This window comes from Apteryx mantelli, chromosome 9 (genome assembly GCF_036417845.1).
Source record: "Apteryx mantelli isolate bAptMan1 chromosome 9, bAptMan1.hap1, whole genome shotgun sequence".
NCBI lineage: Eukaryota > Metazoa > Chordata > Aves > Apterygiformes > Apterygidae > Apteryx > Apteryx mantelli.
The window spans coordinates 5189632-5261720 of record NC_089986.1 but is presented as its reverse complement, the minus strand read 5'-3'; the positions used below and the strand labels follow the sequence as shown (position 1 = coordinate 5261720).

The window sequence follows — 72089 nt, the reverse complement described above, 5'->3', positions numbered from 1 at the left end:
AGGAAAATGGAGATAACGATTTTATTTTAATGATGGAGTTTGCCAGAATCAAATCTTAATTCTTAACCAGCCCATTTTCAGTTGTAAACCACTGTTCTTCAGCACATACATCATTGCTTAAATGGGCCATTTTAAGCTTTCAGTTTGCCAAATGCCTGCAGGGAAGGTAATAACTATAGTTAAAACAGAATATAGTTACAATATGCCCTTTGGATAAGTTTTAAAGTGAAATGCCATTTCTTGAGTTGAAGAAGTTAAAATCACCTGCTAGCTCAAGTAAGTTACCATCCATGACTATCTGGGCTAAGAAAATCCACACTACAGAGAAGTCGTATAAAGATGCAAGTGGTTTTTTTCCCTTGTAATTGTTCGGTTGTATTTAACTTGCGATTTAACAAAGCATTTTACTGAGGTGTGCCACTGTTCTCTGCTACACAATGTACTAAACGCCAAGAGAGTTGGGACAGTGGCCTGTGGTGGCAGATTTTGACTACTGGCTGTATTTCTAACTTATGATGGAGAAATGCAGCCCGTTCTTCATGACCCAAATATAGGTCCTGGGTGGCTGATTTAAAAAAAAGGAAAAAGAAAAGTTTGAATATCTCTGGAGATATTCAAAACCTGCCTGGATGCGATCCTGTGCAACGTGCTCTAGGCGACCCTGCTTGAGCAGGGGGGCTGGACTAGATGATCTCCAGAGGTCCCTTCCAACCTCAACCATTCTGTGAATCTGTGATTCTGTAATACTGGACCAGAGAGATGAAACTACTGTGTTTAGTGGGATTTTGAAAAAAAGACCCTTGTTATAACCCTGAATTGCATGGGGATGGGAATGCTAAATATACAGCATCCTTCTGATATGAGAAAGAAAAGAATCCAGCATGCAGTTTCCGGACTCCATATGTCTTTGCTATTCAAGACAACTTATCCACACGGGAACTCACCAGTGAATTTGCATGCAGATGAGCTTGAGCTGTCTGAGACTGTTGATACTTTGAAGGACTATTACTACTGAAAATTCCTTTTTAATGAAAGGAAAGGAGTCTTAAAAATGTGTTATCAGTTCTTCTTTAAAATTTTCCCTTTAAAACTTAAATATGTGGAAGAAAAAGATGTGGTCCTTTCATGAATAGCACCCCTTAACCAACACCTGTGAAATGGTCTTTGAAAGAGAAAGTATTGGATCCCTGAGGAAGCAATTCATACACTGGCTGTCCTGAAGTCACAGGCCTGAGAAGTTTTGAGGCCTGGGCAAACATGGTCATGGAGAAAGGCAGATGAACAGGCAGAAATCTGGAGGACTTCCATCTGTCTGTATGGCATTTTGATTTAAGCAGAACTTTGCAGAACTTTTTGAGAAAATCAGTACATTCTGATAAGAATAGTTATCAGAATTTTTTTCTAAATAGCTGTACTCTAAGTGCTACACAGAGATTAGCCTACATGCAGTCATTGCACAGAATAACGTTTCTACATGGACAGTTTTAAATCTGTATGTATCTGCTGCATTTTATGTGGGTCTTTGAGATTCCACAAGGTTTGAAGGCAGGTTCCCTGGATCTCTTTTGTAGTCTGTGATGATTTGATGGGGAGACAGTTCCCTGCAACCTTTCTTCCTGAGACATTTCTCTTCAGTATTTTCTCACAGGAAGGGATTTTCTGGCCTATAAACTGGTTAAGGAGGAAAAGTGTATCTTGCAGTTATTATTCTGCATCCATTTTATACAGAAGTGTTCAATTTCAAGAGAAGTCATTCTGGCACTTTTCATAAACACTGCATTTATTTTTAAAGAGGGATTTTCATTAGGAAAAAGTACAGTGTTTTAAATTCTGTTTAATACTAGAGGCAAACTGAAATTGCTGTTGGCAACAGCAGGAAGTCATAAAAAGGTCAGACCACAAAGGAATTGGCTCCTAAAGCAAAATAAAAAGTCCATAATAACGGTAAACTTTTCCAAAATATGTTTGGCTCATTTGTGATTGGTAGTTCAAGCTACGTGAGTTGCCAGCAACTAATAGGTAAAAGAAGATACAAATAAGGAACAAACTCTAAAAACATCTAACATAATGATGAAACTGTATACCAAAGACTATTTCTTTCAAGCAGCCTAAAGCAATATTGTGTTCTGTTCAGTTCTCTAGCTCAGGTTCATTTCTGCTTTTAGCAATCGGGAAACACTATTTATAAAAAATTAAGACAAACCGCCACAATGAGTTTGGGATATTTACTCTTTTTGGCAAAACACTGTGCTCTATGAGACTCCTGACTGTTCACTTTGCTCCATTACATTGAGCATTGGACTTTTGCCTCTATTTACGCATGGCAATAACAGTAACCAACAGAAACAGGCTTTTGCACGCTTTATTGTAATATGACGGAGTCTGGAAGATGTTCAGGCTAGATAAATGTTCTGCCAGGTTGGAAAATTTTAACTGTTTCTGCTTTGTAGTTTGGGTTTTTTTGTACTTTATAAAGAACAGCTCTAGACTTCCAATGCTATTGTGAGACAGTAACTTTGGTTATTTGTGAAAAATGGAAAGGAAGAATGAGAGCAAAGTTTCTCTGAGAACGCAGGCTGCTTATCCCTTCTGAATGAGCGGTACTAACATTAGGAACGAATGACTGCTATTTTTGCATACAGGGCCCTTACCGATAGACAAATTCCTCCATGAAATATGGCAGCAACATGCTCAACATGTAAAACAAAAACCCACAAAACCAAGGAAATGATAATATTTGTACATTCAACCAGTAACACACAGTAATTTAACATCAGAAAGTTTGCTTTTTCAGTAACAACCTTACATCTGCTAAATATAACAAGTTATACACCGGAGACAATACTCTCCTCTCCTCTCCTCTCCTCTCCTCTCCTCTCCTCTCCTCTCCTCTCCTCTCCTCTCCTCTCCTCCCTTCTGTTCTCATCTGTCCCAATGACCCCAGACTGATAACCGTAAATCTTTGTTGTAGGTGTTGCTTGCCCAGGAAGAGTGAAGGAAAGGCTGACATTCATAGAGGGACAGAAGTAACCCAATTATTTTCCTAGTCTTTTGTGCTTATTTTCTACGTTTCTTTTCTATTTACCTGAAGGAAGAGTATAGAAATGTACCCTCAACAGACAATATTCTAGCTATCAACATCTGCATGATTTTTGTGTCAATGGCCGTGCATTCATCCTTTTCTGTATGATAAAGAAGGGCTGAAATTAAGCTTTTGACAAGGAAACACGTTGACATACTTCTGGATGCTCTACCACCTAGGTTCAGTGGTCACTTTTGGGCTCATAGTGGCCACACTTTCAGTTAAAAGTCAAAAATATTAGCTTAATTTCAAGTGTTGTCTTATGGAGAAATTACCTGCTGCAAGCTTAGTCTATGTAATGCTTTTTTGAAAAGGACTGGTCAACACTGAACATAAAAACTGCTGCGGACAAACTTCTACTAGATATCCAGACCAAAGGCAATTCTACTAAAAAGAAAAAAAAAACAGGAATCAAAACAAAAATGTCAGGAAAAAATGAAATAATTAAAAAAGCTAAAACTGTGAAAAATTCTGGCTGGTAAGCCAGCTTCATAAAGAGAAAATTAGATTTTTTTTCTATTTTAAACCCTCTGAATGCACAGAATCCTTTGAATTTGCTACTGCATGTGATGATAATAAATCACTAGTGCACAGGAAAAAAATTCATCAAGGTAAACTTACAGATACCATACTGCAAGGGTGCTGAAAATCTTATACAAAATACACACCTTACAGCTGAAAGCTATGTAGCTTGACTATAATACATATTATATGTTTAGAAGTTCTTGCTCAAATAAATAATAAGGGAGGTAAGGTCAGTTTAACTGGTAAAGAAAATAGAATTTTTAATGTTCTGTGATGTTACATTTCACTGTGATGGTTTCATAGTGATGGTTACCATTAAGTCAGCTTTCCTTTCCTTTGAACATTTAGGTTTCATATCTTTTTGGGAAGGCTGAAAATACCCAATAGATCACAAAGGGGAAGAGATATGGAATAACTGCATGAAGATAAAAAGACAGAATTTTGTTAATCATTATTAGACAAATGCTGTTTTTATGTATTGAGTGTTAAAATGAATTTTGAATTTCAGAATAAGAATTCTATTTCTTTAGCAGCTTGTTTTTCGTCCATGCAATAACTGTCTGCTTGTTCATCTTAACATAGCTAACAAGAAGATGTGTTTGAAATCTGTATTGAATTGAACTGAACAGTGATTCAATATATAAATCTTTCTTTTCTCAGCTGTCTGAAATTGAAAGAACAGGTCTGATCTTATTCCTCTGCTGCTATATGAATTTTCCAACAATGAGATCTTCACTTGTATTTACTTGGAGGATTAATGTTTTAGTCTGTCTGTAACTCTGGCATGCCAAGAGAGATGATTATTGCTTTTGGGACAAAAAAGGACTCCACTGGAGCTCTTCTACAGTGAAGTTTTTTCTTTTTTTCTTTTTTTTGTTAATACCACAGCTGTTTTGTGCTTGTTTACTTGATGATTTTTTGAGAGACAACTTGAATCATTTTCTTCTTAATTTGTAATATTGTCAGCAATTTCCTGATAGAGATTCTGTCTTTTATCAGTAATGATCCAATAATTAGACAACAAAATTTATACTATAAAGGCATCTATGTTTGTAGCCAAATATCTGTGATAATTGCCTGGTATAAAATACTAGTGGAGCCTAGACCAAGGTTGTTATTTTTACATAGATATGGCTAGCAGTCAGCCCTATGTATTGACCTTATGTAGCTATAATGAGACAGTAAGTACCTGTTTGTTGGCTCTATTAAGATTTTAATCTGAGAAACAACACATTTGTAGGGCATCAGCCTTTACAGTGATTATGTTCTATTATCATTGTATTCTGTAAATAGTTTTCTGTGAAAAGCAACAGAACTGAGAAACCAGTCCAGTGAAGGCCTTTGTCATATAAAGCAGCATCTAGGTACAACGGAGACACCTAAGTTCAAAATAACAATTTTAAAAAACTCTGAAAAGGAATCGTTGACCTTGATACTAAAGTCCCGTAAACATTATAGTTTAACTTCTGCTCAGAGGTGACCCAGTCTGATTAGCTTCCTGTTCATATTCAGGCTAACATAACTGGGATCCAAAAACTATCTATTTCTTATTGAAGTTCATGGAAGAATTTAATCTATTATTCATTATCAAAGCAAGCACAGGTAGAAAAACTTAAAGGTGGTCACCTAAAAAGAGGTAAACAATGACAGTTCAATACAAAGTACAGAAACAGAGCCTGAAGCAGACAGGGAAAAACCCACTCGGCAAAAGGAGAGTGCAGGCTTTTTCTATCCAAATTGGTCCTTGGGAGATGAGAAATGTTGAGACCTCTTTGGCTCTCTAGTCTTTCTGAATTTAGAAAGCCTGCTGCGAACAGTTTATTGCAGAATTGGAAGAGTTGCAAGGCTCTTTTATAACGGAATGTTTCCCAGCAACTTAAACATAGGACTCAGGCCAGCCCTGGCCTTTAACGTAACAAAGACTTTGAGAATGCACAAATCAGTTACCCAATGCAAAGATTTTGCTCCATCACCTTGTCTGACTCATCTAGCATCAGCAGCAAGGCCAGTGACTCCGGTAACATTTGTCAGTTGATCATGGTGCTTTCTGTACAGCTTGTTAAAAGTTATTCAGCAAGTTGGAAATGAGAACAATACAACCTAAGATACATGTGTTTCTAAGAGCCCATGTTCCTGCAAGCCCAGAAAAACAAGATCTGAATTTTCCATCTTTCCATCTCAGTATGTCATTGCAGTGGTTTAGCAATGAAAGGTTTTTAATATAGGCAGACCAAACCATCCTTATCGGCATTTTGCACACTCTACTAAACACAAAGGAGCTGTAATAAGTGAATAGTAAGAGTCTTAGCAAAAGTTTGCAAGACTACATTTTCCTACTGATTATATTGAAAACCTTCTTTCCTAGAGAAGCATCTCTCACTTTCTCCTACAGACCGGCTAAATAAGCAATATTTTCTCATAGTTGTAAGCGCTTCCAGTGAAAGCTCTTTAAAAAATATGTTGGAGTTTTGACCATAAAAGCCTACCGTGAATTTTTTGTGTCTTATTCTTTTGCTTCTTTTATATGTATGAAATAGTTGAACAATTTCTACTAGGACTAAGGGAAATGATTTGGTACTGCTATTAGGGCTAATCATTATTCACATATGAACTGCCCATTTACTGTTTCTCTTCTCCAATTTTTGAAGAAAATATTGATGAAGACATAGAAATACCTCGGCAAAGCTTTGAAGAGGCGCTACAAAGCTACTTTAGAAATAACTTGCAAAATACAATGGTGCATTCACAGTGCCAAGTGAATGTCACAATAGTTGAAGTTCAGTTGAAGATGTCTTAGTTTGAATCCTTCTAGGAAGTTAGTGCATGTTACTGTAACAACTTGGATCTACAGAAATCATCTGAGACAAGCTATCTCCTGATATCTGTTTTTCCTCATTCCACAGCTGGGAAAAACTGAGATACAGCAGTCATAAAATTTGAAGGAAAAGGTTATTAACCACTTCAGAGATCAGAATAGCTCAATTCAGTTTAGGTAAACACTGCCCTAAAAAAACACTGCCTTTAATGGAGCACAAAAACCTCTCTTTACAATAGCTTCTGAGGCCCTCTGCTAAAATTGCGTTGGTATCAGGCTATGGAAATTTGGTTTGGAGAGTGGGCTATGACACTGCCTTCAACTTGTGATGTGGACCTACATTAAAGACAAGCCATGGAGAAGCAACAGCAGTCTTATAAATGGCTATGAGAAAAGCAGTGGTCAGAGTCTGGGGATATTAGGTAAGATTAGGTGCTGTGAGTCTGAGGAGAAGGGGGATGGATGCAAGGGGAGTTTGGGCTCACATCTGGGTAACCTTGGGCATTTAAAAATGTGTATTCATAAATCAATAAATGGGATAAAAAGATGGGGGAAGGAGAGAACCAACTTCACCCTGTCCTTCCTTCAAAACCCAACTGCCAGTTTCCTTCTCTGGTGAGAAAACTGTTCCCACCTGTTCGAACAGACTTCTGAAATGGTAATCGTCAGGCTTGACGACTACATCTCATGATACACACACCTACAAAATGCTATTATTGATACTAAACATGATAGCAAAACCTGCTTAACAACTTTTATCACTGAGCTTATCTTGACATCCTGCTTTTCACATGGATTTTCCACTGAAAAGCCTCAAGGAAACACCTTTCATATCCAAGCTCCTCTGAAGTTTGGGTCTAAGAGATCATTTTCCTTTGTGAGTGTGAAGTTTTCAAGCAAAAGGGAAGGGCTGTGATCCTACGCAGATGGAGAAATTTCAGGGACCTAAAATATGGAATGCCTTCAAGGTAGCAAATGCCAACTGGCCTCACTGTGTGTTCAGCAATAACTCTATCCTCCCACTATAATATCTGCATGCACACAAAAAGTTATGTTTCCTCTCCCCTAAAATTTGGAAGAAAATTGCTATTTTTATTTTTAATACTTGAATACTCCTGAATATTTTAATACTGTTATATGAAAAGTGAAGATTTGTCTAAACACCCAGATAAGTAAGTGATTAGACAGACAAAGGAAAATGGTTGTTGTTTCCTTTGGCTATGAAACAGCAACTAAATGGTTAAATCCCTATAATTTCTTAAGCCATTTTAGTGCATCTATAACTTAATTTGCCTTGTAAAGAAATTAGCAAGGCTACTGTTCTCTTTCTTCTGATCTTGTATTTTCTTTTATTTTCTTAGGGCTTTGCCATGAAAGCTACTTTGTAGATAAATCTTTGTGGCTAAATCTTCAGGTCTGCGGATTTTTTTTTCTCTTAATATTTCAGCTATCTTGAGTCCTTCCATTTCATCACGTTTAAATATTTCAGGCAATTCAAAGCAGTAATTATAAATGGATATGATTAAGATTAGGCCCTAATAAGTGCTAATCTTTCCTTCCAACCAAGGAGATAAAGCCTGTCTTAAATGTGACTGGCTTAAAACAAGTTCCTTTTTTTTTAATCCTTACAAAGTGAACAAATAAAACACTACCCAGCAGCTGTATTCACAGGATGCACTGAAGATAATCACTTCCATTTGTTACTGCAAAGCGCCTTTCTTTGTAGGTATCGGCCTGCTTTACTTTGAGGTGTGTAGGCCACAGATTATAGAGTTGCCTGAAACTTGGTAATGAAACCCGAAACTCACCTGGTCTCACAACAGACCTGAAACTTGGCTCCATTTTTTGATGCTTTTGATTGAATTTTAGGTGAACCAGGGCCAATTATAGTACTAGAGTTCTTTCTTCAAGGCACTTTCAAGCACGAACTAATTAGCCAGTCTCTGCAACACTCCTCAAGGTGAATGATATCTTTCTCTTTGTCAGGTAAACTGTGATACTTTGATGTTCATACCCCTGTGCAGTTCTTTATTTCTGCATGTGTTTAGCTGAGCCCAAGGTTGAGCCCAAGGTTTTTAATCAAACAAATAGCTCTTGTTGAGCAAAGAAGTCCTAATTTATGAAGAATGCTAAAAAACTACTGAACGTGACAACGTAGCCCTAGAGTTCACAGAAGCCTGAAAGACAAGTTTTGATAGAAAACCAAACCTGTAATAGAGACTTTGATCTCAGGGTTTTTATTTCATGAGTGATGAGCTGAAATGCTGGAATGATTATTTTATGGTATGGAATATGAGCTTCAGCACACTGGCCCCAAGAGACATGTAAGCTCCCTGGATAACTGACATGTTTTCCCTAACTTTTCTGAATGCACACCCTGCTAGGGTTTGTCTTCCTAGCAGTCTTAACCAGCCCTCTCCTATCAAGGAAAGGGGATTATGCTGTTTTGGGGTTGCCCTACATTTAAATAGCTTTAATACTTCAGACTATCTTAAATGGGATCTGATGTGACTAGAAATGTAACATGCTTCATAGCTGATTGATTGGTAGCTGTCATTGCATATGCATGTGCTGCAGTCAAAAATGTTGGAGGAGGGGGGAAATAAGGTTCTTGTGCAGCAAAGTGGAGCAAGTAATTCACAACTAATAACTTAGTCTCCTCTTGACGATTGCTAATAATACTCTGCTTTGTTATTGAAGTTGTATTAGCAGTGTGTGGTCAGGTAAGTAAAATGGTATTATTTCCACTTTTTGGCTGATCATAAGCATGAGCTTTTCCAGAGCAAATTTAAAGTTCATTTCCTGCAAATACTGGTATATGAGATTTTAAAACTGGCTTTGGATGAATGTTCACCAAGTGAAGCAAAGTCCACCAAAAGTGGAATTTTAACTCCCTGGATGTTTGCAGAAAGTGAACAAAGGGAGCTTGAGAAAAAACAAAATGATATTTTCTGTTCTGCCTCCTTCATTTTCAGTATTAACCTAATTCATAGCTCTCAATCCCCAGAAACTATGAAATCTTAGGTCTGGAACCTTTCCTTCACAGGCAGCAGTGTTTCCCTATCGTTGTATCAATTTCTGTTGTAGGCACACTTGTGCTACAGCCCACCACAGAAACAGGAAGGATGGGGAGAGTGACTTTTCCTAAGAGGCGCCACCTCTCCTCCTCTTAGCAGCTTTTCCCACAGTCCAGCTCTCAGTAACCCATCTTCTCTGGGAAAGGCAGGAGCTCGAAGGAAATAAAACTGGCCAAATCAAGCCTGAGGGCCACAGACCGGATGATGCTCCTCTATCTCTAGGGCTGAGTTTGGTTGAGTCACAGTTTGGTTATGTGATCAGAGAAGGCGAAGCAGCGAGTTGGCTAAGGCCCCAAAAAACTGATCTTCACAAATTTGTGAAGTGCCCAGTTCTGAACTGGACAGACTTTCTTGCTTTCCCATGCATCTTTCAGCTCTTCCTGTCTCTTCAACAAGGAGGTTAAGACCTATGTACCTCACCTAAAGCTACAGAGGGAATCCATTTAAAAAGTCCAAACCACTTAAGTTGGTACAAAACCTTACAAGACGGTCCTGCTAAGGTGTAGACTACACTAGGTGTAAAACTACAGTTCTAAGAATAGTTTTAAAATAGAATTTCCAAAACACCTTTTCAAAATATTTTAATACAGACTGAAAAGACAAAACCAGAAAGTTAACAAATCTGATTTCACTTGTCACAAATAGTATAGGAACAAAAGTAGATAACGGCAACAGGAAGAGCCTTAAGAGGCACAGAAGGTTTATAACTTATAGCACAACTCCACCAGATGGATTTTAGTTGAATTTCAGTTGTTTCTTTTCCTTCTAAACTTTACATTTACTTTCAAGAGAAGTGACTCCAGGAGAAATTAGGTATTTGCTTATTTATTTCATGTCTTCTACATTTGTGGAAGTTGACTGCAAAAATATGAAATGATGTTTGCTTATGAAAACCAGATTTAAATAAATGAAAAAAAAATAGAACTGAACACCAGAGAAGATACACAAAATGACTGAAACTTAAATAATATCAGTACAGATACGGTGACATGTAGAATGCCAGCGTCAAATTCCACATTACTTCATCTCCCATCTATGTAAATCTAATTGTCCCAAACTTGTACCACATAGGCTTTTGGTACTCTTCCAGCTAGAGAACTTGATCTAAGCCCACAAAGTCAGTATGAATCATTTAAGTGCTGGCAGATGAATGCCAATTTTTCTGCAGAAAACTGTCTTACATACAAACTGAAAGTTCTGCATTTTTCCTAGTGGAAGCTTTGTAATAAAAAGTAGTCTTGAGCACAGCACCAATGACTGGGACATAATTCATCATCAATAACACACTACTGTACTTTTATATTCATTAAAGATAACAGATAAGTTTCCCATATACATGTTGCTGAAAGGCATTATCATAGAACACATGATATGAAGAATTTTATTTATGTGGTTCTCCTATTTCGTATGGGAAAGAACATGCATATATGCTATAAAATGATGCTGTTGGCCTGAAGGCACATTGGCTGTATCACCAACGGCACAGTTCACACAGAATATTCTCCTCAGTCATAACAAAAACAGGACAAAAAGTGTGGGCACCAGGTGTTTAGGAGAATAGAGCTTCCTCTGTATTCAGATATTGGTTGTTTTTAAAGGTGAGTTTTGGTTAAATATCTCCTCAAAAGAATATTTTTTCTGATGCTCAGGTCGCTTATTAGCCTGAAGTATTCATTTATTCCTAAGTAATTGAGCCTAAACTGGTTACTGTTTGCATGGTCATTGGAATTATTTTGTTAAAGTAGATAATTTGTTTATGCTTTTTCACCAAAACATCTCGTTGAACAGAAAACAACTCCAAATTTGTTTAGAAAGAGAGAGTATTAGGACGTATTTTTAAATTCATACACATTATGCAAACTACAGTTCCTTCTAAAGATCAAAAAAATCCATATGTGTTTCCATCAACTCTCAACACAAATTGTCTGTCAGGGTAAAATTTTGAAAGCTGTACTGTAACCAGAATGATGAAGGAAAATTACTGCCAGACAGATTATATAGTCAAGAAAAAACTGTGTAACTTATTTTGTGCCTCCTAGCTTGAATACATATGGGACAAATGCAAATTTTCCAAATGAAGTACAGCTCACAGTGCATAAATTTCAAACAGATAGTAATTTGCACATATTAAAGCTTGGCTTGGATCATAAACAGAGAACTTTTTCCTGAAATGCCAGCTTTTCTGTAAAGCTTCTTTTTTTCCTAAAGGAACATCAATTATAAGTAATGGTCTAGCCAACAAAATTGGAAGAGCTAAACTTGAGGCAAATAAACTGAAAAATATGATTGATTAAAAAATGATTATCCTGCCATGCATTGTAGGTATCATTTGAGGGAATGGTTTGGGGCTTATTGGCAGTTATATAAATTCCAATCTGAAATTTTCAAGAAGTAATGTTGGCACAACTGGATTTCTGTGTGCAACCACAGGGTGCGCAGATAGAGCTTTTCAGAAAAGTTAAATGTCACAAGCGAGTCCTTTAGCTCTCTGGGTCCTGAGGCCCTTATAAGGTTAATGTTAGCAGTGGGTAACGGGATAACTTGTACAAAAAGCTATTAAAGCCTCCTTGCAGTCTGCTAAGTTGATTTAGATTTAGCTGCTTAAAGCATAGAACTAAATCAGGAGTATATTGGTTCCTCCAGAGATTATAAGTTCCAAATAAATACTAACTTAGAATGAAAACACTGAAAAGCTCAAATACGAAGAGACATGTTTTGCTGCGGTTCAGAAAATAAAGGCTGAAATGAAGTGGGACGACTTGCAGCAGAAACAGCATGCATATTGGGGACCGGGTAACAGCTACCTTTCAGGGCACAGCTATGTACCGACTCGGTGTATTTACTGAGACGACAGATCCAAACTAACAGCAATCCAGCCGTTACCCACCGGGTGCGCCTCAGCTACAGGAGCACTGTTCTTGACCAAGGGAAAAACTCCATTAATTTGAGACAACTCCGCTGCTGTCAGGATTTTCAGGGCATCCCCTACCCCTTCCACTTGGCGTAGGGCACTTAATACAAGGATAGCGTTGCCAATACTATTTTGCGATTTTGCCACCAACTGTATGATTCTTATCTGTATTTAGATAGATAACAGATATGCCGCATGCAACAGCATAAAGACACTACCCACAGATTTTTGTTTCCACTGAATAAAAGCTTTTGCGCTTACTGTGGGGAGCCCTGCGAAGGAAGCCCCAGGAGGCGTCAGAGGATCAGTCAAAATGGCGCTTCACCACCTGGAGGCCGCCCGCACGCGGCAGCCGCGGAGAAGGGGCGGGACGGCGGCCGCCAGGGCCCGCAAAGCTCCGTCAAGCGGCAGCGACAGATACAGCGGCTCTTGGTTCCGGCGGGCGGGTGAGCGGGCAGGGGGGGACACGCCGCCCCCCGCGGGGCGGAATAGACTCTCTCCTCCCCCCTCCTCCGCGGCGTCAAATGGACTCGCCTGCTCCCCACATGCTCCTTCCCGCCGCCCGCACCGCGTGCGCGTGACGCAGCGCGGCGCCGCCGTTGCCATGGGAACGGGGAGCTGCGGCGGCGGCTGAGGAGCGCGGCCCGGGTCGCGTCGAGTCGCGTCGCGTCCAGGGGGGCCGCGGCGGCGGCGGTGAGGGCAGGCGAGGGGGTGTCGGGCCCGGTGGGGCCGCGGGAGCGGGGGAGGCCCAGGGCTGGGGGGCGCCGCCGCGGCCCCCCCCCGGGGCGAAGGCTCGCGCTTAGGCCGGCGGTTGCCTCGGGGGAGGCGGGAGGCGCAAGCGGCCTGGGGGCGCCTGGCCGGGTGCCCGCACGGTTTGCGTTTGTGGTCTCCCTCTGTGCTTTCTTTTTTTCTTCTTTTTTTTTTTTTCTTTCTGATTTTAGGCTGTTTTCTTCCTTCCCTGGCCTTCCTATACCTTTCATGAGCCTTTTTGAAAAGCAGAGCCACCTGTAACTTGAAAAAAGAGGGGGGAAAAAGAAAAAGGGGGGGGGGAAAGGAGGCGTCCACTACACCGATAGTAGTTTTTCCTCTTTTTAATACATCCTTTGTCTTCCCTTACGGTCTTGTGCCTTTCTAGAGCTGTCTTTTGGGCTGATTAGAGTCTGTAAGCCTGGCTTAGCTGAGACCGGAGTTTGATACAAGCACTGACGGCAAGTAGTGACTTTGTTCCTTTCCCCCATCCCCTTCTTCAGCTGCAGCGCTCGTTTCTGCGGGAGTTTGCAGGGGGAACGCTGCAGCTGCGTAATGCTCGTGCTGAGGCACCTGCCTCGCGCCACCTGCTTGGGAACTTGTGATTTTTTTTTTTTTTTTTTTTTGAGTAGACTGCACGGAGAGAAAGACCATTCTGTTAGCGTCTTTGTTGTTTGAAGTTACTTCTTGAAACACGGCTGAAATCATAGGGTTTGGTTAAACAATTAATGTACGCAGCTGATGGAAATCCGTGCTGGCTTGTCAGAATCGGTGACAACGTGTCCTTCTAACGTGCGACAAAATTGCTGCGTATGGGGAAATAACTTAGGAAAAATATCATTTAGATGTTTTAGTACATATGTTCATGATCTTATTTTGCATATGTTTTACAGTGTCAGACAGTTAAAGTGATAACTTGTATTCCCCCAAAAAAGTGAAATTTGAAGCAAGTGGCATCATTGATATTAAGGCATGGGGAATATGAGCTGGTCCTGAATGACTAAGATTATGTTGCTATACCTGTCTGTTGGATTTATGAGATAATCAAATTTTGTTTTGTTTTTTAAGTGAAGTTAAAAAAACAAAAAACTAATTAGTGAAGTGGTAAAAAGCATTATGGGAGAACCAAAAGTCTCAGTTGATACAGTTATAATTAACAGCAAAAGGCTGGTTTGAGGAGCAATGTTATGCACATTCTTTCTTAATTACACTAAGAATTCTTCTTCAAAGTAAAGGAAGAGTAGTTTGGTTTGAAGTAATGCTAAGTGGCTAGGGACTCAGTTTAGCGTAAAATCTATGTTCATGGTTATGATAATTGAATGCAAGTTATTATATATACTGTTGTTTCCCTTTGGATTTTATGGGTTTGTTGATGTGAGAAAGCGTAGGAATTTGGTCTGCTTTTAGTTAAATTACTGTAGTTTGAAATAAACTACAGCCATCTCTAGCTGTCCTTATGTTATAAGGCTGTCTTTAAATTGACTAGGAATAAATGTGAGCTAACCTGAGATAGATGGTAGATGAGATTTGTGGTCATTTAACTATGCTGATTTAAAATTTAAATTGACTTACATTTCAATTAACAGAAACACTGCTTCTTGTTCACTTGCCCTATATATCCACCAGCAGCACAGTGGAATCCACTAGAATGGTCAAGTTTGACTTCATCAAGTTGGGCACAAAACAGCAGGTGGAAATGATGTGGATAATTAATGCTTGATTTTATTTATTTATTTAATGTTGATGAAGCTGTTCTGCTCTTTGCCTCACTGGAAAAGCATCATATATAATAGAAAAGAAATTTGATCCATAGATAAACAACAAGTGCAGAGAAAAAGGGAACTCTCATCTGTATTTATGTAACAACCCTGCTTACAGGTAGTGAATTTGTTTTGGGGAAATCAGAAGCTGGCTTTGCCACACTAGTACTTACTTTTGGCAGGCTTTTTCAGCAGTCTTGACAATCTCTCTCATGATTGCTCAAGGCCTGCATACAAGCTTTGCAAGCCCAGGGTGTGTATTTCCCCAAATTGTGTACACTTACCTTTGAATATTACAGTCTCATTGTTGGTTTACTTAACAGCTGTTCTAATAAAAATCAGGATTATGCTTGCTATTACAATCAACTATAATGTTTGGTTCTTAATAAATGAATTCATATATTTTCTCAGAACAATTTAGACTTTTGATCACCTGCTACCTATTTAAATAACTTAATGTTTCTCACCATGTACCAAACAGCCATACAACATAGTCTGATGAAGGCCTGCTGTTGTCTTGTCTAAAACTCGCTTCCTAAAGTTAAAGAAAATAGTTTGGAAAGTCTGTGTAAATTATCTGTGGAAATGGTCCCATTGCACTGCAAAGAATTATGTTTTTGCCTTGCGTAACTGAGTGGGGATAAAAAGATCTATGTACATACAGTAATGAGTAATTTGTTAGTAGCATTCATAAAAGAAAATAATAAAAGTAGTATGATTCACATATATAATCTCTTTCTTTCTAATGTAAGAAAATGGTTGATAATGTATGGCTTGATTAAAAAATCTAATTGAGAACAAACTTTCCTAATTGCATTTAATGAAGTGATAACAGATTTTGAATAAAATCCTGTATTGATTAAATGCTCTGTAACATAACAGTTATGAAACTGAAACAGGTCTATGTGAGAAAAGGGAAAAATATGCACTTCATCTTCTATTTACGCAGAAAAAACAAATTTTAGTGTCTTAAGTGTATTCATTTGATTCAGTCTGTAAATTTAATTTGCATAGGAGGCTTAGTTTAAAAACAAATTTGAATTCATGTACTAATAAAGGATTTTCTTACCCAGCGTTATATTTTTCTTCCACTTTGTGGGTGGTTTTATCTCAGTTTATACAACCTTCTAAAACTAACATTTTAAATTACTTCTTTAAATGTTTGCTTACAATGGCACATGTTAAAGTTTTAACTCATTTTGATTAAAAAAAAAAAAGCCATTTATAAAAGTTACGTATTTTTTTTCCCCCTCCTTGAGCTTGGTAAGTTGGCCTTATTTGTGTCAGTTTCTACTTTTCACCAGTCTTCAGGTTGAATCAAAACCAGAGTGTTATCTTTCTCTGCCTAGATGCTCTAGTCCTGCTAGCACAAACACATTCCCCAACAGAAGAATCTTTGTCTATTCTGAGTTAATAGAATCTTGTTTCATCTTAGAATATGATAAAGAAGTAATTGTTTTGAGATAAGGAATGGATTGTTTATTTTTTCCAGCCACAGTAAGAAACATGTTTGTGTATGTATGAGAAATTTCTGTGGGCACTGAAATGTCATTGCTTTTAGGTTCTGCTACGGTAGAAGTTATAAATGAGTTTGTAATATGTTATTGACACACGTTTTGTTTCATGGATAAAGATATTATTTAGATATGTTTTAACTGTACTAATTGTAATTTTCAAGTATATGTGTGACTAGGCAATTCAGCTTTTGCTGTTGAGCTCGGTTACGTGTGTTGAAAATACTAAGCTTGTCCACATCATTTCAGTTAGGGACTGCTCTCAGCTGGAATCTGGTAACTAAGAGTTGAAGAACCATTTCCAAACAGCCCGTCAGCTGTAAGTCTCTGGAATATAATGTTTTTTCTCTTTCGGAAATGCATCTGTACAGCACAAATGAAAGCTCAGCTTTGGCACTGTGCTTGAAATTAAGTGTTGGCATGTTTCTTCCAGCAGTCTGCTGACTCTGTGCTAGTTGTACTGCAAGCATTCTAGCGCAGCGTATGGATAATAAGCTTCAGTTTGAACTCTGTGCTGTATTAACTTGGTTGTTGGAAAAGTATTTTACAACTGGAATGTGAAAAATTGTCTCTAAAATATTTAGATATCTCTAAAATTGTCTCCAAATTTTTGAAAGTGTGGGATAAGCCTGTCTGCTATGAGTTACTGTGTTATATGAATTTGTGTATGATGCATGATATTTATCTTCCCAAACCATTCACAATGGTTTTGCTTTGATTTTATAGCATTTGTTATTGAGTATTATTTTATTCTCTGTGCTTTTCCTGGGTCTGGTTCAAGAAAGATACATTTTATTAATATTAAGCAAGTTTCCTTGAACTTGAGGAAATTGCCTAAGTGAAACAGACAGCTAAATCTTTCCCTTGGCATCATAAATGTAATAAAAAGTTTCTTTTCCAGTTGTATTCAATTTAAATTTGCTTTAGCATTTTATTGCTACTTCCTATAAAAAATTTCTGCTTTCTGTTTCTCTTTCCACATATTAATATTTTTTTGGCTTTGTAATAAGTTTTTACTGTTTTAATTTCAATCAAATTCCCATTTGAACAGGTTGCTAACTGTAGATTATTCTAATTTTCTTTTTTAGAAGAGATTACTGTAGGAATCATGAACACAAATGACTTTGTAGTACTCCCAGGTTCAAAAACAGGAACCTCAGTAAGATTAAAAGCAAAGTAAGTGCATTTTCTTTGACTATGATAGAGATGTTGTTTCAACATTTTTAATAAGTTTTAATGCAACATTAAGTAGAAGAACTTACTTGCATAAGAGCAAGAGGAGCCATAATGCATTTCTTTTCTAGTATTTTCTCTAAGCTTTTATCCTTAAACCTTTCTTCTTTCTTAGGCTTTGATCTACTTTCTGAGGTAAGTTATAGGCTTTATGACTCTGTATATCTAATTATACTTCGTAAAACAAACTACTAAGGCATTCAGTAGTTTATTTTGATGTAGTTAACCAACAAATCTTTGAGTACTGACACAGTTGCATCAGTTTTCCTTTGGCTGCTCTAAAGCTTCTATTGGAATAGCCATAGCACTGTCCAAAAAACCACCCAAACAAACCATAAATCCAACATACCAGCCTGTGTTTTGCCATACGATCTTTTTGTCCTTAGGGCTGTGTCAGGAGGGTATGCAAGTTGGCAGGCAGCTTAGGCTGCCTGTTAATAGCATGTCCATGTGCTGCTGAGCTGCAGAGGTCCCAGTCAGAACAGGAGCACGTCCTTATTTTTCACCAGAGCCTGTCTTGTTGAAGGGCCTTTTGTCTTTCTCCAGCGGGTGGCCTTCCTCAGGCCTCATATTTTTTATGTTTACTGGGAAGGCTGGAGCAGAGTCTCCAAATCCTCTGAGTACTTATTGGTTCAGCAAACCACTCTGTGAGGTATTCTTGGGTGCATGGAGGCACCTGACCTGCCTTCCATTTTTTTCAGAGCTGTGTTTTCAGCCCTGCTGAGAGATAGAAGGGTGACCAACCTTTAATGACAAATTTCTCAACATTTTTTGTCTTGCTGCTTTAAACCTTTTCAGGTACCTTATTTTCTTTCATGTAATTTCTAATCCATATTTTACTCCAGAAACGTCAGAGAACTGCGGTTGGAGAAAGTACAGTTAGAACTAGAAAACAAGGAGATGGAGAAGAAATTACAGCAACTACAATCAAACATGAATAGAGAAAAAGAAGAGAGAAAGTATGTGAAATTTCTATTTAAAAAAGTAATTCCATGAGAAATAGTGTTCCCCCTTCCCTCCCCCTCAACCCCCCCAAAGTTTAGAATTCAAAGTTATGTTTAGTTTCCTCTCTCCATCTTTCTTCCCTCAGTCTGCCCGATGATAAACTTGCTATTCTGTGGCTTTCTTTTTCTCTTGCACTGTTTCAGTCTAATTTCTGTTTTTGAAGAGGATGCTTGTCTTGATAGTGCTTTAATCCTGTTTTGCATGCATTTGTGTAGCTTTTCAGAAAGACTGTTTTCTGCATGATGGGAAAAATGGCTCAGAAAGTAAGTATAATGTAGTGAAGCAAGTGCTAGGCTGAAAGTTTAGATCTCAGCTCTGCTGCTGGCTTGATCTGTTTATTAGCAAATATCTGCAGTTTCTGCTTCCATTTCTTTATATTTCTGCCTGACATACTTTGCCACTGGAGATAAGTGCTGTTGCATGGTGCCTTGGGTACCTTAGTGCCTTAGCCTTGGTAATGGTAAAGGCCTACCATTTGCAGCTCTGTAATCTTTCACTTGAGCCTCCCCTGCTCCCTGTTTTCCCCCCACCCCCTGCTTTTGGGGGTGTGTGTGTCTCTCTCTTTAAATCCAAAGTAGCTTTCATTGTTAGAGTTAATGGATGGCATGAGCTACGGAGCCTGCTAATCTCCGTGCAAGTGTGCTAAGGCTATAACTGACTCTAATCTTCGCTTAGTCTGAAATTCTTCCCTGCTATCTTCCATGTCAATCATAGTAGTCACTATCAAATCTGTTGCTCACTGAAATCTGCACTGTAGGTTTATATGCACCTAGCATGGTAAAAGATAGAAACTGGAGGAAAACCTCCATGCTTTTCCCACTCATGCCTGCAGAAGACATGATTAGTAATATATTTCTTGGTGTTGGTTCACAGGAAATCAAGGGCTTATCACTGGAGATATGGACAGGCAGGACCAATGACCATCCAAGCCAGAATTTTGTCACAAAACCAAAAAAACAATAATAAGGTAAGAAACTATCAGTATATTTGCAGATAAAGCTATTTAAAAACAAGATTTAGAAGACTTGTACTACTGAATATGCCAAACTTAAATACTGTAAAAATAAAAGTATAAGCAAATTCTGAATAAAATTTAAAAGATTGCTTATTTTTTCATGCCAAGCTTATGTTTCCCTTTGAGCTGGAGGAACATCAAGTTCCGATTGGTGATCTGTTGTTTTCTACTTGCAATAGGTAAAAGCAAACTCTTATTGCTTCTGTAAGGTTAGTATGGTAAGTCTAATTTGGTACTGGTTGAAGTGATCAGGAGTCTCTTTCAAATTAATATGACCTTGTCTAATGCCCGCTATGGATCTCTATTACCAGGCTTCTTCTGTAGTTTTGAGTACAAGTTTACCATCTTCATAGCTATAACCTATACGAAACACACACCGCATTGAAAAATACTAGACTTCAAATTCCTTCTCTAACTCATCGATGCTTTAACTCAGTCATTGCACGATGGTGTCTGTCTTCACAGTAAAACTCCCATCTCCCTCTGTGGTTTATTCTCTGGCATATGCAGGTTTCTCTTCAGCATTGTGTTTTTCTGCTTCTGCATGTCCAATAATCTTAACTCCTGCTGCTTCTGCGTTTCTTTACTCTCAGTAAGAACAGAAGGAGGCTGAGAGCACAAGCACAGTCTCTTGCCATGTGACCCACAGTAGCTGGGAAGGCCTTGCCTTCATCCCATGAAGGCTGATGCTGATAGCTCAAGTGCAGGTTAACCAGACCTTTGAAGCATTTTGTTAGACGAATTCCAGCTGAGATTGGATGCCTCTGAGTTTTAAAACATGAATACACAAGACTCTAAAATGTGACTAGAATAAGGCTCACACCTTAGGTTTGGCAATGGACTCTTGTTCTGTAAGGCCCCTTTTTATAAAATAGGGAAGCATGTAGAACTTTACTGGCAAATCATTGAAAGGTTTATTTTCTTGTGTGAAACATGATATTTTCCCACTTATCTTTGGAAATGATTAGGGCAGTTTAGCTGAAACTTTTCAAAAATCTTAAGCACAGGGCAGACTTGAGCTGAGATGTGTAAAAGCTGATCAAATTTTAATTGGGTAAAGGGTGGGCCTTGTAGGGAGCTTTATCACTTCTGACTGTAATAACCTACTCTTAATATTTCATGCTCTGGTAAAGTAAACTCATTATTTTGATAACCTGGGCTTTTGTCCTGGAGGCTTTACACATCATGGATATACCCAGTGTTTGCTTCCATGGATAGGTAATATTCAAAATAGTGGTAACAATAACAGAGTTGACATTATTCATTCTCTAAATGAGTATGAAAAACTGCAGGGGATCCCCAAATCAAAACTAATTCAACTTAGAGATATGTCAATGTCTGCAAAAGGAAAGAGGAAATATCTGGAGATGCATATAGATTGGGCTGAATGGGACATAAGGAGTTTTCTCCTACGATTTTTTTTCTGGAAGCTATGCTATATGTGTTATGTTGAGATGAACTGTTAATTAAGAAAGACTTTGAAACTAGCAGAGATAAAGCTTTTATAAGTCTAAAAGGGGAATCAGACACTGATAACTTCAGACTAAGCTGTGGCTATTGCTGTTTGAACTCTTTTGAAGACACAGCAGTTTGCAAAGGTCTCTTCAGCCAACACACACAACTTCAATAAAATTGCCTACTTGGCTGTGAGTAGAAGAAAGAGGGTCAGAATGAAAGTTTTCTTCAAGCTGCCTCTTTCTCTTTCCCCTTCTCTAAGACAAGGTACTTAGAGCTGTTACTACTTCAGAGACTTCAGATTACAGCTGTGATGGCTAAGGAGAAGATGCCTAGGCAGAATTTTCAAGGGGGCAAAATTAAAATGCCTGCAAGAGAAGAAAAGTGAGGTTGCAATGTGGACTCCTATCTGTTTGGAGGGAAAAATTCAGGAGCAAAAATGTTGAAAGTGATCAGTCTTTGGGGGTGCTAGATCCTGGAAGGGTGGTGATAGGAAGCAGAAGCCCAAACACTCACACCCCCTAGGCAGATGTCTGTGCAATGGCTTTTTATTCTGTGCGGTAGACCTCACTGGCTGAACTTAGGTCACTGTGATTATGAAATAGCCCTACATGTCTGTGCTTGAGAAGGTCCTTGCTACCCATCTAGATAGGCAAATAAAGATGGTGTTATTTCATTTGGGGGGGGGGGGTGAATGTCATGGTGGAGGGGTTTTGGTGGGGATGGATGGGTCACGTACTTAATTGCTGTCAGTGCATAGTTTTCTCTTTACAAACCTATCTAGCACTTTCATATAAACACTAGCATTTTAGTGTTTAAAGTTACATGCACTTTCATTACCACCTTAGACTTCTTTTTAATATTCATACTCCAGTAGCTTAGCACTTGTATAAATATTTTTCTGTGTAGGTTTCTTCAGGAAAAGTGAAACTGAGCATACTTAAAGAACAGAATCAAGGTAAAGACATCTTTGTTAACTAATTGAAAACTTGCTAACTTCTAATAGAGTATCTGTTTTGGAAGTTGCTATGATTAAGTAATAAAGAAGCCAGTGAGAGACTGGGGTGCCGTTTTCTTTTCCAGAGCCAATGAAACAGTCATTTAAGCGTGAAATGGCAAATGCTGTAGCTTATGAAACTTCTGAAATGAAGGGAATACCAGGTGGACAATGCAAAACTAACAGTGCATTGCTGGTAAGTGGTTAAAAAATTACTATATAGCAATGTAATGTAGTAGCTTTATAATATATAGTCCCATGAATTACTTCATGTTTTTTGAAACTCTAAGCTATGTGTAGCATAGAAAGGCAAGTCATCTGGCCTGGAATTCACTACTTCAACCTTCACCATCAACCTGTTGTGTAGATAATTATTTTTTTATTAATTTTTTTGTCTGAGAATGTTTGAACTGTTTTCTTTGTATTTGGTGTCTAGATTTTTTCCATATGCATGTGTAAATATATACACATACACAAACATGTGTATATGTGTAAATATATGCACAGTGCAAGAAAGTTTCCTCCTAGAATTATTGTAACGCATTTAATAAGTGTTACAAACTTAAAGTTTTTCTCATGTGTAATGTTTGACTGTATTTCATAAATGGGTTGTAACAACCCTTTTTGGACAAAATTGCACATATATTTTGGATTTTCTTTTGGAAAAAATCACTATTTTTATCCTCCTAAATTTCTTCCAAGTTTGATTTTTTTCAAAAAATGCCATCTTTTACTTTTTTATCTTTTCAAATATGTATAATTATTCTTGTTTTCACTTTCTTTCATTCCGAGGTTAATTATGGCTGTTTCATGGCTTTATTTAATGAATCCAAGAGAAGCCATATCAGGAATTCTATAAATTATGAAAAAAGTTTAGATTCCTATTTCCCAGTCATTGGAAGGAATAAAAACTACTGCATCATGAGAATGAAAACATCGTAAATATGGAGTCTGTAGATAGTGTCTTGAAAGAGTTTAGTCAGTCTAACCATATCAGTTTTACTGTATGAAGTTTTCATGAAGATAAGTTATACTTCTGGATGATGTCTCTCTTAGTGTCATCCTGTCACTGAATATGGCATTCTGTTATCCCTCTAAAATTTATTTGATTATCTCATTCCTGCTTTCCAGAAATAGAATCCTCTTAGTAATGTAGCAAATCATCAAACCTCTTGGTCTGATAAATATACCCTTGTTAGAGTGATCTTTACTTGTAGAATGATCTTTACTTATAGTATATGAGTTGAAAGATGACATCATTTGATGGAAAAATTGAGGTGAGAATTTAAGGCAGTTACAAAAATACATAGCACGCTGTTGGTAACCAAATGCAAGCAGTACATCTCTTAAGTCCGTGTATTTTTATAAAGAATAACTCATTTATCTAATTTTTAGAGGTAAACTATATTGAGATGTTGGAAGCTGATGTGTGGGGATTAGAGGTCATGCAGCAGTTTGGTGCAAAAATACACGGATCTAAACTGAGGGTCATGGAGTGCTGTGCTCATTCCGTTTAAGTCAGGATTCCATCTTAACTATCTTGATACTTTTTTTTTTTTCCTCATCACTTGTCTACTTCCCTCTTCTTTCCAGTTCTACTCTGAAACTAATTTAGTAATGTTGCCTCTATTAATAAAGGCAGCTAACAGAGTGCTGTAAGTAGAGACATGAAAGGTGATCTTTTGCATTTAGAATAGAAAATGGTAGCTATGATTCAATTTTTTTCAAAGGAGGAAAGGATATTGCAGTCATAGTGAGATTATTGAACTGTTAGAGTGGCTCTCTATACAGAAGAGCTTCATTAAGCAGAACTGTCAAACTGAACTCCATTAATTAATTACATAGCTTATGCAGAATCTGACGTATCATTTAAACTAATTTATATAACATCTTACCTAAACTGTCCTGTGTCACACCAAATGGAATATTCAAATTACTGAATGTTCACTTACATGGACACTATATAGTGCAGATTAAATTGCACTACTGAAATATTGAAATTAGGTGTTTCTGTTGCCATCACTCTGTTCTCTTGCTTCTGCCACTTTTTTTAATACTTTCGGTGGAAAGTTTGTTTATAATAAATTAATGGTTTCATAATATTTTGTTAACAGACAGAAGCCCATATACCTGTTGGAAAATTGAAAGTTGCCCATCATTTCATCAAAGAAGTAAATCTGGATGAATCAAAAACTCATCTTGAGCAGAAGAAAATAAATACTGGGCATCAGCTCACATCAGAAAAGTCTTCATCTCTGCTAACATCAGTAGGTAGTGCTGAGGTAGCGTACAATTTAGAAACAGACAGACAAAAATTTCTCTTCTGACATTTGTGACATCTTAGGCAGAGTGGCCTTCAGGTTTTCCTGCATTGTGCCAAATGAGGGATCAGGTCGTCAGTCTTGCATGATCAATTGACCCCTATTTATGTCTCTGTGACATAGCTAGGGACGTAGGCTGTGGCTAGTGCTTTCTGCCTATTAAAAACATAAATTAAATGCTTTTAATTCAGACTGCTTATTCAGACTTTTTTGTTTTTTCTTAGTGTACTCTTGAAGGAACACTGCAAATTTAGTCTTTGGCAAGATCACACAAACTGGGTGATTTGATTTCCAGGGTGGCTAAACTAAGCCCAGAAAACAGGGTGCCCCATTGCCAGAGTTGATACTAAAAAGGTTGTTACTGTTGTATATAACTGGGAAGAGGACTAAAATCAGAAGTACTGTGTTAATTGTGTTGTGGAACTGTTTTTTAGCCCTCAGAATCAATCTGGACAGGCCTTGACAAACAGGAGAGTGGGTTATTACTACATGGTACATTTAATGAGGAAGAATCTACACAGTCTTTTCAGGAAGCTTTGATGCAGTGGAGAAATGGATATTGTGATCACAGAACTGCACTGAATTCCAGTGAGGTCCTATCAGGTATGAATTTATTTCTGTTTTAATTGCACTTTAAAAACATTAATAGCTATTTTGAGGGGTAATACCCATTCTTAAAAGAAATACCTCAGTTTGTAGAATATTAACAACTTACTATTTTTACTGAAATAGGAATCGCTGACTTTCTAGCCGTACCCCATGCAACTAGGAAGTAAAGCTGTGGTTCCAGCTATATGCTGGTACAGTAGGCTAGATGACTCACCATTCATTATACTACTTTAAGAAGGTAAAAAGTCCAAAGAAACTTTTATTGCAACAAGTTGTAGTTCTATAAGTGACTTTTCAGGTATTATAGTCTAGTCAAATACTTACCCTGATATAACTTTTAATAATGGGCAGGTTGTTGCTTCATCAGAATTCTTGTATTGAACTCTGATCTTGGCTAGCCTGTACCATGTGCATCCCTATCGTTTCATGTGAGAAACAATGACACAGAAGACTTTATACCTTCGCGTTACTATTCACATTAAAGTCTCAGCTTTCAGTTGAGATGAGGAATGTACATGCCTCAAGATTTCACATGTTGTGTCAAAGTACGTTTTCTGTTTGCCTTTCACAAGCTCTTCATCTTTGTCTGTCCCAGTGAAAAAATACAATCAGTTGAAGTATGCATGAAAAAAATGAGAAAACTCTTGTCTGATTGGATTTCTGCAATATAGTCTGTCCTCTAACCCATGGATGGTGTTCATTCTTTCTGTATTTTTTCAGACACAAAATATACTGATATTTTTTCCTGTGGTATGGTGAGGGTTTATCTTTGGAGTCATGGAATCTATTTTTTCCAGCACGTAGTCTTTCTTTATGTGAGAAGCTGTAATGAATGAGGTTTTACTGGCTATTCCCACTGCTGACTATATTGCTTAAATACTAGTTTTTAGATTTCATACATCCAGGAACCAAGTTTTTAAGAATTAATAGAAATCTTGCCTGGCACAGGTAACATACATCTGATGAATGTGTCTCACATCATTAGATGCAGGACTTACTCATATAAGTTACTGCTTGTCTGTGGAATCTTTACATGAATCTCACAATCTACTGTTTGTTTACTGATGTTTCAGTCATACAGGAGAAGCTGGCTAACCATTAGATATGCAGTCCTGTCTAAATCTAATTAAAGCATGTTCTCCCCCCCCCCCCACCCCCCAAAAATTCTGGCAGTTTGTCAATTTTTTTTTCCAGCTGAATCCAGTAAATCTGTAGTAGTTCTTAATTTCTTTTCTTACGGTTCAAATCTTCTAGATATATATTTTTGTGTAGCATAATATTGCTGGCATTTTAAATTTTGAAATTATGCAAAGACTTAGCTAGGCATAGGCTAATGTGGCATTCATTCAAAAATAATGTAGTTAATAGCAAGTTTACAAATCTGAATAGCTGCATAAAAGCTTTGTTTATTATTTTATTAGAGTCTGTAGGAGTTTGTGAGGTACAGACCCACCTTACTTTTACGAAAGAACCTATCCAAATTGAATTCAAGGAGGACAGCCTGAGCTACATGGAAAAACTCTTGCTTAAGAAGTACAGAAGGTATTGTTGAAGTTGCTGGTACTAATAGAAGAAGTCAGAAATACTTAAACATTAACTCCTGATATTATATCTAATATTAAAAAAGTTTCAGTGACATTTTGTTAATTAAGATGCTTGTATACAGGGTATTTTATTTTAATTAACGTAATCATTGAAACCAGATTTGGTGACTTAATATTTCAGAATTATTCCAGAGGGAGTAATCTGAAGGGTTCTCTTTGCTCTGTTTGTTGTAGCATTTGAAGTACTAATGATATTTGACAGCTTGTTTTAGGGGCATTTGCTACAGAAGGAGTTTCACAGAGGAAAGGAAGTATGATCTTCAGGATACTTAAATATAATGGAAATAATGTTGCTAATCCCTGAAGCGCGAGGTGACATTTAAATTAGGAGAAGTTGCTGCTTGTTAGTGGTAGTAAATACTGAAGTTGAGATATTACATATAAAATACTGATGACTTTAAATTGGTTTCTTTTTCTTTTTTAGAACTCCCATTGATCAAGTTTCTAGTAATCAGGTTAATGATTTAAGGCTTGTACAAACACTGAATGAACATCAGGCTGCTGTGACTGGAGGAGATGGAGGTGGAAAAGAAGATGATGAAGATGATGACTTAGCAGGTGTACTGGATTTCTGTTTACTGAATCTAACTATTAAGCATCTTTTCTCAGGGTTCTTTTCCTCTCTGTTTGCTGAACAGTTACAAACTTAACTAGTTTCTACCTGAAAAAAAGAATGTAACAGTTGAGGGAGAAATTTGTGATGCTTCATAATCAAAATATTTGAATTTTTGTAGGTGTATCAGGTATCTAAAACCAGAGAAAATGAGTGTGTCAAATAATTTAATTATATTTTGTAGTTGAAGATATGAAGAGATATTGGGCAGCTGTTTTTAGAGAGAAAGTACCCAACACTGTTTCTGAGAGTAGAGAGTCCTCTCTGAAAATTGAGGTCCTTGATGATGTAAGTATATAATGAATGACTTTATGTATCTTTACAGTGATCCTAAATGATTTGGTTTAAAAGTCCTGTTCTCTTTAATCAGGTTGACGTGTTAAAAATCTAAATTAGCAACAACTAAATCTCTAATAAGAAAATTATTTGGTGTGTTGTTGATCTTTTCAATACGTAAGTGGAAAAAGTAGCTTACGAAAGGTTCCCTGTGATTCTTTCCTGTTGTGTCCAGTGACCCAAATAGTTTAGAAACTGTGCAAAAAAAAATCTGCAGGCTTTTATTCACTTGAGTTAATGTTTTTGGAATATTAATCTTTGCTGAATATGTATTTATTTTTTTAATTAGTCTTATGGCAAGGACTTGGACGAATCATCTAACTTTTTGGTGATGGAAGCTGGGGCTATAGGAATGAATAAGCAAAGAGAAACTGAACCACTCGAGCAGTTTGGAAGGTATCAAAAATGCAGAGATTGTTTGGAAGAGAAAAGGGAGTAATCCTATTTTGCTTCTGAAATAGTTACATTCCTAAATAACAAGCTCGTCTCTTTGCAGACAGTCATCTCCTTCATATTTCCTGTGAATCTTGGGGAATCCTTGACTGTAAATTGTTTTAAGGCATGGTTAGGAAATTAATCTTCTCATCCTTATCACAAGACATAGTCTGTGTTAATGTTATGACACTGTCAGTTGAGTTCTTTCCCTTCCTTTGCATTTCTTCCAAGATTCTGTCTGTGATTGCTCTTTGTCATCTTTGAAAGTTTTCATTTGGTGAATGACCTGACGATTTAATGAATGTTTTATAAGAAGCTCTAAAAACAGTTTGGCAGTTAACAGACATATGAAACACTAACCATTAAAGTTAGTGAACAGTAAGTTTGTGTCCTCGACTATGTTGGTGAGCCACCAAGGAATGCTAACTGTCTGTAGTTAGAGAGATGTCACTTTGGAATTTCTTTGTTTGGTTTGCTTTATCGCTTCAAATGTTTAAATCATGTAAGATGCATTTCTCTATATGTGTAAGTCTTGAATTACAGGTGAAATTTCTCTTTTGCATGTTCTTATCCCAGTAGGAGCAGGGACTTGCGTACAGACAAGTCTGTAGTTTGTCAGTGTTGTACTGTGTACTTTAAAGATACTCTCGCATGATTAATCTTGTAATTGCAGGCAAACTAAGAGTCCTAATAAATGTACATGTGCAACTCCTCTGATCTCCTAAAATTTACCTATGGTTAGATGTGATTGGCCTTGCTATATTTTATTCTTCTGGTCTTTCCTGTTCCCTCCTTCTCAAAGTGGTGCAGCAACTGCAGATCAGAGGAGCACAGTACCAGACCTTTTGCCAACAGAAATTGTAGGCGTAATGGGAAAGTCATCTTGTCATTTGACTTCTACAGCTGACACTCAATATCTCTTACCTTTTCCTCTTGATAGAAATCCCGTTTCTTCTAAAGAAATTTCTCAAGGTAAGTTTTGAAAGTCACTTCTGCACTCTACAGAATTGTTTTATATACGGTTTTGTCATTCTCATATAGGATGTGGTAATCGACTGTGGTAGTTGTCTGAAAAAATATTTTAATGATCTTTTTTTAAATAAGTATTATCAAGATCTAATGTATTCATAGGCAACAATGTACAGAAATGGACACACTGAATGTAGAACAGGTACTACTACCCAGTAAGTCTACTCTGTTGGCATCTCGAAGATGCTGGAAGTTGGTCGTTTTTCTTCTTTGTCTTATGCCTAGGGCTAGCTTTAATGGAGAGTTCTTATTTTAAATTCATGAACAACAACACTGTAGGCTTGCAAGTTTTAATTAATATAAATTTCCATTAAATGTTCCTATGTTCAATATTTTATTTGTGCTCTTACAGAAAAAATGGTTTTCTGCAGTCATCTTGAAAGGAATGCAGTGCAAAAGGAGAGCATTAAAATAAGGACTATGGGAAGAAGGCTTAGCTCTTGTAAACTATCTGAGAAGTTATCTAACCCTACTAAACCAGTAAGCAGCAAATATCTCTTAGACGCAATTATGGGAAGACAAAGATTCATGAGAATTGGACAGTGCCTGCAATAGCCAGAGTTTGGCTTTGCCTGTAATTGCAAAGTCTTTAGTGGTAAAATATTATGTCTTTAGTTGCTAAATATATAAACTATGTTGCCTATCTACTTTCCAACTTCAGCATGTGCCAACATGTTTCTGAATCAGCTGAGATGCTAACAACTGTATGGGTACTATGAAGCACTGTACTCTCCCCCCCCCCCCCCAAAAAAAAAACAACAACAACAACAAACAGTCAAGAATATAGTTCTACTCAGAGGATTGTCACCATATCACACATTTCGTCTCAGGAGGATATAAAGGCTTTCATTCATTCCACTCAGTATTGTCAGTCTTCTGTTGGTAGTTGTTCCAAAAAGTAAAAGAAAAAACAGGCTAGTCTCAGACAGGGGAAAGAAAGAAAACAAAAACCAAAGCAAACCACCCTGCTCTTCACATTTTAGTATCAAGGCCACTTCCTCTCAGTTGGATACCACAAATTATAGATACTCTTATCAAATCTAAAACATTTAAATGTTCTCTTGTTGAAAAGAAGAATGGAAGTGAATAGTAATGGTGAAGACTGGGACATTAGATTTGATGTCATTGTGAGGTAGTCAGTATTACTTTTCTTGATATACACAAAGATAAGTAAAAGCAAGCAAACAAAAGCTGCTTCTCACTGCTACATTCAATCAGTGGAAGAAGAGACTCTGAAAACTCTGGCTGCATTAGCAACAGAAGTCTCTAGGATTTGAAAGCATGTGTCATGTAAAGCCATCAACCTTATGGAAAAATACATCAATTATAACAGGCAATTAGAATCATTCCAGGTTTTATGAAATGAGAGTTTATATTAATATAAACTTAAATTTCCCTTGCAAGTTTATATTAATTATGTAGCCTTTTCCTTTTGTAATTTTTTCGTTTTTTCAAGTTGTTACAGGAAGTAGCTCACAGAGAGAAACCTGTTTCTACATGGTATTGGGGACTTGAAGGTTTCTTTGTTTTAGGTGTAAGCCCTAAACAAGTAATGCTCAAAGCATGTTCTTCACTGCGTGCTGACTCCAATGCTGCAAAAAATAGTATTTCCATTTCAGGTAATGGTGTATGATTAAAACCCTTAAACACAGTACATATTGAGTACTGCCTCTGTAACACATTCTTCTCTTCATGTAACTGCCCTACCTGGATCTAGCTTATTTTTAAAAGTCATTGTGGGGTAACTGTCATGCCAACAGATGCAACCAGTAGTGTGGAGAGATAAAATAAATTCAGTACCTTGAGGTAAATTACATTAATATATCATCCAAGATTTATATCCTTTTTGTATCCCCTGAAAATTTGGTTTCAGTATGAATTTCTGCTTTTCTCTCTGTAATACACATCACCAAGTAAAAAGGTATCATTATGCTGTTGCTTTTAATGGTGTATATGAAACAACATGCAAAGTGTTTGAACATGAATATTAATTTGATCAAGTATATCACTTGATTTTAAGCTAGTTAGTGTGCTATGTGAATTTTTTCACATAACGTGCAAAAAACTTGCTTACGTTACTACTTTTAATTGTACGTATATTCAATGTAGCAATTATAGTAACAGTAGATACACTAACACAAAACATGCAAATATTTCTCTAATGCTTTTTAATTTCAGGAGATGGAAAGTGGGTTATTGACAGAAGCTTAAGTGAATATGCTGATGACTCCCTAGTTCATGATGTCTTAGAAGATCAATTGAACAGACCTTCAAATGGTTTGGAAAGACAAAACTCTCCAAATAGAATGTCTCCCCTGATGGTAGTGTACCCAGGTAAGGATAGCAACAGTTTTGAGGTTCTACTTTACTGGTTATTTTTATCTTACTATTTTTAAGCATGTTTGTAATCTTGATACCTTTAACCAAAGCACACAGTTTAGTAACTTGCTCAGTTTGGACCCCTAGGTTTGTAAGATGCAAGCTGTAGTGCTGGTTTCTTCTCTTCTGGGATTTTAATACTTTTTTCTGAGAAAAGTATTTTTAGAATCTGTCCATTTTTAATTTGCCTTTTAAATGGTATACTTGAGTTACAGCAACTGATGCATCTTTCTGTGATAAGGAAGAGTGTAGCCCAGCATCTCTAGCTTAAATGCATCCTTTCAGAGGAAATGACATTACCAATCTGTAAACCGGACTATGACTGTCAAGGTGGATTCCACCAAGTGCAAAAGCATTTAGCAGATAAGGCTGTGGTCAGACCTGGTAAACACTGTAACTTCCCAGAGGTGAAGTGAGATATCCAAAGGCTTGCTTTCTCCAGTTGTGTTGTTTGATAATTGTATTATTATCAGATCTGTGACTTGTACTGAAAAGAGCTTGTGTCTTCCTTTTCATTACATACCATGAAGTCTGTGATACCTGTGGTGGTCATACCCCCCTCGGTGTTGTGTTATAAAATTCATACCGAAGTTCTTTGAAGATTTATAACTGACTCCTCAGTAGGACTTCAGCCTTTGTAAAAGTTTTTTTAAAAGAAGTCTTTGTACCAATGATTTAATTGTCAAAGGTTCATCTCCTCAGTATTTTGCTTGTATACCAAATATACAGAAAACAAACCTCACAATACTCCTCTAAGATATAAAGCAAGTTGATAGTGGATTAATAGAAATACATAGCTAGGAAAAATAACTGAGAAATTTTCTTCCCCTTGTTTTTGTGTTTAGAGATATAAAACTAGAAAACTTTGTGGGTTTTTTGTTTTTTGTTTTTTTGCTTTTACTCAGCATTTTTAACACAATCTTGCAAACATTCTGCAGTTTTGACAGATATTTAAAATCCCAGGATGCTTTTAGCTAGTTATATGAAGAAAATAACTGATACTTAGCTTTTGTCATTTGAGAATGTTCTTTACACTTTACACTTTTGGATTGCTGTAAATGAGCTGAATACTGAAAGATCACAGAAATATCAGTCTGACTTTTGTTTCTGTATAATAAATATGATACAGGAACAGTTAGGCTTGAGAGCAATATAGTCTGAGATTGTTCTACACGAGTTGTAACTGTTCCTAACCACCATCTTCCCTTTCTTCTGACAGTATAAATCATATTCATTCATTAAAAATACTTTTATATAAACATAATGACGTATTTTTGTAACATTAAAAGTTTGTATGGCTTCTGGCATGTCTACAGCATAACCACCAGTTACACACAAGGCACATTTACAATGCATCATAATGAAAGTTGTCTTTTGCAGTGACAGTATGCATATCTGAATCCCTTTGAGCTTTTGAAAATGTCAGTAAAAAAACACTGCTTGGAATATTATAGGCGAAGTATAAGGCCTCATTATTTTTAACTGTTTGAGTTTCCTGTTCTTTAAAATACATGAAAATATTGTAAGAATTTAAGCAGCGTTTGCGCTGCAGTGCTTAATTTTTCCTTTTGAAAGATTTTTGAAAATTTTGCTTGACATCTTGGCAGGTCAAGAAATGTGATCTACTTCTAAAAATATATAATATATATATAGTAGAAGTACCCTCTGTTGTGAGTTTGTTGAATTTAGGGATTATTTTTATATCTTCATCCATGTATTTGTATTTTGGGTAAGATGCTTTGAATACATAGTGTTTTTTTCAAAAGAATTGGCTTTTGAGTTAAGAATTATCTCTTACTGTAATAATTCTTTTTATTGTGCTTGGTGTCTACTCCTGCCCCTACCTCCTTATATCTAAGCTTTGGATATTTTGTCTAGGACAAGATTATGTATTACTATGAGTTTTGCAGCAACTAGTACAATTTGATTTTGATCTAATAAAAGATTTATTCATGATACTGCAATAATTACTATTACATAAACTTAAAAAACCAAGGAAACAAGTAATGCATCACTGCATCTGCACTTTCCAGTTACTTTTCTCAATTTCAGCTGTCTGTCTGAAGGAAAGTGGCTTACATTTTCTCATCTTAAGCAACCAATTTGGCATTTTCATTTTAAAAATGCTATGTGTGAGATTGTGACTGTCAATTTTGAATTCCAGAAAAAAAAATTGGAAGTATCAATATTTTATTCATGTTCCCCTAAATTAAAATGACAGAACAAAAGTTTTAAGCTTTCCACAAACCTTAGTCCTTAGCTTCTCTTCTCCTCTCCTCCAAAAGTTATGCCATCGTACATAGTCTTTAACCTGAATATTTTTTCAGAAAGGTGCCCCTGAAGTGTGAGAGGCTACTTCCCATTATGATTTTAATGTTTTTATTAACACTTATCAATTCAGCTTTACCTAATATTAATAAACAATTTGGATCAATTGATAATTTGAACTAAAATTAATGTCATCAGTGAGCTGAGATGAAATTCTCTTTATACATACAATCTTGAATTTGTTAGGAGTTGTGACCTTTTGTGTTATGTCAGGGAAGGGCTCTAGAAGACCGTGGTCGACAAATATGCTATACTATAAATTGGCCGGAAATTGTCCAACAAACACTCAGCCAAGACCAAGGAGTTCACCTATGCATCCGTTAAGAGTTGTTACTGAGATGTCAAAAGACAAGTGCCTTGATGCAACTGAACAGGATGAGGATTTTTGGAGATATAGTGCTGACCAAGAAGCCCTGCTTACTCTGGAAAGAGAATTACAAAGTTATACAAGTAAGTGGCAATGCTACTTTTTCTTTCATATTTACAAGAAGCACACTGCAAAACAAGTAGTTATTTCATTTGTCTTTTGAGCTCTAATTGGCTTTGGTGCAAAAATGTACTAATCCTTTTGAGATATGAAAGACTGTTTTTGTGGTTGAACAGAGTGATTTATCTCCACTGGATTGTATTTTAACCCTCTGTTAATTTAGTTAAGCAAACTACAGCATGCAGGTTTATGAATCTTTTATCCCCTGTATTTTTGTTCCAGAAATCTGCTGGATGTGCTGGGTACTCTTTCAGATCATGAGTTTCTTTTGAATAGGTATCCTTTCTTTGGATATGTAATAATGAACACATCAGATGTTCATTGAGAGCTGGATTTGTTTTGATGTAAAAGTAGTGGGGAAGGTGGAGTAGAAATCTTATAGAACTGTCCTGAGGAGAACTGCTGCTGATAAGACACAACAAAATATGATGTTTTAGGAGAACTGTCCCTTTTTTTTATAAGTTCTCAGCAAACCCATGTCTCTGCAAGAGTTTCTCTTGGTGGTTGAAGAATGAAGATCCATGCTGCCTATGCACAGAGGAGAATAGGGAGGGAACTTGTTACTGTAAGACTGCCCTGTTCTTCCTCTAAGTCTTCATTCAGATTTTCCTGGAATATTTTTCACTTATTTAGAGGCTTCTATTGGAAACTTACAACTATATGAAACTGAAAATAATAGTATACTTACGTGTGTGTTCTAAAGAAGCATAGACTGTGACCCCAGTTGATCACCTTTTTGGATTGATGGAGCTGTTAGAATATATCCTGCTAGTCTCTTTTGGAGTACCTTTGGAGTACCTCTTTTGGGTAATGTATACCATTAGTCGGCTACCTGACTTCTATCTTTGCTATGGTATTTTGAGGGTGCACAGGAGATAGTGGACCCTACATACAAAATTTGATACTGCACTGGCATAAAAGTCTTAGAAGCAAACCCTCTACACCCCTTCTAGTGATACAGGAACCATATAATACAAAGTCATAACTTATTTGAGGGCTTGTAGTGACATCCTAAACCAGCTAGAGTGGTTATTTTTTTTATTTGGTTTATATGCAAAAGACGTATATCTTTTGTTTATATGTGGTACTAAAATGACCTAAAATATTTCAGGTCTTCAGGAAAAACTTTGCAGCTTAACTTCTGAAGACTTCTGTAGTACAGATTTCCACAAAAATCTGGAACTAAAAGACCACGGTGGAGCTGATACTTTAAGGCAAGTTAAACCTTCTGGTTATAGTTTTATGATATTGTGGAATACTCAATACCCAAGCATCTTGCCAGAACCTAAGTGAAAAGTCTTGACTTTCTGATTAATGATTACAAATGTCAGCATGATATTTTATATTTTGGTGTTCTAAGTCAGTACTCCTCAGCGTTTCAAATTAAATGATGTATTTTATTGTTGAGACCCCAGATTATAAATGCTGGGGTTACAGTTTTTAATACATTAGCTTGGTTAATATACAGCACTGAGACTTATAAATGTGTCTGTTAAAAATCATCTGAGTTCTTTGGTTGAAAGGTACCTTTAACAACAGTAGCTGTGAGCAGGTGAGCCAATAACATTTAAATCACCGTAGGCTATGTCTGTTTTATTGCCTCAGAGACTAAGAAGGTGACTGAAAAGGAGTTTCCCCAAAATTTTGTCTAGCATTGGGCTTTGTACTATGATCTTACAACTAGTAAAGATAAGTGAGAGACAGTGAGGTTGACTGTATATGGAGTGGAAACAGTGATTCTGTATTCTGCACTGTGCTTTTAAAATGTTTTTTTTTTCTTAGTTTACCTGTTTTAGGATGTGGGGTTTCTCTAAGGCATAATAGTGACAATATTGTTTACCTCTCACTTGGTTAAGAGTTGAAAATGTATGTGGTAAAAGCTGAGGGGAAAAAATGAATATAGTTGCCTATATTTTATGTATATATGCAATACATACAGTCAAAGTTATGTTTGTGGCTTTATTATGCATGTGTGAACATGTATCACTAAGGCTGCAAGTAGAGTAGCTTGAGGAATTTTTGCTGCTGATGATCACTGTGGTATCTTTCTTTTAAGGGGCTGGGATGAAAGCCAAATGGATGATGAGGAAGAAATTCTGAAGGATAAGCAACAGGTTCTTGCGTTACAGTGAACATGCAGAGAACTTAATGCAATTGTTATTCTTTACATAAGCTACAAAAACAAGAAGCAGATGGAGAGGTGTCTTGAGTGCTGCTGATGTTATTTATAAGGATTATTTTGTAAGTCTGTGAATAAAAATGCTTAATCACCTGGTTTTGACTTTTTTCTTAGTGTGAATGTAATAAGAAATAACAGAATAAAAGAAAACTTAAAAGTCTTACTGTACTATTATTTTTTAGTTTTTTTTTATTCTTTAGTTATTAATATAAGGTTACTTGCCTGAGAATTGAATTTCATCTCCAAATGCATTTTTATGTTGCTAAGGTCACAGGTAATGTGCAAGAAGGTTTTAATGTAGTGTTCTTACGTTGGGGGAGTATCTCAATGTGGCCACACTTGTATGGAGAGATGCGTAGTAGAAAGTGTAATAGGGCTAGTATACTTCACTATTCTTATTGTATATGGTGCCATTAGGGGATTTTCACCTTGCAGAATAAAAATATACTGTTTTACATAGGAGATTAGCAGGACAAGTAAAATATAGTTTCTTCTTTATTTCAGCAGGTGACATATAGTAGCGGTAAACTTGTCTCCCTCTGCTGAGCATGAGAGGGGAAGTTAATTCTCTTTCCACAGTTCTTCTACTTCTGTTTCATTTGCCAGTTTGGAGCGATCCATTCCCAGCTTGCCAAATTCTCCTGATGTAGGCTGCTGTGTTACAAGCCTCTTCAGATGAGGAGAACAAAGAGGAAATACAGTGATTTTGATTTCACCAAACCATTTTAATTTCTCTATCTGATCATGACAAAGCCTCAGAGATTATCGCTGAATTTACTGAATTTGTGTTGTATAAAAAGGTTTAGGGTATTCAGGTAAGGATCAAATCAACTGAACTCCATACCCTTTTCTATGCTGAAACAAATTGTCTTTGAGGTGGAAAACCAAAACCCAACAGCATTTAAAAGATACTATTAAAGCAGAATTTTGAGCAGAATCAAAAAGCTGAAAATTCTGCTATTTCTGTGTGTTGAGGAGTAGTGGTAAAAGAGCTGATTTGTGACTTTTCCTCCTCTTCATTCCTTCCTCTTCCTCTCTTCCCTTCCCAATTAATATATGAGTAAATGCAATTAACAAAACTTCAGTAAAAGGTCATATGGCTGCTACATGCTGACACAACACTTTAAAAAGGGTTTGGTGGTTTTCTGTTCTTTTTGAACAGATGCTTAACTGTAGCTAGTAGTGACTTCATTGCTGGGGAGGTGGTAGGGAATGAAAGCTTTGGAGTGATCTACCTGCTAGCTTTAAGATGCTCAGACAGCAGTGTGTTCCAGTTTTCTTAAAATTTTCTTCACCTATTTGTATGTGGTGAACACTTTCAGTTTTCAGTGTAATGTTACTTTCCTGCACTGTGATTTTTTTAAGATACTTTTGAAAGCATGGATATTTTTCCTCCACTTTTGATCAAAAAGTGCAACTATTAAATCACAGTTGCAAAATTAAAGTTTTTGTATCATGTAAATTCATGTCAGACTTCAGTCTGATTGTGTTGGGAGATTTTGAAAGTGAGAATAGCTAAAAGTTTTTGTTCTTATCCGTTTACAGGTAAATCACCTGACGTGATTCTAAAATGAATGGTAACTGCTGTTCAGAGAAACTCATATAGGAATAGAAACTTCACAACCTGCTTTGTATCTGGCATCCGTTGTCCACAGTTCTCACGTAACTGCTTGAATGGGGAGGTTGTATAAGATGTAATGTGGAGAGCAATGCCAGACTTGCTTGGTTTTGTCCATTTTGTGTTTAATGAAAGGATTGTGTCTCTACACTTCAGTCATTAGTCACCACAGCAACATTAAGTTAACAGTGATCAATGAGTAATGAAACTTCGTGTTGAAGCCTTTTAATAAAGGTCATGACTTCTGTCAAAGCTGACTTTGTTCGTAGTCTCAAATGTTTTAAAAGCTGATGTTGAGTGCTCGTATCAACAGTCTTGTGATTTTTATGGTCACAGGTGATAAGTGACCTTCACCAGTGTATCAGTGGAAATATTGCAATGTACTATTTAGGTCCTGACAATTAAACCTATGCTTGTTTGTATTCTCCTTAGGTCTTAAAATAACGAATGGAACTCTGGTGTGTTAGGCTAGGCTTTCAACTCCTATGCTTTAATTTTATAGCACAACCTGTAGAAAAACTACTCCAACTCTTCTATGATTCAAATTCAGATTACATTAAGTAACTCTAATCCCGCAGAGATTTTTGGTTTTATTTGTGTGGGGTTTTGTTTCTTTCCTTCCCCATCAATTTTTCCACTAATAAAAAACATAAGCAGTAATCACTTCAACAATTTCTTTTACAGGAAAAAGTACTTCAGTAACCCTAATTCATAAAACTAGGGTTATCAGACCGAACAGACCATTGATTTTGACTTCCTGCCTCATTTCTAGTATTCAAGGTGAGGACATACTTTTCATTTCATTTTCTTAGAGTGTACCATATATTGATATCTTATTACGGTAATTCTTTGTCAAAAATTCTAAGAATAAAATACTCAGAAGGCCGTTTTTCTGCTTTGTAGATTAGAGCCAATGCTTTTTTTCTTATGTTACCTTTTCTTTCCTTTTGGGTTACTTTTCCAAATATTCCTCTTATACTCATTGCCTTTACGCAGGTAGGCTGACGGCTTCCAGGCTGCTGCCAGCCCTGGTTAACTAGAGAAGCGGTGAAGCAGGTGCTCCCGTAAGCGAGTGCCTAGACCTCTCCATAGGCAGGTGGAGACACTGGCTGTTTTCAGCATCTGCTCTTTACAGTTATTGTCCGTTCCGTCTCTTCTTTCTGAAACAAAAAACTCCTTCTGATAGTACCTCTAACAGACTAAAAATAAGCTTGCTTCAATGTAATAGTAGTCTCTTCAATCAGTCAGATGGTTTACCTGTATCTTAGCTTTACCTTCCTAGAAAACCTATTTTCAGGGATTTAACATGCTTCATAATGTTTTTGTTGTGTGTTTTTTGGGGGTGGGGGGCAGACGTAGTGGTGGAACTGATATCTTGACCAGAAGATCTTAGTCTAGCACTGATACAATTCTGTAAGAGCTATTCCCTGTTTTTCTGTTGCAAATAGAACGGACCTAGTCTTAAAAGCTTGCTGCTTGTGATTATGGACGTGGTTTGATCTACTTCTCTGCGTTTTTTTCCTTGATACAAATACAATGTACGTATGGTTATGTTTTTTTCTGCTGCCCCTATTGTAGGGATGCCTAGAGCTGAACCCAAGTGATGAGGGATTTACAGAGAAAATTGATCTTTTCTCTCCAATTAGAGGAAAAGAAGGAAAAAATTTACAGACCAGTTCCTTTGGGTTTTTTTGAGCTTCTAGGGTGAGTCTACATGACATTTTGTGTACGTTAACTTTTTTACATTTAAAATGACCTGTTCTTACACAATACAAATCTTGCAAGTTAACTTGACAATTTGTTTTTTATAATCTACTTTGAAAGAGAATTACATTCATTATATATTAAATTATTCTAGCATTCATGCGGACACATCTAATTTTTAGTAACCTGGCAGTTCTCCAGCTGCTGTCCTTTTCTGTTTTTGCAGCCTGTCAGGATGTCCTTTGTGTTTGCTTGTACATCCTCTATTTTTCCTGTAATTCAACCAAAATCTTAAAAATACCCATATGGAAATTCAAATTCTTAATACTCTGGAAGGTATCTCAGTAGTGATTGTCGTCTTGTTTACATTAAATTAAACATTAATTTTAAACAATAACTTAAACAGTAAGCTTAGCTGAGTTAATCTCACTGGCTTTTCTGAACTATAACTAATTTGAATATTTGAGGTTCAATAAGTTAGTATGTACAAGTGTAATTTTGGAGTCTTCCTGAGTCATCAGTTAGCAAGGGAAAGTCTGGTACCAGCCTGACTAAAGTGGTGGCTGTGGCCGTGAGCTGCATATTGTATCCTTGCAGAGAATGGAATAATTTGAGAAGCGTGAAAATCCAGAAGAAATCTACTTAAAGCGGGAAGAAGCTTTGTGACCTGTACCAAGAGCAATGTACGCAGGCAGTTTTTGTGCCGGAGTGCTACTGAGCTGAGCAGTGAGGGTTAGCATATGGCAATAATCAGATGTCTCCAGATGCTCAGAGGAAGTCTTGTGCTTCAGAGATCTACTATACATCTCTGAGGAGCTCTACCCATATATTAAGACTTTGAACTTTATTAGCCCCAATTCATTGCAAAATTCTTTCCTACCAGCCAGTATTTTTTTTTTTTCTTATACCTCAAACTGATGGTGCGTCAAGTAGAACTACTATAAGAAGAGTCCATCAAGACTCATACCTCCTTCTCTTCTGAAACCACCTTTCCTAGTGGACCTACCAGACTGCCTGGCACCAGTGGATGACTTCTACAGGCAAATCTAGCTAGTAGTAAGATATTAAACATTTTTCAGCCAGTCTGTTTTATTTTGGTATTTTAAGTAGCAGTGCTTCCCCCAGCCTTCCAGAAGAGAAATATTTGGTATAGTGATAAAGGAATCCTGTGAAGTTTTTGACTTTTGTCATAGTTTTTGACTATGGTTCCAAGACTTCTCTTCCCTCCTTGCCTTCCACTAGATACCGTAGTGCGTTTCAGGAAAGTCACAGAATTATTGGTAAAGTAGCATCAGACTGGCACTATCCATCCAGGGTGCTGTGCTGTTATGCCAGATTCTGGTGTGTGTATATGTAATTGTTTAAGATGAAACAACCATGTTTCTGTGACCAATAATGAACAAACTTGCAGTGTAAAATGTATGTGCCTGGCTCTCCAAATAGAGATAAAGTTAACAGTTGTTAACTGAAGTTGAATCCTTATTTCTAAAGCACTTACCTGGGAGTACTTAGCCTCTGAAGTATTGTAATTGGCTGCCATATGGCTGGCTGCCTGATAATGCTTGTTTTTATATTTATTTATATATATAAATATATAATATATATATAAAAATATATATAAAAATTGTGGGTGTATGGGCATAAAAGGGGTACCCCTCCAGGTAGCTGAGTTACAGAAATAACATGAAGTGCTGCCTACTTCTGCTGATGCATGAATGTGCCAGAATATATTGGTAAAATTGGAAATAGAGACTTTTGTGTTCATGTTTCATTTTAACCAGCTCTGGTAATGAATCAATGACACTGAAAACACTGTTTATTACTCTTGTGCTGATACTGTAACAGTCTCTTGTATATAAACTAAGATTCTTCCTATAACTCTGTTAGCTCTGTATTAGCTCTGTTTTAATATGTTTGATTCCAACCTCCAATGTACTCGAAGATGCTGCAATTTCTTGCAGCTTACTTATAAAAGCCAAGAGTTGTTCTTTCCTCCGTCATAATACAGCTTACATGCATCTCATTTAATTGTCAGAAACACAAAAGCAATTAGTTTTAATCTGTCCAGCCCCCTTCAATCAGGAAAAAAAAAATCTGTCTTTTTTCATCTGATAGCTTGTAATTAGCAGAATTCATTTATCAGCGCAAGGGCATTTCTGAATTATTTTGGTTGAGAGAAGTGTTCCGTGACTTTATATTTAACAAGAATTAATTAGGTTGTTGAAAGTGCTTATGCTCCTTGTAAGGGAGGGAAACATGATAATAAGCTGCTTTATATAAATATTACTGATCACTTGACATGCACAAGAAATGCAAACCTCAAAAAAAGCAAACTTTATTGCATATATTGAGGAGCATAAGGACCCTCAAAGAAAAGAAATATTTTATTTCAGTAAGTCAGGTGGATTTCACACACTGAGTTCCAAAAGAAGTAAAATAAAGGTGTTATGGTATAAATATTCAGTAGGATGTCTTTTCCAGAACCTTTGTTTTACTTCACTCAAAAAATGGCAATTGCATAGACTTTTTGAGAAGCAGAGGCCAGGGTTTTTGGAGTCTTAATGAACTGGTCATTTTAGGTTTTCTTCTGAGTAGTAGCTAATAGAGAACACAAACTCTGCAAAGTTGCCAGTGTAAAACCTTGGTACATGAAAATTACCTTCTATATACTGGTTTCACTAAAAACTTTGAAAAACAGCAAATCCTTCATGAATATCTACACAAAATAGTAGTACAGGACTTGGGCCCAATGTGTACATAAAGCATTGCTCTGAACCTAATACAACAATATTTTAAATGAATAAAAATATTATCTCAATCTAATGTTATACTAAAGAGAATAAAAATTATTTAGTAATAACTTATTAAAAAATACAAAGATCAATTTTTCAGGTTTTTAGCCAAGCATTCAAGCTGTACTACTTCTACCAATTTTTTAAAGGATTTTGGAATAGAAGTAGGAAAAATCCATAAACTTGTTTCCTCCTCCTTTGTCTGGTATGAGTCTCATATATTACATTTACTACGGATTTGTTGAAAAATAAAATGCTTGCTAAAGGAATTCCTTGTGACACCTTCCATGATTTTGTGCTGTAGTACTTTTCTTTTTATACCATAAAATAACGACAATGGATGCAGGAACTCTTTCTTTTCAATAAGCGGTTTCATAAAGATGTAAAGATGACCATTGTGACAACTTGGGAATTATGTTTGTATCTACTTAAGATTCTGTTTATCACTATAAACACCTGTAAATTGGGCAAACCATTCTGCAGGAGGAGCTTGATGTGATAAAGCAGTAACTGAGACAGTGGGATCAAGAACTAACTATGCTGAATGCTCCTGTGCTCAGCAGCGGGGCTCATGCCAGCGCAGCTTCTTACTTTGCAGTTTCTCTTCCTAGAAAACAATCTAGAGAGACAAAAGAGCACGCAGCATTTCTCCAGGTGCACTGCTGGGACGGCTTCAGTTTCTCAACCAACTAGAAGACTCGCTGACTATATTTTCAAGGAAGCTGCATGTACAGTTTGGAAGCCCATCTGAATGAGGGGAAAAAAAGCTGGAGGAAGTGTAGGACAAGTCTTGCTGAAGGAGTTGAGCAAAATCGGCCCAAGTATGTGTTTGGGGAGAAGTATTTATTCCTTAAATGGTTCTCTTGGAGTCTAAAGCTCTGTTTTGTTAAAGTGAAGTCTGTGTGCTGAGGAATTCCTCTGCAGATTCTGTATTTCCTTGCTTTCCACCTGTGCTCCCTGCAGCCCTGTGATCACGTTTCCCACAGCAAGGTGAAACTAGGGGAACTTACAGTGTCTAAGCAGACGTGGTCTCGGGAGCATGAGATGCTCCTTCCACCGTGCAGGAGCCTGGAAGGAAATTAGTTGCTGACTCTGGGTCTGCCTGTGCCACTGTGGACTGGGAATGGTACAGATGTATTATTCGGGCTCGGAGAGCTCATCTGCGGTGACCTGTGACTGTAACAGACAGTATCCGCTGGGACAGATCCTGAACCAGTCTGTGACTGTTATGACCTCTTGAAATCCGAGGCTGCTGTTTTGAAGGATTGGGCTAGCAGGTGAGATGGCTTTTCAGAACCTGCATTCAATTAGTTATCCTTTGTTTTTCCCTCCCCTCCCTTCATTTTGCTCTATTTCCGAAATTAATACATTCTGAGTATCTCATATCAAAACGTAGTTTTTTAATTAAAGATTATCCATGTGTTTTTAAAATAATTGGATAGTCAGCCCCAGTTGACAAAAGTTTCTGTAGCTGTTGGTGATATTGGTGATATTTTTTTTCCTCTGAGACAAATGCACCTGTATGATTCACAACTGATTTAGTCTTAAAGTTGGTTCAGGTAACTATTACAGGGCAATTTAAACAAATGGACGTGTAATTTGCAGTCTGCATTTTGGTGTCCCTCAGCACTGTCATTAAAAAGATAAAATGGCGTGGCTAATAGGATAAATGGAAAGTTTTCCATTCACTCCAATTTGTACTGCAGGCAATCCTTCTTTGAAGAAGTTACTGATGTTTCTTTTTAATTAGTCTTTGCTGTATGTTTCCTTTTCTGTGTAAGGGAAGGTTGTCTTGGAGTTGACAGAACTAAGACATGGCTTTAATTTATTCTCAGCTGGGGTTTTTTGTGTAGTGGTTTGAGTAACAGTCACTTAAATACGCCTTTGTTTGCAACTAGCAGCTGTATTTGTGATTGAAGAAGAATACGTAGTTCCCCTGTTCTCATTTACCGAAGAAAATGAGGCAAGAAAGTGTGAGATGCATCAGAGGTTATTTAGCAAGAGAACCCAAAATGCAACTCCAGTATCCTGATCTGTAGGTCTTTAATAAATTAGCGTGTACCAAAATGCTGAGTGTTCTTTCCCCTGTGGAAAGATATGGAAGGACATGGAGGATGTAGAAGTTAAGGTGCTTGGGCCAGCTGCATTTCTCGGCAAGAAAGCTTCAATTAGCGCGGCTGCCTCTCTGTAATTATGAGCTGAAGTATTTGACTAGCTGATTTTTAAGTGTCATCTGGGACATCAGTGATTTCTCAGTCTCATTGTTTAAAAAGATGTTTTAGATAAATGTCCCACCACTCGGTATATCTAAGTAGTTTGAACACTTTAACGTAGGAAATTCTGCATTTTCTAGGTGGTATCTGAAATACACTGGTCCGTGGTGGGCTGCACACCAGCTATTTCTGCCAGTGCTGTTTCTGTATCGTAGCCCTGGCAAAGCATTGTATTTTTATTTTTTTAATTTTAAGTTTGAATCACTTCTAGTGGGAAACATAAAGAAAAGTTAATTGAAAGTGGCTTTGTAAGAAAACTATGAATGTTTTTCTTAAAGTGCTATGAATATGTAGCCCTGAAAAAATTAATGCTCAGCTGCTTCATTTCTGTCTGGCTGCTGCAGTTTGCTAAATACATACGTGTTCTGTAGTATGTTTCATTCTTCTGTTTACTGCAGTACATTAGAATTACTGTTAAATTATCAATTAGAGCTATGTATTGCTTAATGCAAAGCTGCTGTTCTTGACATTATTTGCATTTTTCTGTTCAAGTGCTGTAAAAGATAACTTTTATGATCACTAATAGAGCACTGACTACATAATAGAACAGAGCTTAAAAAAAAAATCTTGGAAACTTTTGAGGCAAAACAGATACCATATCATCTATCCTCTTTAATTCCAGTCATTAAGCTTTCCCAGATCATTTCTTTCTTGGCTAAGCTGTCCTTACCCACGCCTCACCCCCCCCCCCGCAACGTTGTTAGTATTTCTATGAGAGCAATATTAAAATGCCCTAATCAAGGTTAGGACCTCGTTCTGCTAGACGACGTTCTTTGTAGGTGAGATGGCCCATGCTTCAGAAAAGTTAAATCTAATGAAAGACAAGCTGTAAGTGGAAACGTTTTGATCGGCTCAGAGGAGGGCACAGCCAGGGCCTGCCGGAATCTGCTGTAGGGCCCTTGAAGTCGGCCTTGAACACAGTGTTGAAATGTTGCTTTTCTGTTTCGCGAAGTCGGTCAGAATCGGCTTTCGGTTGCTCAGTACGCTGTTAAGTGCTGTGAAAGCAAAAATGCCATCGGTAGTCAAGAGCGGGTAGCTGGAACTCAGGAGGAGGCCAGAAAGGAGTGAGGAAAGAGGATTGCGACAACAGTTTTTCGAATGATAGTGTCTACAGATATGGTTACAACCCTTCCTCCCCTGCCCCGCACCCCTTTCTTCTTACCTTCTCATTTCTCTGTTTTTAAAGGTGACTTTGAACACTTGTGTTAATTTAAAAGATGCTAAGTTGGTTTTATTTATTTTTATTTTTATTTTTTTTGAGAAAGTGGAAATAGGAAATAACTTTTTACTGCCATAGGTAAAAAGAAGAAAGTATTCTGGCCTCCCTTTTAGCATATACTTTGCAAATGGTTTAATTTTGAAAGATTAATTCTTAAACATCCAGGGACAGCCTATCTGTTCTTAATAAAGCCTGTGGGAGTCTTGCCAGTGAAAAAGCACGTAATGTGCTTAGTCGCATTTTTGTTTTTACTGTTTAAATGACTTTGGAATCCATTTAATAAAGTGTACAGTATAACGCAATATTTTTCTCCATCGTTGTAATGGACTCCATTGCCTGCATTAGCTACTGCATACTGGAGTTCATCTGCTTTCAAACCTAAAGTACACAATTGCTCAGAAACAGGGATTTGGGGAGAAGTACTCCTATGTACTGCTTGTTAGGAAGAAAACTCCTGGAAATAATTTCCAGAGTCTTTGAACCCCTATGAACTCTCAAATGTAGGAGACAAGGTTAAAGCTTATAAACTGTCTGGCAAATATATAGGTAAGGACATAAAAATTACCAAAAAAATGTTCTAGTGCAGAACATGTATTTTGTGCCAGGCATGATCTGGTGACTGGCTTGATTTCTTCTATAAGCCAACTATTAAAACTTCTTTAGATTACCCATGATAAGTTTTACAAACCCCTGTTCATCCTTTTGATTTAAAGTTGTTATTACATGACTTCTAAAATCATTCCCTAGACATGCAAAATTTCATCAGCAATGTGTATTGTTATAGTAAATGCTAATAGCAACAGAAAAGTTCTCGCATCCTGCTGTCTAAATTTCTTGTGCTTATTTGCAGTGCTTGGAAGACTAATGTGGAAGAAAATAAAATCCTCATTTTGGTTGTAGGTAGACTGGCATTTCCTGTGCAGGAAGGTATAGTATTTAATGAGAACTTGGTTTATAAATTAGTCTTTCCTCCCTGTGATGTAGTTGAGAGTAGGAAAACTAGTGCTGGATGTGAACAATTCTAAATGGTGTCCACATGGCTCTGGTTCAATATTTTTCAACATACTTTCTATTGAGCATTTAGAAATTTCAGGCCTTGTATGGATTTCTGAGAATGGAATGGGAAAACCTCATTTCCATTCTAATGGGGTATAACAGTAAAATTTCATTTTGATTAAGAGATTAAATGAGGTAACTAGATTTTTTTTTTTCTCATGTTGTTTCTAGCTGAAAAGCAACATGGTAGATATGGAAGGACACTGCTAAATTAAATATATTGGAAGGACACTGCTAAATTAAATATATTGGAAGGACACTGCTAAATTAAATATATTAGAAGGACACTGCTAAATTAAATATATTAGAAGGACACTGCTAAATTAAATATATTAGAATTTGCTCTATTTGTAGGAAATGCAGTTCAGCTAGAAACAGCAACCTGCTCTGTATAGAATATTTCTGCTCATTTGTATTTTTTAACAGAGAGATATTTTAAGTAACTGTAGGCATTTTCTGATGTTTAAGAACTGATTAAATCATGACATTATTAGCTAGGCCAGAGTTAAGATAGTGTAACCAGCAAGCATTGTAAATAACATTCATAATTATGAATACTATTGTTGTTGAATCAGCTTTAATTTTACCAGGAACTTCTTAGGCCTTACTGGCAAGAACATGTGTCCACTGAGGAATTTTGAAATTAACAATATAACTTATATTTAAAGGGTACTGGAAATAGTGCTGGTGTTTTACAAACCACTTAGAATAAGGAGATTACTGTCCTGAGGTGTTTACAGTTTAAAATACTGTTCACTTCATCAAAAACTATTACACAAATGTCATGATTAGCCTTTATTTTTTCCTATATTGCATTGGGCATGTGCAGTACCTTTTGATAATTTAAGACATTCATAAGTTACAAGACTTCAAAAGAGCATTTTGTATTCATATATAATTCCATTCTGCTTTGCAAATTAAAATTTGCTTAACTGTCATGGATAAGCATCACCAAGTTGCATTTCTTATGCTGCATGAGATGGTTCTGTTTTGAAAGTCAAAATTGCTTTCCTAGAGCATATTTTGCATTTTAATTTTTCTACCTGAATATATTTGGCAATGTAATTCTGAGAAGGTTTGAGTTTACTTATGACTTAAGTGTGTAACACTTGAATATACTAATAATCTTACAGTAAGACATTTTCCTTCTAGCTTCCTGGCAGCATTTTGTACTGAAACTTTAAACAGACTGAATATCTTGAATTTTTTGACGTGGATGTGAAGTAAATACCTGTGTCATTCGCCCTAATAACCCAAACAGAATTGTATACAGTTTCTCAAAAAAGCATCTGTTCCTATCACTTTCTTTGCCAACAAGGTTTTTCTGCTCTTCTAAATCTAATGATAATTTTTTTTATTTCCTAGTTTGTGAGGCTTTTGGGCTGTGGAACAATAGTGGACTGTGTTTCAACTCAAGGCACTAGGTTTCTGTCACCTCACTTGGTGGTCAAGTTTATTTTTTGTACTTTTTTGTGCAGTAGCATGTTATATTGTTCTTCCCTTCTCTTTGTATTGGGGAACAGGTATCCTGAACCACTGAAATCTCTCTGAATCTGGCCCCTCTTTCATGACACTATTCTGCAGAAATTCAGATATGGCAGGACTGTTACCTGAACACTACCTCACCTTTCAGCTAGTGAGAAAGTTCTGAGCTTTAACTGAGGAACCTCAAAACATAGATTGTGTTTCTCCTGCATTTAGCCTTTGTCCCTCACTTCTGTCATTCAGTGCTAACTTGTTGAGAGTAAGTGAGAAGACATGTAGTTACCCAATATTTTCATTACTTCCTGATTCTTCTCATGATAGCTAAAAATGCCAGCTAAATTATAAAAAGCGGTTTCCGCTCCTCAGCCGAACTCAATAACCAACTGTAACTATTTGCTGTTCTGATAAATAACCATAACACAATTTTTTCTGGAAGACTTGGATTTGTTGACATAAAGCTAATTAGCATGTGATAAAACACTTATCTTAGAAATGTATCAGTAACTGGCCATTGCTGTTAAGACTGTTTTCAAAAAACCTTTTTGGTTGGGCTCAGGTGCTGAAGGTTCCAGGAACCTTCATCTGTTGAAATGGATCACTGATGTTAAACCATCCAGGATGAATGGAGGAGGCTCTAATGCAAACTGTGATAGTTCATGAAATAAGTGTCTTGGACTTCAGCATTAAGGAGCCATCGAACACTTCTCTCCTGCATATAACACTTGGTTAATTACATAGGTACTGGGCTGAAAGAGGGATTTTGGCAACTGAAAGTAAGTTTGGATAGTGTTAGCGATACTTATAGGAGGAAAAAATAGTTGGAAATGTAAAACTGAACACAGTGCAAGGATGTAATCTGTGTTTCTTTGTACAGGTGTCCTTTAAAGTATGTTTGTAGTAGATAATACTTAAAAAGAGAACATGTATACTTGGTCTTGTAGCTTTGTATAACTTTCAGTTATACACTAAGATTTTAAATGAATTCTGTTTTGAGATGCGACATACTATACAACTCTACTGGAACTGTCAAAAGGTGTTTATGCAAACCTGTGGGAACCAAGGTCAAACCTTCCAGTTAGTGAAAACTGGTGTTAAAATAGTAGAAACACGAATGCGCAGTGCGTGAGAAGGACCTGGCTCAAAGACTCTGCAGTCCCTTTCAGCGGAGCAAGCTGGGATGTTCAGCTTCTGCATCAGTGTCTCTTGTATTGGGTTGTTCCTACAGAGTGAAGCTGCAGAAATGGGAATTGCGCAGCAGTAGTAGGACTATGGAGTATGATGCAATATGTAGAGGATGATGTGAAAAGATCATACTACGCAAGCTATTTCACAACAGTGGGGTTTGTCTTGGCCTTACAGGACTTGGTCTGTCTGCAGGGTGTTTTTCGTTACTCCTTTGTACAGCATCCACGTTTAACAGGGCAGGTGAAAAATGATTATTTTTTTTCTTACTGAAAACTTTTACGCAAAATAGAACATTTACAGCTAAACAAAAGCTTTTTTTATTTAGCCAAATATCAGAAAAATAAATAACTTTAGAGTTTTGTTAATTGCAGATAACTCTTGCCCAGACAGTTGTACTCTCAGTATGTTGCCAAAATAACACCATGTCTCAGAAACCAATGCAGCCTAGGAAGCTAATCAGTTTAAAAACACATGACAAAAGTTATGGGCCACTCCAAGGTAATAACAGTGTTAAGTAGTCTGCCAAGGCGTAATATCACTTTCAGAGTAAGACAGTATTTCTCCTGCTTGGTATTAAGACTGTCACCTCTTTCTGCGGTGAATTCTGTAAAGCAAGAGTAAAGGCTTAGAAAGACATTCAGTAAGGGAAGACGACTAGGGCCAGATGTTTTTCTGTCTAGGAGAAATCTATTGGGAAGAGGAAGAGCTCCACTGGATAAACCTCTAAAGCCCTTCCAAAGGAAACTTGTTTGCATTCTTCCTTCCAAAGACGTATCCTCGTGATGCTGAGAGAGAGCTGGAAGAGACAAGCAGGTCTGCAGCTCTGCTGTAGGGTGTCCCCAGTCCTATTATTACTGGGTTGCTAATGCCAATTTTGATATGTGACTTTGTGCCTTGTGAGCCTATCAGTTTCCACAGTGGTTAACAGGCCTGGAAATTAAGTTAATGGTGCCTTTTTTTTCCCCTTTCTTTTTTTTTTTTAATGTTGTACGATCATCTGAAAATATCTGATTTGTCAATTATGAGCGACTTTCAAAAGCACAGGAAGTTTTTTCTCATTACTAGACAACAGAATTTGAGTCAAAATGAGGAGTTAAATATAGATACAAAGTTATGAAATGAAATCAAATGAACTGAAACACTTTATGAAAACTGTCTGAAAGAAATAGTGTAGCAAGGCAGTGTGTATGTTGCTGGCCGCATTTGTTTTTTGTAACTGTGGGGGTAAATTGCACATCATTGAATCCTCTATTGACAGCTTTTATGTCCTCAAGTAAGTAAACAGCTCTTGGGTAAACATTCTCAGTTCCTTCCCTATTCCCTTTATATACTTTTATATAAGAGGCATCAATTGCTTGTACCTGGAGCTTGGCTTCTTGTCCATAACATCTTCTTTTCCTTCCTTTTATAGCTGGTAACGATCAAATGGAGGGGAGAGAGAACAAGAGAGAGAAGAAAAAGATGTGGTTGATTGGACAACGGAAGTGGTCTTCAGTGGTAAGTTTTCTGTTTGGTGCACTTGCGAAAGCAAGAAGCACCTCAACAAACTTCCCGTCTGTCAGGGCTTCAGGAGTCACATATCCAGGCCTCTCCCTCCCCTCAGCCCTGCTGAAGTCAGGGGAATCTTCTCCCGTTTTTCTTGATTCCCCACTGTTAGCCAGTGCCTCGACCCCTTTTCCTCAGCAGGCGCCCTGGCCCCAGCCTTTATGTTCATCAGCGTTCCTCTTTGCTGGGCAGCCCGCAGCAGGGATGTTGCTGGTACTACTTAAACACTTCACATAGACCTCAGTTCGGGAAAATAAAAACAACTGATTGCCATTCTTTCATGTGTACAATGGTCAGGAACTAAAACTTCCCACCACAAGATGCATGTGTGAGTCTTCCGTTACAAATTATACCTTTGAAAGATGTGTGTATTTTCCTCAAATGAGAACATTTCACTTATTTGGGGTTATTAGAAATGTAGCATCCAGTAAACAAAACTCTACTAAAATCAGCATGGGTCCTTGGTTTATCTTTTAGGAGATGAAGGGAGTAGACAAAACATTTGGGGAAGGGTGGAAAGAAAGATAGATTTAATTGTATAGGTGCATATGGTATGTGTATGTTACAATGGAATGGAGGAATTGTTTCATATTTTCACATGGAGGAACTAGATCTACGATGGGGAGACTGCTCATTGCGAGAGCAACAACATTAATCTATTTTATTAATATAACACTCCTATTAATATATTTTCAGAGTGAGTCTCTGTGCGTGTATACAAAAGCAGTGTGAATGGTATAATAAAGGCAAATCACTTGCCAGCAAGAGCCTGGAATATGTAGCAGCTTTAGTATTACGACCTTGGTCAGATTCTCTTATGATATTTGCCTCACTTAACCTGGCTGGGAAAATGGCTAAATAGCTACATCTTTATAGATCTTGTAGAAAAACAGGTGCCACATCTATAGTTGAGTAGTTCTAGGTAAATTGTGTTGCAAAATGAGTTTTCTGTAGGGTCTGTTGAGCTGGATTGACCTTTGTAATAGCACAGCTCTACTCTTTTTAGCAGTACTCTTCCTTTAAAACAAATCAATAAATTGAGCAATAACAAATCACTAAGACCAGATGGTCTTCACCCAGGACTTCTGAGAGAATTCAAATGTGAAATTATCAGACTACTCCTGTGGTGTATCACTTAAATCTGCCTCAGTGCAGAAAGAATAGCAGGAAGTAACTATGCCACTAGTCTTTAAAAAGCTTTTCAAAGGGAGGCTGAGTTCAAAGACCACAGCAAGTAAGTCTGACTTAGTACAGATTAAGAAAAAAGTAGGGCAACCTGGGGAAATAGATAAATATATTTTGGAGAATCATCACCATAGCTTTTATAAAGACTTCATACCAGCAGATACGAGTTCCTTGGAGAAGTTAATAAGCATGTTAATATGGGTGACGTGGTTTATGTATTGTGTTTAGATTTCCATAAAGTCTCTTAAAAATTATAAAAATCTTTTCAAGAAATTGAGCAATCATTGGATTAAAGCACAGGCCTTTTATGCGTTCATAACTTATTATAAAAAAAATGGGAACTGAAGGACAGGAGTGTGTGTTTGCATGTGGTGGAAGATTGCAAGACCTGGACCATACAACAGGTATGGTCTGGAAAAGGTGGTAAATAATAAGGTGACAATTTGCTGCTGACAGAAAATACTTAAGAATATTCTAATTAAATCTGACTGTGGAAGCTTACAGAAATAATTGAATGACAGAGGAAATCGAATATCCATAAATGAAGTCTTGTCTGTGGATGCGAAGGAAGCTCAAAGTCATAGATGGGTTCTAAACTGGCTAGTTGGGAAATAATCATTGAGTACAGTTCTCTGAAAATGTTAGCTGCATGGCAATCAGGCTGCCGTGTTGGTAATTCTGTATCCGGATGCTAGTTAGGCTACGCTGTTCAGCATACAGTGGGACTGCTGATGTCCTGATAGAAGGAGGATTAAAACTCCCTGACTGCTCTGGGAAAAAAAATCTCGTCAGTAGAGGCCCTGGAAGAGGAGGTCCCATGTCAGCAAGTCTAGTCCTTTGTTTTGCAGGCAGCAAACACGCGACCTCTTTCTTAAGGTTAGGGGTACTTTTTGTTTGTTTTTTGCTGTTGATGCCATGTTTGGGAGGCTCATCCAGAACCTTGCTGCTCTAAGAGTCAAGTTGCAACCTTTAACTCACTTCCAAACTACCTTTAATTTTATTTGTTTACTTATTTGGCATGAAAGGTATTTATGTTTTGTATTAGCATTTTTAGTTTAAAAAGATCTTCTCTGTCCATTAGTGCTTTTCTTTTAATTCCCTCCTTCTAATGAAAGACAGCAATTAAACCCCAAAGGCAGTACTTCGCTAAACTGACCAAAAAAAATTTTTTATGAGATCCCCCATGGTTTTTATAATAGCACACAACTGACTGACATTTTATGAATGCAGCTATGTTTGGTTTAAAAGATATGCTAGACACATTAGTTATGTAGTTAATGGGATAGAACAAGTTTTTTAGTCATCCACATGGTTTCCACATGGTAGAGAAAATGACTTTTGGGACTGTCTGTGAAGACTGAGTGTATAATGCTCATTATAAAATCCCTTATTTGTTGCATAAATAAGTCTGGCATTTGGCAGAGCTAGAAGAAGAAAATTTGAATGCTTTTGATCAAAGGTAGTTATGGAAAATTATACAGCAAAGTGTCAAGTAAGTGACAAGAATATGAAATGACAAAGTTTAAGAAGGTATGAAGCTGTCATCACCAGAAGTTGGTACATTTTGGGGACATTTTTGCTGTGTAGCTTAGTTTCTTATTCCTCCAATGAAACTGGACATTTGCCTGTAACATATTAAAATAAGATGCTTTAAATAATGGGTTTTTAAGACTAAAAGATGCATGCCCTGAAGCCCAAGTTTATCTGAAATTAAGAAAAATTAGTTACAGAAGAATGGTCTTCAATGGCAGATGAGTAAAGATTTAGTAAGTTACTAAGTAGAAGCTAGATAATCTCCCCACCATCCAGAGTTTGATGTTATGCAAGGATAAATAAACTTTTTCCCAGCATTTAAGTGGAAACGCTCAATGTCTGCGCTAAAGCGGTGGTTTAGCTTACATTGCTTTTTGAGGTCTGTATGATTTTGGAAATCGAAGGGTGTTCAATAAATAATAAGGAACTTACTTATTTTTCAGGGATGTGATTTCTGCAATTTCCTAAGCAAACATAACGATGGAGAGAACCTTCTTCTCCCATTGATTATAGAATAGTTAATTTTCCAGTTGACAGTTCTGCAATCTGATTTATATCAAGCTTATTGCTGGCCACCTGCAAACAATTTTTTTAATCTTGAGAGCGCTCATGTCTGTGGAGTGAAGAATGGTTCCTGTGGACTGGCTCGGGACCTTGAGCCTATCACATCAGCTGGGTGCTTAATTCAGGCATTTGAGGTTACTGAATCTTGTTTTTTTGGTAGGGTTTGTGGAATGATGACTGCCCTCTGGTTGAGGAGTATTGAGTGAACTATAGAGAGGGGATTTGTATGTGTGTTTTCTTTTGATCAGTGCTGTAGTTTTAAGTCTATTTTGAATATTGAGATGGGACTTGGGGCTCTGATTTGTGAAAGAAAATGAAGTAAAGGAAAGAACACAAGCTGAATTAAACCCGTTCCTGTCTTGAGTGATAAAGAGAGTAGGAACTGAATGAAATGCTGTTCTGACATGAAAACCCACCCCAGTCAAAGTGAAACCTGAAAGTCCTGTTACCAACCTGAATGCCCTGTTACTGCTGTGAAATCAGCAGCAAATCCACCAAGATGATTTGCTTTGGGGAAGGTGGAACGATGTTGATGCCCTGGGGAGCCAGCAGAAACTTTGAGAGCTGAGCCACAAAGCAGGGCCACGGAGCTGCCTCAAGGCAGCCCTGCCATTTGATGCAAAATCAGTCGCAGCTCTTCAGATACTGAAGTAAATAAAAGATTCGCTGTTGGAGACGATATTGATTGAAATGTGATGGACGCCTAGTGTCATCAGTGTTTTTAAATCTTGAACACATCCTCACCCATGCCTTTACAGAAGCATCCATTCACACCACTGACTGCATTAACAGCAGTGATACAGCTCTTTGGAAATCCTGTAACACAACGCCACCGAGGTGTATGGCCAGATTGATGATACAAGGCTTTGAAATATGGGGGGGAAAGCAGAGGAGCACTGGCAGGTGGCTCGAGGAGGAGGAGGAGGAGCCCTTTCATTCCTTGTGTTAGGAGGGCAAGTGCCTGCCCTGTCGTGCCACCAACTCCAAAAGCTGCCTCTGCTGCCCCAGGGAACGCAGAGGTAATCAGCACACGAGCACTAAATGAGAGCTATCTCTCTAGGTGATCCTATGAGGATTCCACAAAAACACAAGTCTGCATGACTTGATTGTCTTCAATGTCTTAGAGAATTATTAAAATGAACTATACTGAACAAACTTTGGGATGCCTAGGGCAACACTCAGCTTTTTAATATTTTAGCTACAGTGTGTCTGTAATATGCAAAAGGAATCCTTTCTTTCTAAACTGGATGTTTTATACACTTGCTGATATCAGAAATACCTCTGCTTCTGTAGTGCTACCTCCACTGGTACTGATGTTATTTGGTTTTCACTTGCCCTGCTCCAGTAAGTGATTATTGCTTAAGGGTTTGAAAGAGATAATTACTTGGTGGAAACTCCAGGACCACCTTAGCATAGGTAGTATGTGATAGGCTTTCTAAGGAAGGAAATAATGAAGTTGGTTTTAAGACTTAACAGCAAAAATCTCTTGCCTGTCGCTCACAGGCTGTCTGCCTCTGTCAAAAATGTCTTTATGCATCTTCTTGCTCATTTATCCCACTTTTTCCATTGCAGTTTAGGTAGGGAGTGAGGTAGAAATGACCTCTAGATCTTTTTATAGGGGCTGCTGCATTCTTTCTTCCTTACTGTTCTTTTCATTTATCCTTTCCTTTGGAAAGGAGAGCCATCTGTGAGTTTGAATAAACATTTAAGAGCAGGAAGTAATAAAACAGCGTTTTATAGATGGTAACTTTTTTGTGACTTTAATGTTTATTCAGAGGCCCACAGAGAACCCTCCAGAGGCGTTGCGCTGTCGGCCTGGAACAAGCACAGTCCTAAGGACCAGTACCAAGCACCGCTGAGAATCCTATGGGCCACTCGCGTTAATGGGGGTAGCTGCTCTGTGACAATATGCTGTCTGTACGATTTAGCAAATCCATATACAAAGACAGGCACAGCTTGAGGTCGAGTTAATTCAAATTAACTCCAGTAAAAACGCTTTACTCTAAGGGATTAGAGAGGAAAACGTTAAATGAGTAGGGGTGAATTAAAGCAACTGCAAGAGCGGTTTATTTTGTTATATTTAGATCCAGAGCCAGGTATCCAGTACTGTGCTTCTGTTATAGCCAGATGTTGAATATAGGGGAGAAGGAGCTTTGGATAGTCTTTCCCTCCCTGGCTGTGGAGCTGTTATTGCCTAAGAAGTAAAGTATCCTTCTGAAGCCCAGGATGTCTCTATTAGCTAAGGATGCTGGAAAAATCAATGAAACGGTAGATTCCTTGATCTGTCATACCTCTAGAGTGTGGAAACTCACTATAATCCCTTCTCATGAGAGAGCCTGAGCACATGCAAGCACTCTGTATTGCTGAGGTTAGCTATCACTAACATCTGTTTCAGAATAGCAGAATCTGTTTGCATATGCAGAAATTGTTTAACTGCTTTTCTGTTTCTCATGATTTCATCCACTCGGAGAAATGGGTATTGTAGTGCCTAAAAATGCAGAAGTATTCTGGATGATGTGCGTTGTACCCCAGAAAGCTTAGTAATACCTTCAGTAGTGAATTTCCTTCTCAAGAAAAAGATATTTACTTGCAATTTTATACTGGAAAATGAAATGAAGGCTTTTTTTTTTTTTAAAATTCATTCAAGACTTTCCACCAAATTCTTTGAAGGAGTCCTGTTCATAGATGCCTTTGTCATGCTGCCATTTAATTCTTCATGAACTGTAAATACCTAAAAGTGTCGAAGCCCATTAGGAAAAGGAAACGGAAAGAAAAGGAGGTTGTGCTGGCCAGAGCATGAAGCCTGGGGCATTGCAGGGAAGAACCTGAGTCTCCACATGCCTCAAGATTTTTAGTTGAAAATGAAAATAGTGCCTTAGGTAGCAAAATGTTTAAAATGCCAGGTTTGAGTGTCCAAGAATGTGATATTTAATGAGTTAGTGCTGCAAGTGGTTTCTGATGCTGAAAAAATCTCAACAATCTCAATAGATGTGGCATAGCTTCCTAGACTGGTCATTTTGAGTTCCTGAAGGGAAGGAGGCCTAGAAAAAAAAAGATTATTTCTGCCTTCTGGAAAAGCAAAATCTTGAGTCCATTTTTGAGAGGAAACATTGTACGACATTGCAATAATACAGAGTCAATAAGATTTTCTGAAGATGCTCTTTTTTATAAATTCAGCAGTCTGCAGGAGAAAGGCACCGATCCTTTGAAAACTGTAACATTTAGTGCCTCTGAAGAAGTGTCAGCAAAGTATATTCGGCAATTATTATAAGCAACTTTGCTTGGAAACTTGCTATTAGCATGCTTTTTCTGACATGACTACAATGAAAACACTTTTAATCTCTTGGGACCTAATTTATCCTACAGTATTCAAGTTTCCTTGTTTGATTTAAAACAATACCTATTGCATACATAAACAAGTGTGATTAGGCAGCTCTTAGAAATTATTTTTTAATCTTGTTCCTTCCCGAGTCCCCCATTTTTAACTAACTTTTTCTGTAGGTGTCACTATAGCATAGCAGATAGAAAACATTTCCCTTAATGAAAATGTAGAATACACAGGCAGATCAGAAGAAGCTGTAATCTGGTTTACTGTGCCATGGTTGTCATATCAACAGTAAGGTTTCCCAGCAACTAACAGAATAAATTATTTTATAGATTTATTTACTTATCCTTTCTAATAGTGAACTGATGCTAGAGATTTTTTCCCTTTATGATTATTTGGCAATTGAGAGGCTTCCCAAATCATTTACGCTTTGTCTTCATGTTAATACTGACAGTTAAAATGAATCTTGTTAATATAATTGAAGCTGATAGAATTAATGAAGATTTTCCACTGGCACAAAATGTAGCCATTTTATGCTGCAACACTTTCCATACTTCTACTTAACTGATTGCTGTGAGAGGAATAAATTATTAACTTACATTAAATTGGTGTTGGTTTTCACAGCTATTTAGGATATAAAGTTTGATTGGCTCCCCTGTACTTGTATTTCTCTCTCTCTCTCTCTCTGCTTCTCAGAGTATGCACTTTATTTCTTTAAGTAGTGTTGAACAGGGCTGACTGTTTTTAAAACATGGTTGAAGGGGGAGCCTTGAACCTGTCTCTGATAGCCTAATGACTTAGAGCATTCCTTGGGATGTGGGAAACCCAGGTTTAATACGTATGTTAGCCTCCAAAGCAATTAATTGCTGTTATTGGGCGTTATTTCTTCCACCTCTGTGGAGCTTTGCTACTGCAAGTACGAGCTGGTAGCTGGTGGTTAAGGCACAGCTGTGGAGAGAGGGTGTCCTGGCTTTTGGAAAGAATCGTTCTCCATGTGAGCTCTTTCCTTCTCAGTCCAATCCTTGTTCAGCATCAAATGTATGAACGGCGATGAGAGTCGACCTGGGGTTGCCATTCCCCCTTCTGCTGGAGCGTCGTAATCACAAGGCCACGGTGTCACTGTCGCTTTTACACCCTTCCTCACAGCACATCAGCTCTGCGCGATTGCGCATCGGTCTAGCTTTAGCGGAGGGGTTCGCCTTGCCCTGGTTCTTCCACGGGCTGCTCGCTGGGGGACCATCAGCAGCCGCGAGCACTGCGGGCCTGAATCCTCTCAGGCGGAGGATTGTATTGACCTGCTTCATTTCCCCCGTGGGCTGTTCTAATTATTAAGCTGTTAGGTAATAAAGTAGCAGCGATGCCCTGGCAATCATTTAAAACCAATGAAGTTGCTCTTGTGTGTTGTGCTTGGCGCATACTCAATGGATCAGGGTCTCAAGGGTATTAAGAGCCTCTCTGCTTAATTAGAGACTTGGGATTTACATACGTGGCTCCGAAGGTCTTCATCCCTCCGGACGCAACTTAAAGAGCTTTCAGGCAAAAAGGGAGGTGTTTGAGTTTCTCACCTAGGAAACCGGTAAGAAGGTGTTTTTTGTATGGTTGTTTCTGTCTTAAGCTCTAAAAAAATCTGTACAAAGCCTCTGGGAACTGGCTTTTGTGTGTATATCTAATGGATCAAATTACTAAAGAGACTGAGGTATCGCAGTGCCGTAAAGTCTTAAGTTTAAGAGCTGGACTAGTTCTGGCCTTTAGTTTCTTAAGCAATACATGTGTTAAAGACTTATTACACACAAACTGTTTTGGATTTCCACTTTATTCAAATTACAGTGTAATTTATACTGCACCTCTAATAAAACTGTCTGCTTCCGTGGAGAATACAGCACTTGAAGGTAATTAAATAGAGAAGCTATGTGAAGCTCAGAAGAAACTAGAACAGCGCTGATCGTCTGACTGTAGGAGCTCATCCCAAGCAGGCAACTGGGCACTTGCTAGCAAACTGGGAAATTATATGTAAAGTACCAGGGATTGTAAATGCTGTGCAAAATCCAAGGAAAGATCTTTGTCTACTTTTGTGAGGAAAAAAGTGTCCAGCGAGCAACTCAAAAGAAATTTAATTTATTTAGTAGAAATAAATTTACTAGGCCAATTTGGGTATAAAAGCTGAGCTTTTATTTGCGTAGGACAGAGTGCCTTCTAAATGCAATGGCACTGGGTCTACCTGTTTATAATATTCTGAAAATATTCCATTTCAAAACAATGTGGCAGTCATTTTTGGGAATAGAGGTCTCTGTGTCTGTGTGTTGGAGCTGTCTTCCAGCCTTTCTGTAGCTATTGTGTTCTACTGTGTTTGAAGGAAGTGGAATTAGAATTATCCTTGTGTAATCATTTGGCTAGACTGCACAGATACCCTGATAAGAACAGGCCTGTAAAGCTATAGACAACCTCCCTACAGTTCTGTGTGTGGTCAGCTGAGAAGATAGCATAAGTTTCAACTACTTCAAGCTGCTCCAGGCAGTAATACTTTGATAACTCTGAATTTTTTTAGTATAAGGAAATTTCCTCTTTACTATTGCATTATGTTCTGGCATTGTTCGTTTTTTGGGCTGACAGGTTTGGTGGGTTGGTGGGTTGTGTTCTGCTCTGCATGTAAGTTTTAACATTCAGTTCTCATGTGTCTAATGTTGTTTAGAGTGTGAGGTCTTCAGAGCTTCAACTGCCTGTTTACTTCCCATGGCCTCTCATTGAATCTTGAGCACTATCACAATAAATTGATCAACAGGTTTTGATTATTGATTTTTGTCACTCTTCGTCACTCTTGGAACCTGTCCAAGATTTAGTATCTGTGGTGTGTGTGTGTGGTTTTTTTTTTTTTTTTAAATCTGACTTTTTGGCATTTGTGCATTTTAGTTGCTGCATTGCTTGCTAGTGACATTCCAAGACTCCTCTCAGTGTGTAGCCTCTAAGTCATCGTTCCTTCATGCTGGGGCTCTTTCTTCTTAAGAGAAGAGTCCTAGAATATAAATGATTATAAATCCCCAGAAAGAACAGGACACAACAGTCTTTGTAGTGGGAGAGAAGAGAAGATGTTCAAGTCTAAGTACTAATTATTAACTTTAGGCACCTTCTGATAAGTTCAGGGAACCAAGATATGTTTCTGAGTAATTCAGCTCAGCATCTCCTTCTGGGGAGTTGTGTGACCACTTTCTATAAAGTATAACCTTTAAAATAGATATTTGATAGATATGAACATTTTTAAAAGACTAATAAGTGGCGTTAATATTTACAAAAATTGTTCAGCTGCTTATTTTGTGCTAAAGCTTCGCTATTTCTGATTGTCTTTGTAATAAATGGTACATGAAGGAAACATGTTTTTGAGTCTGTTTTACTTAGCCAAAAGCAACACAGTCATTTATTGTTGGCTAAGACTATTTTATCTCTGTTTGTCCTAATAAGGCTCTAAATCACTGCTGGAATAAATTCATTTATCATGAATAGAAGAATAGAGTCTTCTGTTTCACTTGCTGGGATAAAATTATCAAACTAAAATTATCAGACTTCAGGATATAGACAGATCATTAGATAGGGTCAGTGATTTTTCTTCCTATGCTAGCCAGATCCTGTATACTTTTTTGCCAATTCTAGATATTTTACTTGAAACACTTGATATCAGCCAATGCTGCAGGCAACTTAAAGCTACTAGACCTTTTTTTTGAATCTTCACCCTTCCAGGGCTGTTTCGTTGATGTCTGAATCCTCCCTCCCTCATTCTTTTTACTCCATCCTACCACCAAAGTAAAAGAAAGAAATTGAAAGGGAGGTAGAGGAGTAGGGATGAAATCTTGTACAGTGCATTGAAATTACAGGCAGCATTCTATATAGCACTTAATTTGCTATACTTGTTTGCTGGAAAAGTGTGGTAAATCTGAAGTAAGGATTTTGTTATATTAATATTCTATATCCTGTATAATACAGCAAGAGGAGAAAAAACTTTAAAAAAAAAAAAAAAAAGAGAAAGGAGATGAATAATTTAGAAGAAAACACTCTACTTCAACTCATTAAAATGGCCTGACAGTTGTGGAAACTTAAGATTTTTCTTGTTCAAGATGAAAGTAGAACACATGCAAATGGACTTCTTAAACTAAGCAAATGAAACTTTTTTCTCCCCTCTTTAACTCTTTAGAAAAAGAAAAATGTTACTCAGTAAGTTATTCCAGATTGAAGATCTTTACTGTTTTCTACAATGATATTGAAACTCCTGTGAACAGGTCATTATTCAGAACTAAAACTGCAGTTTAAAAAAAATGACCTCACATTTCGATTTCCTGTAACAGGTAAGCAAATAATCACAAAACAATGACAGGTTTTTTTCTTCTGTTTAACAGATTTGAATTTTTTTCCTCTCTCCTCAGATGGATCCTATCTGAAAAAGCCACCTAATATGTTTGCAGGGCTCAGAGAAAAACAAATCTGAAACTTTCTATCTAAATTTACAAAAACTGGGGAATTTTACAAGGCATTCCTTACTTATAGAAAGTGATTCCTTGTCTGCATGATTTTCAGTTGTTCATCATAAAAAACAAAAACTTGAAACCAAACTTTTTTCAACTATACTTTTTTTCTCCAAACTTTTGAAGTGTCAGAAAGTTTCTTTGATATGGAAAACTTTTAAAGGATGGGGAGATATAACAGGAAGAGTATAATTTCCCATTTTCCAATTCTAAATCAATTAAATGAGGATACAATGCTGAATTTAAAACAGAGGGAATATATTCAAATTAACATTTAAAAATATCAAGGGACACAGAGTCGTGGCTGTTTCTCTGAAGTAACTCATCCTAGCAGTTTCAACAGCAGTGCATTAAAATGAGAATTCATTACGAGTACTTTCCTTTCAGCAAAGACTTTCTCTGCACGCAGGAAATGCAGTGCATCACACCACCATCTAGTGTCAGCTGGGTGAACTTCTGCATGGTCTATGAACAAGTTATTGTTTACAGATTGTGGAAAGTGTCAGGAGCAGAGCAAAGTGTGGTGCAGGGAGGCACAGTGGTAACCAGATTATCTGGTGTGCTCTGGTTTTGCAGGCAAAGAAAGCAAGGTAACGTGTTCTATGAAGGACCAGTGTCTAACGTGTGATCTTGAAGGAGCACAGTTTAAGGCAGTTTGAGATTTTTGGGTTTTTGTTCCAAAGCAGTATTTCATTTTGTATCTCAGATTTCTGATGGGTGAGAAGTTTGGATTTTTAATTCTTAAAATATCCCATGCATGCATTTTTGATACTAATTATATACTTGACCTTAACTTCACCTTAGTACATTTGTTTTTCTTGGAATATAAAATGCTGTGGTAACATTAATAAGGACTGCCACCCTGCAGTAATGCCAGGCTATTAATCTTTTTGGCTTTTTTGACTGTTATTTTTAATTTTTACAGTACAGGAGGTAACTTTTCTTACTTTTGTTGTTATCATAAGTGCAATGGGAACTGAACTAAAAAAAGTTCTGTTTTGAAAAGACTGCCATCTTCTAGCTCATTTGATTTATCTTTGCAGTTGTAATTTAGATTTGCATTCAGCTTCTAGTCATCACTTGAATTGGATATTTGTGTAACTGATGTTCTTGTTTTTGCTCTACCCTTAAGCTTGTTTTGGTTTTAATTTTTATTCTTCTGAATGTTGGTCAGAAATGCTCTGGGGAATCATTCTCATCATTCAGATACCACCTTGAAAAGAGTGTCTGTGTCAACTGTTTCTGAAACTTGATAGTAGTCAAAAATTTAAGACTGAAGGGCATAACTTTGATCATCCAAATTGTCATCTTAGGTAGCCCGTAAAGTTTTCTCCAGGAAGTTTGTGCAGTTGGCCTAGAAAACTCATGTGTGCCAGATTCCTAGTGATGAAGGACTAGCTCCATCCTTTGGCAGATTGTTCCACCAACTAATTTTACTCTCTTGTTTTCTGTTCCTAGTATGAATTCTTTTGTCTAAATTCAACTTCCAGCCAATGAATTTCTCTGGTTTTTTTTGCTTTCTGAATTAGAAAACTTCTGCTATATATTTTTTCCTTTTGTGGGCCCTTTTAAAAAGGTATTGGCTGTACAAAACAAAGTAGGCACAGTCTTGAAAGAGGCTGTAGTTTGCATCAGTGTAGTTCAGGACACTGAAAAGTAAACATACGTTCAGTATTATGGAAAAATATTTTCATTACTTTAATTGAGAATTTGGTCAGTGATACTATTATTGAACTGTAACTAGATCCTTTAAGGTAGCTGGGACTCAATTATTAAGTGCTCACTTCCTCCTGCTCTGTCCTACCATATCTGTGTAACAAACTCTTAGCTCTAGGTCTCATTTCCTTTATACAGATTTAGCTTTGTCTTGATGCTAACTGAAGCTTCATCCAAGTGTTTTGGCATATGTTCTTTTCTTTTGTTGCCCAGATGCTTTATCTGAGTGGAACTGAGGATATTCTTTGTCTGTCTGGGTGTTGGATATACAGCCAGCTGATCACTCCTAGCTGCCCTGCGGTAGATACGAGTGACCTGCTCAAGTGTGTCCGCCGTACTTACGCGGACTGTCTCGCAGAACCACAGCAATTCTGACAGTTCAGGAAAGCATGAAACTTGTGGTTAATTTGTGCAGATGCAGCAAATCCTATGCATCTCCGAAGTGCTGGATTTACTGCACAGAGCAGAACAGCTGTGCTCTCTTCTGTATATATTGGTGCCCAGGAAATCTCAGACCAGAAACAACAACCTAGAGCTGAAGCTCTTCATTTACACAGTCTCTTAACAACAGAAAATACTTTAAAGCAAAATGGTTTATAAGTGATCACCTTAATTCAGTATACTTCCTTGGCATAACATTTTTAACATTTTGATGTTTTTTCACTTAAAACATAAGTGCTTGGAGAGTGAAACTCTTAACCCTGCACAGTCCCCTTTTCTACTAATTCAGAGAAAAATACGTGCAGGAAAGGGATGATAATTTGAAATGTAAACAGGTTTTTGCCTTGTGACTTTTTTTTTTGACCAGCAATCTGATAATATTAACATTTAAAAGAAAATGATCATAACTGTTGACTTAAATTATAGGAAATCTTATTTAACAGGTGAGCAGGTCATGCATGTGCATGTGGGCACCCACACATACACGTGAGCTGGAACTATTCTTTGCACACTTAGTTGTGCATGGCTAGTTTGATCCAGTTATTTTCCAAGACAAAGGAATATGCTTTAACACTGTCTGTTTAGATGAGGCCTTCAAAACAAATAAAACAGTATCAGTTTAATGTGCAACAATCTATAATGCATACCAAGGCCTTAAATTCCAGCTTGGGACTGGCAGTCTGCTCAGTTTTGTATGAGATGAGATTACAACTGTTGTCCAAAAACTGGACTATGACTGTCTTTGAATATTGGGGCTATGGTTCATTCTAGCTGCATGTTTAGGCAAACCAGCTCTGTAAGCTCAACTCTGTCTTGTGGCATACAACAAAACTGCGGCGTGCGGATTTCACACTTTGCATGCATTGCTAACAAGATACAACGTGATTTTATGTACTTTGTTTTCTTATTGTGTATGTCTTCAACTTGGATTTTGTTAGCTTCCTTAAGAGCAAATGATAATTAATCAAAACCTAAATCCACCTCCACAGTTATTTCAAAGTAAGCTAAAAACAAAGAAACAACAAAAAAAAGAAAAGGAGTACCTTGGAGGTTATCCTCTAACACAAGCTGTTTTTATCTTTAACAATGCTGATGTTTGTTCTTTCCCCATTGAAAGTGTTTTGGATAATGCCTTAATGCCTTACATACCCAACCGAACATGTGAGTGGTTGTTTCTCTTTTTATGAAGGCAGTAGGCTACAATTTTAAAGGTGTCATCTACCATATAATCTCCTACTGTTACCTAGGGAACTTATACTAAAAGTTTATCTTTGTAAGAAATGTTTGAGGCCTACTCTGAACTTGTTGTGGTAAATGAAAGGCCCTAGATGTCAGATCAATCCGTGTGGTAGTGCTATATGCATTTATGCATTTTCAGACTAGGAATTCTGAGACTTCTGCTCTTTAAAAATCTTTTGTACATCTTTTATATAAGAACAGTCAGTCATATTTTTTCAGTTGTGTTTCTAAGCCCCATTACGTGCTCTATTCCTGCCTAAGTAAATACCCATAGTTATTACAAACTGTACCACCATTTACAAAGAAGAACCATTTAAATCAAATTAGGAGTTCCTTGTCCAGAACCTCACTGTCTTCAGCAGGGCTCTAGGACACTGAAAGCATTTTCTTAAACAAAAGGGACTATGGAATTAGGGGAGCAGTGACCTAGCTGGAAAAGTTCAGAGTTCGGACTGCATTGATTTCTGACAAGAAAGATGGTAGGTTCACTATTTTGCTGCTGGAGGGCACAGAAGAAATCTTGGGTTGCAGATAGTGCAGAACTGAAAATTTTAGAGTATGTTCCACTAACAGAAGTGGAACACCTCATCAAGGAAGATGCAGAAGCCAGTTCAGAGGGTTGTGGCAATTCTCAGCCTTCCAAGGAGGCAGGATCTCCTTCTGAGGCCTTGTGCTCGGATGATTTGGTAGAGCGTGCTCATACTGCTACAGTTTGTGACTTAAAATCATGCTTTGGCTCCAAAGTGATACCACTTGCAACTTTCTTGTTACTTCATTACTAATATTTTCTTGTGATTCTTCAACAACAAACCTTGTCGTGTCCAACTTTCCATGGCTTTCCTTCATCTTCTGTTGTCAGCAATAGCAACGAGAGGTTAATCTCTTGGCTGTTTGCAGCTGTGAACTGACTCAGCACTTGCGTTTTCTGATGATATTCTGATGAAAGTGGAATAAATCATCCTGTTGAGAACTGTGTATAAATACATCTTGACATGTACAGGAGTTTTGGGAAGACTCAAAAGAAGATATCCCAGATCTCCCTAGGTATCCTACACTAATTCTTCAGTGTAAACAATTTCTATAAACTAGTTGGTTTTACCACCTACCTATTTTAGTTTCTGCTCTGATTTTTCACGTTTTTGGTGTCATGGGCAGCACTGAATAATGCTCCATGTGGGGTTGTGTCTGTGTATAAGATTCAAATGTTTTAAGTCACAAAACTAGCGGGATTTTGTTTTGCTTGCTTCCCCCTCTAACTCCCCTCAAATGAATGGACAGGCATTACTTTTATTCACAGACTGTGTGTGTGCTTGTATAACACCTTGGCTAACTTTCATTTTTCTTGGCTACAGCTCAAGCCCTTGAACTTCTAAAACTGTTTTACCTTGCTGGATCTGTTTCAAGATTAAACTGCAGAGTATGTTAGCTTTTTGACAGCAATAGGCCTCAAGTTTTCGTGAGAAAGCCTGGCAGAAAGATGATTTATCTTCTGCGCTAATTATTTTTCTCCTCAAAATGTTTGTCATCTGAGCAACAGCAGAAAAAAACAAGTGAACAGCCACCCAATATAAATAGCTGAAGCTGAACAGTCAAAACAAATGGTCTCAGACTGAATGTTATAGGCCTCAACAATTTATCAAATACAAATAATGGTTTAAATGTGAAGATCATGAATGTGGAGTTGTGCCCAGTTTGTGAACACAAGGGTAGTCTCACCACCCGTGAGCTCTGGTCTGATGCTTTTCCCTACTCGGAAGTAGGCTGGTTTCTGCCTATGCCACTAGAGCAATTTTAAGTCCCCTTTCTGCTCTTCCTGCTATAGATTTTTGCAAGGGCTGGAAACTCCCCCCAGATAATTTCATTAAAGAATGTCTTGGTTAATGTGGCTGCGTTACTGGCTGCACACAGAGGTTTCTGGCTTATGACCTCAACTACAGCTTGCAGAAGGGTCTTTGGAAGCCTGTCTGCAGGTCTTGTGCCTCTCCCCTTGGTCAAAGATGGGCTTGGAATACATTGAAGTAGGCATTTGTATAATACCAATCCTTTTATCTGGCATAAATTGTTTGGAGGGGTGTGAAAGTTTGTTTTTTTTTCTCAGAAATGACTTGCCTTTCCAACTACATATCCAAGCTGTTGTGGGTTATGCAGGTCAGACTGCCTAAGGGCCCAGCATAGCTGCAGCAGTACTTCAAAGTAAGTATTTGAAAGGGAAATTCGGAGCACTTTGGAATTCCCCTTCCCACGTTTTCTTTTAAATGTAAGTGGCTGTTTTTGCTCTGCTCTGTGTGGAGCTCAGTTACTCACAGTTACACCTATGTTTATAGCACGTAGCTGTGTGTTCAGCATAGTTTGAACCTGACCATTCAGCTCCATCCAGGGACTTGGGGAGAATCTGTGAGTTTCATTTGTCTCTGGGGATGGCTTATGTGATAACTAAGTGGTTAGGTGTTTGGACTGAGGAGCTTCTAAAGGTGTAGAAGAACCTATATTTATGGTGCTAATGGTGAACTCTGTCACATAATAGAGACCAGTTGATTTTCATGCTTCAAGACCTACATTACACTGGAGAATAGACAGTCCTGTTCTTGCAAGCTGAGGGATGGGATATTGGTCCTTATCTGGAATACAGGTGCGCTGGATCTCAGTGTGTCTTATGATGCCAGAAGTCAGCAGGAATTACATGTAACGGTATGCCAGCTAGAACTAGAGAATTAGAAGACAACCGATAAAGAATGAACAAAATTGTCTGTGGTAACATCTGGGTTGCCAGTGCTAAAGAAATTCAGGTTAACAACCTCTGCCTGCTGTGTTATCTAATTTTAATCCAAATAACAGTGTTTGGTGACTACACTGAGTTTCACAGTCCCTTCCCCAGGCACTGAAACAGGTTAAGAAACCCCAAGAACATTCTGCTAAATGTATTAGGCCATATTCATTGCTGTGCTCTGGGTACTTTGTGCTCCTCCAGTGATGCAAAGCAGCCATAAACCTGGATTAATGCCCCAGAGCTGTGAGTAGTGAGGGTGTTTTTAGCAAGGAAACAGGATGATTGAAATTTGCTATGATATTTGTTTTTTCTGAGACTCCTGTCTAAGCTGAAAATATTGACTAGCTTAATAAAATTATAATTTAATGCAGTTCAATTCTCCCAGAAATCATAAATATAATAAAATTATGATCAGTTGTTTTTCTTTTCCCGGAAAAGGCAGGGACTGTATCTAGTGGCAAGTCTTCAGCTGTTGTAACTGGTCATTACTCATAGTCTAAAAGAATCTGCTCTTAACTGTGAAAGATGAAAATGTCTTACTCTGTATCTGCATACTTATGCAGAAACAAGAGGAAAGCAGAGAACCAGAGCAAGACTGAGCATTTGCAACATATCTAGGGAATATAAGGAGTTTTTTTTTGTTGTTGTTTAAAAACTTGTATTCATTCATAGTGAAAGAGCATACAGGAAAAAAAAGTTAGCTAACAAAGTTTTGAGGTCAACTTTAAGATCTGTGAGCGCTACCTCTGGCTTAACCAGGAAGGTGGTAGGAGTATCTTGTCTTGCAGTATTGGGCTGTCACAGTACCTACCATGAAATAGTGAGCAGCCGACATTAAACAGATACTAAAGTGGAAAGCTTTATTTCTAAACTCTTAAAATTATATATGAACCCATTCTAAGGAGAAAATAGAGTATGCATTGCATGAGAGAGATAAGGCTAGTCTTACTTCTCCCTAGTACAATGCAATGTTTTATACCATCATTTTATCCCTATTATATTTTATTTGCACTCTATTTCAGCATAATGAACTAAATCTTGGGAGACATTAAAAAAAAAAACCCACACAGTTGGTTAATAACCACTTTCTCTTGTTTGAAACCCAACATTATTTTAAGTAAATTGAGATGAAGTAGGTGTTAATATTTTGTTGTCTTGATATGTGTAACTATCAACCCTACAAAAGTAGGATTTTACAATTGTGCACTTTTTTGTCCAAAAAAACATTTAATAAAAGGCAGAACTCAAGAACTTCAACTGTAGAGTAAATGAATGACCACAGTCTCTCTTGTTTCTATTCTTTGCTTGGTTTCCAGTAGAAAATTGGTGGCATCTCAGCTGGAATTTGAGCATTATAATCAAGCCTGCAAAGATGAATTTTGCAGCTTCCCTCATATCACGCTGGAACAAATATATGGGTTCCCATGTGTGCACCCTTCCCCTTTTTATTGAGTTTTTGAGAAATACTGAGTTTTTGAGTTTGCATATCTTACAGGAAATTCACATAGAAATTAAGATTATTGTGTTTCTTATGCTATGTTTGTTCTCCTTGCCTAACTGGGTCAGGGTTGATGCTGAAGTCTTTGAGTTGGTCCTTGAAAAGCTGAGATGTACAATCAAGCAATGGCTGTAGTTCTTATATTCATTCTTTTTGTCTTTGTATCTAAAGCATGGCTTGCTGTAACATTAGGGCTTGTTCGTATGCATTACCGTACCTGTTAAAATTAAGGTGTAATTAAAATCAGTTTTGTTAAACCAGTCCAATAGGCTCTATAGACACCCTTATTTCAGCATAAACTAAGCTTACTTTAGTTCAGTGTAAATCAGCTAAGAAAATGTTGGGCTGAAGTATAATAATCCATTAAATTAGACTAAAATTGGAGACGTCCTCCCAGGAGTTAGCACTGCTATATACTAATTTAAATTTGCTAGAGCAAATATAGGTGTGGACAAGGAGTTATAAATGAAACTGAGCACCTAATGTCATAAATTCCATTAACTGAGACCAATCAAGACCTTCGAGGAAGGAAGAGGAGAAAAGAAGGCAAAGAAAACAGGACCTTTTACTTTGCCAGATCAATGTAAGCAGTTGCATACGTGAGAACTGAATTTTTGGAAGCCCAAGTAGGTGTAATAGCAAGGGCAGCAGTATGTCTGCTGAGCTCTCATGTCATTAACTTGAGAGCTGGAGCCAGGAGGAAAGGATAAGCAGATTTTGCTGTCAAGCTGGTAAATTTTTGATGCTTGATTTTTCACACCTCAGCTCATGTCTTGTTTTCTGTTCTCTGATACAATGGGAAGAGGGGATGGAGAGGGTGAGTAATACTAGGAGTGGGTTTCTGGGCGAGGAAAGGGCTGCGTTTCAGTTTTGTTGCTCTTCTGTAGCATTTTCAGGAGGGAAATACACAGTTGCAAAATGGTAAAAATAACCTATGCTCTATATCTGGAAAGCTTGTAGCACCATCTGTGCTTTGCCCCAGCTCCCATCAGCAGCAAAATACCCGGCGGCTTCATTACTACCAGTGACTTCTTTTACTGCATTACCATTTTTCTGAAATCTTTGTAAAATCAGTAATATTTACTAGTTTAGCCATATTGCTAAGGATTCAGTGGAGGAAGGGATTTGGAGGGGGGGCATATTTTTTTCTGCCTAATTTAGCTTCAAATTATTCTTTTACTTTAGCTGAACCTCCACAAAGACTGAAAAAAGAGGGGCAGAAGTAGGGACAGCATCTTTAGTCTATAATTGAGGTTCCAGTAGCTGGTTTGATATTTATGGAGCTCTAAGTAGTGCCCAGCAATAGAGTTGCTTTGGGAACAGTGTCACAGTGATTCCCTCCCCAACAGGCCTGTCCCCAGCCATTTTAACTCCATTCTTTACACTGTGAAATTAGAGGGTGAGAGGAGGAAGGTAACTATACACATCTTCATCTGGCATCAGGCGCTGCCCTCTTAAGAGCAGCAATAAAGACGACCAAAGTAGCTATTACTGCCTTGCGCTTGCAGCAGCTCTTATTGCACCGAACGACAGCAGTCATCATGAGGGCAGCTGTTTGGTGCCATATGGATATTATCCAAGCAGGAGCTAAAGCAAATACTAAATGCTTTGCTTTGTTTTGTTTTCATGTAAAATCTTCATGGTGCTAAGTCAACAGCAGGAAGGACACCAGAACTGCTTTTTTCCCCTGCACCCTTCTCACCCTTTTTTTTTTTTCCTCCTGTGTTGGGGAAAAAAGAAGAGGTTTCAGTTGCTCCCACTGCTGATGTGCTGAGTGCGATTTGCATCAGAATAGATATTTCTTCTTATCTATAAGTTCATTTACATAATATTCATCAGCATGCAAGCTGGGGCCTGACTTTCACTGGTGAAAGGAGTGTTGATATGTGAAGAGATACCTCAGATTTCTAGTCTGTTGTTCAGGCAACAGGTATTTGAGAATATAACTTGCCAATTATATAATACACTCCTGTCACTTCC

The 72089-nt window shown here is 37.5% G+C and overlaps 1 protein-coding gene across 1 annotated transcript; it reads left to right on the top strand.

The window, feature by feature from the left end:
• The first annotated feature begins 17539 nt into the window (after positions 1-17539).
• Positions 17540-36586, top strand: ZBBX (zinc finger B-box domain containing). Its single transcript, XM_067302171.1, is given in 20 exon segments — positions 17540-17607; positions 18510-18623; positions 19543-19636; positions 22049-22097; positions 22223-22332; positions 24251-24418; positions 24892-25060; positions 25679-25683; positions 26490-26608; positions 27095-27228; positions 27468-27571; positions 27909-28015; positions 28995-29026; positions 29436-29601; positions 29603-29675; positions 30540-30702; positions 31262-31417; positions 34004-34240; positions 35389-35491; positions 36334-36586. Coding segments are annotated over 20 exon segments (2247 nt in total). The 3' UTR covers positions 36410-36586.
• Positions 36587-72089: the final 35503 nt, after the last annotated feature.